Source organism: Aotus nancymaae, unplaced genomic scaffold, assembly GCF_030222135.1.
Source record: "Aotus nancymaae isolate 86718 unplaced genomic scaffold, 86718_ANA_hifiasm-v0.15.2.pri h1tg000017l, whole genome shotgun sequence".
Classification (NCBI taxonomy): domain Eukaryota; kingdom Metazoa; phylum Chordata; class Mammalia; order Primates; family Aotidae; genus Aotus; species Aotus nancymaae.
In genome coordinates, this window is record NW_026988429.1 from 13166760 (window position 1) to 13229616 (window position 62857).

Here is a 62857-nt window from a genome sequence, read left to right on the forward strand (position 1 = left end):
ATAAATAAATAAAATCAGCTTGTGTTTGGAAAATTTTCTTATTGTTTGGCAGTCTTAGCTCTTAGCTCAAACCTGGTGAGCAGAGGGTCTAGATTCTAGCTCCCACTTACCTCCTTGGCTGAGCAGGTGTATCTTGTGGCCCTGGGCCTATCAGCAAGACACAAATTGGAACCTGGGCTGGACACTAACTGGTGCCCTACCTTGAGGGAATGGCTCTCCTGTCTGGGTCCCACAGTTCTCATATGAATCACACTTACTGCATAGGATGTTTTGTGCTCTGTGTTCTATACCCACCACCCCACACATGCTTATTGAGCACATGCTCTGCTATTCCAGGCCCTGCACGCTCCAGGCATTGTGTATATATTAATGATATTTTTGTCCATGGAGAGCATACAGTCTTGTGAGACAGACAAATAAAAGGCCAGACATGGTGGCTCACGCTTGTCATCCCAGCACTTTGGGAGGCTGAGATGTGAGGATCACTTGAGGCCAGGAGTTCAAAACCAGTCTGGTTAATGTGGTGAAACCTCATACCTGTTTTTTTTTAAAAAGCATATAATAAACAAATGCTATAAAAATTGTGCAATTAATGAGCCTGGTAAAGAAAGAGAGGCCCAGATAAGACTTGGGAAAATAAATAATTTAAATAAGTTGTTGCAACCTTATTCTGTGCCTTAAAGAAAATATGACTGTGGAACCTGAGCTACACAGCTAACAGCTGCAACTTTTATCTGATTATAGATTAATCCTTTTTACATTTTTTTCCTTTGTAGAATGTTGTGAAAGACTAAATGGCACCCAGATAAGACCCCTTCCCTTCTTAATCACTGATCTTTTGTTACAGATTAACTTCTTGTACCAGATGGCACAAAATACTCTATGACTATTAAATTACTTAAGATACAGCCATGCATGGCAGCTCACGCCTGTAATCCCAGCACTTTGGGAGGCTGAGTTGGGAGGATCTCTTGAGTTCAGGAGTTTGAGACTAGCCTGGACAACATAGTGAGACCCCATCTCTTAAAAAAAAAGGGGATATCTTTGAGAGGAGTTATTTTTACCACAGATAACAATCAGGTTTCCCCCAAAATAATTTCAAAATTAAAAACAAAGCACAGAAAGAATGGAGAAGAAACTATAGATTAAAAGAGATTTAAGAGCCAATCATAGTGACTCTTGCCTGTAATCCAATTACTTTGGGAGGCCGAGGTGGTAGGATTGCTTGAGGCAAGGAGTTCAGGGCACAGCTGGTCCACCTCATGAGACCCTATCTCTATTAAAAAAGTAAAAGTAAAAATTATCTGGGCATGTTGGCATGCTTCTGTGGTCCCAACTACTTGGGAAGCTGAGGTGGGAGGATTGCTTGAGGCCAGGAGTTCAAGGTTACAGTGGGCTATGATCATGTCACTACTCTCCAGACTGCGAAACAGTGAGACCTGTCTCTATAAATAAATAAAAGATAAAGTAATAAGTATATCTTTCCTAAAAAGGAACAAGGTAAACCAATAAACTTGCTGTAATCATGAACCAGCTTTGTATGGAAAATGTTGTAATCCCGCTAAGCTTCTTTGTTTCTGCCAATATAGTGAGACCTTAACTTCTTCACTTTGCAGGACTGACTCCACTCCTTTGGAGTCTGTATTTCCCAGGTAGTTATCCTCAAACTTTGTGCTTAAATAAACCCTTCAAAGTTCTATTCTAATCCCTTTGATTATTTCAGGTTGACAGACTAGAGGTTGGTGTCTGTGTATGTGTGTCACTATGTTGTCACCTGATGAATGACGAGGTTCATAAGTTTGGAAAGGAGACCTTTATTTCTCATAAAGGGTTGCAGCCTGCAGGTGGCCATTCTGACAGGTGAGGAAGTGTGGTCTGCAGTCATCAGCCTGAAACAGGCACTTCAAGGGAGGGGTTAAGGAAACAGGAATTTACCCTGAGTGGGTTGGCTACGTATATATATTCAACAGGTTGCAGGAGGAGCTATGAATATTCATAAAGGGAAACACAGGCATACATAGTAGGCTAACGAATGTAACATACATCCTATGTTCAACTTTAGATGTTGAATTAGTCAGGGCTCTCCAGAGGGACAGCCCTAACAGGACATATGTATATATGAAAGGGAGTGTATCAGGGAGACCTGGTTCACATGTTCATAAGGTAGAGTCCCATGATAGGCCATCTGCAAGCTGAGGAAGAAGGAAGCCCGTAGTGGCTCCGTCTGAGTCCAAAAGCCTCAAAAGCAGGGAAGTCGACAGTGCAGTCTTCAGTCTGTGACCAAAGGCCCCAGAGCCCCTGGCAAACCACTTGTGTAAGTCCAAGAGTCCAAAGGCCAAGGAACCTGGAGTCTGATGTCCAAGGGCAGGAGGAGTGGAAGGAAGCATCCAGCATGGGAGGAAGGTGAAACCCAAAAGACACAACAAGCCAGATTATCCCACCTTCTTCCACCTGCTTCCTTCTAGCTATGCTGGCAGCCGATTGGATGGTGCCCGCCACATTGAGGGTGTGTCTTCCTCTCCCAGTCCACTGTCTCAAATGTCAATCTCCTCTGGCAACACTCTCACAGACACACAGAGAAATAAGATTTTACCAGCCATCTAGAAACCCAATCAAGCTAACACCTAATAATAACCATCACAGATGGTTAACCTAATTTATTATAGTTAGGCCCTATACATCAAAAGGTGAAGCAGAAGACATGAAGGTCCTCTGTGTGCAACCTCTGTAGACTGGCCAGCACCACTCCTGTGGGCTATGGTTTCTTATTAGGAAGGAATGCTGGTCAGTGTTGAAACTGCAAAATGGAGGGCCAGTCACATGGTTGGTTGAAGTCATCAGTGGAGTAAATCTTTTTTTTTTTTCTGAAACAGAGTCTCTCTTTGTTGCCCAGGCTGGAGTGCAGTGGTGCAATGACAGCTCTGCAGCCTCAGTCTCCACCTCTGCAGCTCAAGCAATCCTGCTACCTCAATCTCTCGAGTAGCCGAGACTATAGGCATGCACCACCATGCCCGGCTAATTTTTAAAAAAAATTTTTGTAGGCTGGGCACGGTGGCTCATGCCTGTAATCCCAGCACTTTGGGAGACTGAGTCAGGTGGAAAATTAGGTCAGGAGTTCAAGATCAGCCTGACCAACATAGTGAAACCCTGTCTCTACTAAAAATACAAAAATTAGCTGGCCATGGTGGTGTGCGCTTGTAATCCCAGCTACTCAGGAGGCTGAAGCAGCAGAATTGCTTGAACTTGGGAGGCAGAGGTTGCAGTGAGCCAAGATCATGCCACTGCACTCCAGCCTGGGCGACAGAGCGAGACTCTGTCTCAAAAAAAGAAAAAAATTTGTATAGACAGGGTCTCACCATGTTGCTCAGGCTGGTTTGAAACTCCTGGACTCAAGCAAGGTTTCCCTGTCTCAGCCTCCCCAAGTGCTGGGATTACAGGCATGAGCCACTGAGCCTAGCCAGAGAATCTTTTTTCTGGTTTTTGTTTGATCCTTAGGGAAGAAAGCCTAGTGGCAATTAGCAAGGTGGGGCGGGTGTATAATGAGGTGTGTTCAAAGTCCCAACCTGTCATGGCAAGAAACTCAGTTTTTATGGTTTTGCAGGGGTCCCCTTGGCTAAGATGGGATCTGTTCAGTTAGTTGGGCTTAGTAATTTATTTCCCAGTGTTCATGTCTGTGATTGTGAATGGGAGGCGCACGTCAATGTGTGTTTGCACATACATTGTTGCATGTTTGCAAGACATACAAGTTTGCATGTCTATTTAATGTTCTACACATTCACACCCTGATTAATACGCATGGCTCAGCATTCATAGTGCAGAAGGAGCTTTCCTAACACTGGGGAAAGTAAAATTACAAGTTTGTTTATGCCGATAACAAAACCACTCAGAGTTTTTGCTGGAACCATGAATAAAACTGCACCAGGGTGAAATTTCACACATGGCTACTCCTTCTAGTCTCCCTTCCCTAGGACTCTGCAACCTAGAGTGTTGATTCTACAGAGGGACCTTCAGTTCTAGAATGATCAACAAGTATGAATAAACCTTTGAATGGCCTGGACTATCTTCCACTTAAGATGCTGCAGAGTTCACTGGGTCAGAGCTCTGGGGCTGGCAGGCCTGGTCACCTATTGGGGAAATGAACAGTTCTGAGCTTTTCAGGTTTAAGGGCAAATCAGCCACTTGGTGGTGGGAAGTTAAGGGATAAGAGGGGGTACGATTTGTGAAATACATATATTTGGTCTTCATCCTGTTTCCTGAGATACAGCGTCTAAAATCTTTGGAATCTCCAAAGTGGTAAGTCTTTTTGCATGCTACCAAGTTGACTGAGAGCTGGAGGTTCCTGGATAGCTTCTGAATGGTGCTGGCCACAGAAAGACCAAGACAGGACGAGAGGGTTGGGACTTTAAGCCCCACCTAACAACCTCTAGGGAGGGAGAGGGGCAGAAGGTTGAGTTGATCAACAAATGGCCAATGATCCAATCAATTATGCCTATATAGTAAAGCCTCCATAAAAACCCCAAAGGACAGGGTTTGGAGAGCTTCTGGACAGCTGAACATATGAAGGTTCCTGGGGGTAGCACGCCAGAGAGGGCATGGAAGCTCCAAGCCTCTTCCCCCAAACCTCACCCCATGCATCTCTTCATCTATATCCTTTGTAACATCCTTTATAATAAAGCAGTAAATGTAAGTAAGTTTTTTTACTGAGTTCTGTGAGCCATTCTAGCAAATAAAACCCAAGGAGAGGGGCTTGGGAACCCCAATTTCTAGCCACTTGGTCAGAAGCACAAGTAAAACAACATGGGGCTTGTGATTAGCATCAGAAATGGGGGACAGTCTCGTGGGACTGAGCCCTCAATCTGTGGGATCTGACACTATCTCAAGTAGCTAGTGTGAGAATTGAATTTAAGGCTGGGTGCAGTGGCCCATGCCTATAATCCCAGCATTTTGGGAGGCTGAGGTGGGTGGAACACTTGAGGTCAGGAGTTCAAGACTAGCCTGGACAACATGGTGAAACCCTGTCTCTACTTAAAATATAAAATTAGCCAGGTGTGGTGGTGGGTGCCTGTAATCCCAGCTACTCGGGAGGCTGAGGCACGAGAATCACTTGAACTTGGGAGGTGGAGGTTGCAGTGAGCCGAGATTGCACCAGTAATCTCAAGACTCAGTATCAAAAAAAAAAAAAATTGAATTTAATTAGCAAACACCCAGCTGGTGTCACCTCCTAGAGGATTGATATGTGGGGAAAAAACTCCCACACATCTGAGGTCACAGAAGTATTTTATACCGTGACAGTACAGGAAAAAGTTTGTTTTTTCCTCTATGTTCTCAGAGGCTACTTCCAAAAGGCAAGCAGAGCACCTACCTCACACCCACCCCCTTATTCCAGCTCCAGGGCTGCTTCTCACCATTCCTGCCTTGAGGACAACCCAAGCAGAGGCATCCTTCCACCATTTAGTCACCTTATTCCCAATGTACACAGATCCTTGTATCTGTATCCTGTGAATCAGGGGACCCATAAGTTGGGTCCTGCTCTATCTGAATCAGAATTAGCAGCAACACTCTGGCTAATTCTGCTCTAGACACCTACCTGGGAGGAAGAGAACTGTCAGCAGGTCAGGCAGCTTGAGCTACCTATGGGACAGGGAAGTCAGAACTTGGCCCAGACACATGCCTGCCCAGCTCCCTGGACAAGGGCAGGAGCCATCCTTCCCTCCAGTCTCTCCTTTTTCCATTGTACTTTAGCATAGGCGACAAAGCAAGGCTCCATCTATAAAAAAAAAAAAAAAAAAAAAAAACATTATTAACATGGTTGGGTGCAGAGCCTCATGCCTGTAATCCCAGCACTTTGGGATTACAAACCAAGGCAGGAGGATTGCTTGAGGCAGGAGTTCAGCACCAACCTGAGCAACATGGTGACACCCCCATCTCTACAAAAAATGTTTAAAAATTAGTTGGGGGTGATGGCATGTACCTGTATTCCTAGCTACCTGGGAGGCTAAGGTGGGAGGATGACTTAAGCCCAGGAGTTGGAGGCTGCAGTGAAGTATGATTTCAACACTGCACTCCATCCTGGGTGATAGAGGGAGACCTTGTCTCAAACAAACAAACAAACAAACAAACAGAAAAGAATTCTTTTTCTTGCTCTGCCCAGGCTGGAGTGCAGTGGAACGATCTCAGCTCACTGCAACCTCTGCCTCCCTGATTCAAGTGATTCTCGTACCTCAGCCTGTCGAGTAGCTGGGATTACAGGAGCATGTCACCACTCCTGGTCGATTTTTGTATTTTTAGTAGAGAAGGGGTTTCAACATATTGGCCAAGCTGATCTTGAACTCCTGACCTCAACCTGACCTCAAATGACGCACCCACCTCGGCCTCCCAAAGTGCTGTGATCACAGATGTGACCCACTGTGCCCTGCCCAGAAATTTTTTTTTTTTTTTGAGACGGAATCTCACTGTGTCACCCAGTCTGGAATGCAATGGCACGATCTTGGCTCACTGCAACCTCCGCCTCCTGGGTTCAAGCGATTCTCCTGCCTCAGCCTCCTGAGAAGCTGGGATTACAGGCACCTGCCACCATGCCTGTCAAATATTTTTTGTATTTTCAGTAAAGATGGTGTTTCACAATGTTGGCCAGGCTGGTCTCGAACTTCCAACCTCAGGTGATCTGCCCGCCTCAGCCTCCCAAAGTGTTGGGATTATTGGCATGAGCCACCATGCCCGGCCAAGAATTCTTAACTAATAAAAGACAGTTAACTACCTTAAGTAGTTCAAGAGGACTATAAGGCAGGGGTTGACAAACTTTTTCTGTAAAGGCTAGAGAGGCAATATTTTTAGGCTTTGTAGGCAAGAGACACAATCAAAAACATTAGGTAGGTCCTCATATAACAACACAAAAGCAAATGTCCACACTTTCTTTTCTCTTTCTTTCTTTCTTTTTTTTTTATAGAGATGGGGTTTCTCCATGTTGGTCAGGCTGGTCTTGAACCCCCGAGTTCAGGTGATCCGCCTGCCTCGGCCTCCCAAAGTATTGGGATTACAGGCATGAGCCACTGCGCCCAGCCTTTTTTTCTTTTTCTTTTTAAATGTCCACAATTTTTATAGATGAAATTCAAAATAAAATAATGAGTATATGTTTTGGAATAATGTCCTATGAATGAAAAGAATGGGATGCATTTTGTTGGGATAATATTTGGCTTAGTTGAGGCTCCAGTGTAAAACCTTCTCAGCTGAAGGGCAGTACAAAAGCTGGCTTTGAGCTGCAGGTGGTGGTGTGCCAGCTCTAAGCCCTATCTATGGGGTGGAGGGAGGGTGAACAAGAAACTGAGAAACTTGGAAGAGGGTCTGTCCTCCACGACTGAGATTGAGACCTCTGCAGAGAGAACCAGGTCAACAGCCCACTGGGAACAAAGAAATTAGAGGGCACAGGACACGGACCATGGACACAGACGAGGATGGATGGACACACACACACACACAGCCACAGAAAAGTGCCAACTTGGGGGCAAAGTCCCTTTTTCCACTTGCCACTTCACAATGACCCTCCATCGCCCTCTACTGGCAGAGACTAGCGTCAAGCCAGCTGGCAAACCAGAGGTGTCCTATAAGGTCCTGTTTTGCAGAGCAAAAAGACCGCTTGGAGCTCAGAGGCAATAATTCCATAACTTGCACAGGGATATTCATAAAGTGAGGCAAATAAATTTTCCCCCAACTTCGTTTCTTGCCTTTAAAAATATTTATTAGAAAAAGTCTCAAATGGTACAAAATTCAAAATAGAAAAAAATACACACTTTGAATAGTCAACTGCAACCTGTTCCCCACCCACTCAGTTCTCTGCCCCCAGAACCCACAGTTATCAGTGTATTGTGTATCTTTCAGAGCTGTTCGAGGTACACATAAAATGCTTTGTTTTTTTAATTTCCATTTTACAAATTTTACAACAAAATCTTCTATTTTACACAACTTTAAAATATCTCGGCAGTTACATCTATTAATTTTTCTTTTATGGCCTCTGGCTTAATGTGTCTTGTTTAGGAAGACCATCCATACTTCAAGATTAAAAATATTTTCCCCATATTTTCTTCCAGTACTTTTATATTTTAGTTTTTACAGATATATCTGTAAATCATCTGGGTTTTAATATTTGAATAGAGTGTGAAGTGACGATTAGATTTTATTTTCTTCCAAGTGGGTGGCCATTTTACTGTTTCAGTGTTACCTAATTCATCCTTTCCAGCGGATTCAAACGATTTAATACTGCGGCCCCTAGTCCCCAGTCCCAATCATCCCCAACCGAGGACGGCTACGTCCCACAGGTCCCTCTCCTCCGGGCCTTCCCAGCCCTGCCCCTTCTCTCTCCTGGACCTTCTCGCCTCTTTTGCGGCGTCCCCACCGTGGTGATTCTTCTTGCTGCGTCTAGGCCTCCCTGTACTGCCTTGCGCCCCCTCGGCCTTTCTCCTGACCCTGTTCTCTTTGTGTGAGTCTCTCTTCTCGCGGTGCTTCCTCTTGGGTTCTGCTTGCTCCCCGCCAGCGGCTCCCCCTCCTCCGACCTCCCCGTGCCGCCTCCTCCGGCCTCGGTCCCCTTGGCCCGCCTGCTGGGCGCTGCCGCGGGGCTCCCAAAAGAGGCAACCGGACCCTTCCCTGCCTGGCGCCCAGCGGACGCCTGTGTTCTCTCCCTGCCCAAATGGGCTTGGAAGCCACCGGTGTTTGAAGTAATGATCCTGATTTTTTTGACTGTGGTTTACAGATTCCAGTCTTGGTGGGGCATGAGGAATTTTAGGCCAGGGAAGCACCTGGCTTTCCACAGTCCTCAGCTTTTCCAAGTAAGCGGGGAACACGTGGGGCCTCCCGAAGGGGACTCTCTGCTGCTCCGGCCCCCGAGGCTCAGTGGGGCCCCTTTCTTGGCACGTGGAGTTGTCCCTCACCTTTGTAAAGCAAAGCGTTGGTTGCAATCCTCTGGCTTTCTGCTTTCTAATATAATCCTCCAGTTCAAGTTGAAAAGAGTCAGAAGCCTTAGAATTTTCCATTATATTGACTACGGATGAATCACTGCTAGGGAAAATGGGGGAAACCTTCTGTTAAATGTATTATTTTGCTATGCATCTTTTTGTGTGTCCTAAAAAAAAGATCAGACTCCAATTTCTAGGGGAGATTATATCATGTAATATACTGTAAGTACTACGTAGTCATTGATTTTTAAAATATATTTTTGATATAGACTGAGAATCATGAAATATAATGGACTAAGAAAATGAGCCTTAAAACACTGTAAATTTGAGGATCTATAAATGCGTAATAAATATAACATAGATAGGCATAAAATTTATCAGTAGTTACCCCAGATTTAGGGGAAATTACATAATTTTAGTCTTAATTGTTCTGAATTTTTGCCATAAATACTATCACTTGTGTGATTATAAAAAAAAAAAAAAAATTGCAGGGTGCGGTGGCTCACGCCTGTAATCCCAGCACTTTGGGAGGACGAGGTGGGCGGATCATGAGGTCAAGAAATCAAGACCATCTTGGCCAACATGGTGAAACTCCGTCTCTACTAAAAATACAAAAATTAGCTAGGCATTGTGGCGAGAGCCTGTAGTCCCAGCTGCTAGGGAGGCTGAGGCAGGAGAATTGCTTGAACCCGGGAGGGGGAGGTTGCAGTGAGCTGAGTTCGCGCCACTGCACTCCAGCCTGACGCCTGGCGACAGAGCAAGACTCAGTCTCAAAAAAAAAAAATTAAGTTGTTTCAAGAAAATAGACATTCAAGCAGCTAAATCTAAAATCATTCATAAATTCTACAAAAACAGAACAAGCTAGTCCTGTGCTTATCATATGCCAAGAAAGAAATAATAGATCATTAAACATATTCCCGGGTCACTCACATACTATCTATGTTAAATCTAATAGTTGAGGTGAAAAAACAGAAGATGCTATTTATTGTGTTAAAATCCCAAACTACGATTTTCCTTCTTTTTTTTTTTTTAACAAGTGAAGAAACTGAGTCACAGATAATTTGAGTTGCTTACTTAAGGTCACACACAGCCAAAAAGAACAAGCAGGATTTAAAAACCCAGGAGAGAGGATTCAGAGCCTGCTTGTTCAGTCATACTCTGTAGCTCAGAATGCTTTTCATCTCTGAGGTTGCTACCAACCTTATAGGTGTTCTGGGGACTAAGACAGTGATTACAACTGAAGGGCTGGGGATAGCACTGGGGATGCAGCAAGTGGCCAGTGACTGGTAGCTGTTAATATTCTGATTAAGATACCGGAATGAGGGCCTGCAGCGTTAAATGTTTTACTATTGGTCTATTCTGAGAACTCGCCTCCATTTTATTTGATTAATTTCTTCTTCTTCTTTTTTTTTTTTTTTGCATCAGGGTCTTGCTCTGTCACTCAGGCTGGAGTGCAATGTTATGATCATGGGTCACTGAAGCTCTGAACTCAGTTAGAGGGAGACACCCACTGCTCCACACCTCACAGTCAGCATCATCAGCAGGTCCTGCCAATTGCTCTATTTTCAAAACTCGTCCAGAATCTGACCAATTCTACCTAAACTGCTCTCGCCTGGGCCAGGGTGCCACATGTCAGGGCAGTCACCCTTCACTGGTCTCCCAGCACCTGCTCAATGAGCCTATTTCCAAACCAATTGCCAGGATAACCATTTTAATGTGATGTCATCCTGGCTATCTCAAAACCATCAGAGGGCGGGTGCGGTGGCTCATGCCTGTAATCCCAGCATTTTAGGAGGCTGAGGTGGGCGGATCACCTGAGGTCAGGAGTTCGAGACCAGCCTGGCCAACATGGTGAAACCCTGTCTCTACTAAAACTACAAAAATTAGCTAAGTGTGGTGGCACACACCTGTAATCCCAGCAACTCGGGAGGCTGAGGCAGGAGAATCACTTGAACCCAGGAGGTAGAGGCGACAGAGCGAGACTCTGTCCTAAAACGAACAACAAAAAAACCATCAGAGGGCTTCTCCATCCCTCCCTCAGAACGAAGTCCAGATCCCCACAGTGCCTACAAGGCCTAAGACTGCAGGTCACTCCCTATCCTGAGGCCTCCGGTTTCCTTCTGACTACCATCCTCATGCTCCTCCTCGCCAGTGACACTTCCCAGCTGGAAGGTAGCAGAGAGGCACACCCTGGCCTCAGGGCCTCCCTGTCCCTAAGCCTGCAAAGCTCTTCATCTCTGCACCCACACTGGAATCCCCGTGCCTCCCTGGTCTTAGCTGGAATGTTACCTTCTCAGAGTTTTAATGACCCTCCCCATGGGACACCCTCTGCCCCTTCCCTGCCTCATTTTCCTCCATGGCATCACCATTTCCTAATAGAGTGCTTTAAGATATTGAGATATCTTGAGGGTTTTGAGACAGGGTCTCGTGCTGTTGCCCTGTCTGGAGTGCAGTGGCACCATCACGTCTCACTGCAGCCTTGACCTGGGGTGAAGTAATCGATTACTCAATTACTCCCACCTCTGCCACCTGAGTATCTGGGACCACAGGTGCATGTGACCACGTCTGGTTCATTTTTTGTATTTTTAGTAGAGATGGGGTTTTGCCATGTTGCCCAGGCTGGTCTGGATCTCCTGAGCTCAACAATCCACCCATTTTGGCTTCCCAAAGTGCTGAGATAATAGGCATGAACCACTGCACCTAACTGAGATGTTAAGATGCTGGTTCTCTTGGCTGGGCCTGGTGGCTCATGCCTGTAATCCCAGTACTTTGGGAGGCCCAGGTGGAGGGATCACTTGAGGTCGGAGTTCAAGACCAGCCTGGCCAACATGGTGAAACCCCATCTCTACTAAAAATACAAAAATTAGCCAGGTGTGGTGGCACATGCCTATTATCCCAGCTACTTGGGAGGCTGAGGCAGGAGAATCGCTTGAACCAGGGAGGCGGAGGTTGCAGTGAGCCAAAATGGCGACACCACTCCAGGCTTGGCAACAGAGTGAGGCTCTGCCTCAAAAAAAAAAAAAAAAAAGGGTGGGTGGGGGGGGCCGGGCGCAGTGGCTCACGTCTGTAATCCCAGCACTTTGGGAGGCCGAGGGGGGCAGATCATGAGGTCAAGAGATCGAGACCATCCTGACCAACATGGTGAAACCCCGTCTCTACTAAAATACAAAAAAATTAGCTGGGCATGGTGGCGCGCGCCTGTAGTCCCAGTTACTCAGGAGGCTGAGGCAGGAGAATTGCTTGAACCCGGGAAGCAGAGGTTGCAGTGAGCCGAGATTGCACCACTGCACTCGAGCCTGGCGCCTGGCGACAGAGCAAGACTCTGTCTCAAAGAAAAAAAAAAAGAAAAAAGAGGAAAAAAAAAAGACCCTGGTTCTCATCCTGCATTTCTACTGAGCTCCCTAGCAATGCTGATACTGCTCATACCCAGACCACGCCTTGAGTAGCAAGAACCTAACAATTTAACGTTTATATTTGGTCTGTTTTCTATCCTACCACACTTGGATGTAAGCTCCTCACGGGTAGAGATTCCTTGACTGCTGTTACCTCAACATGTCAAATTGTGCTTGACGTAGATGCTTAATAAATACTCGCTGAACGAATACATGAGTGAACAATGGCCCTGACTTCTCCCAACATGTTCAGGTCCACTAAGAACCCTAGATCTAAGGAGTCCTACCACTTCAGCCGTGCTCTCCACACAGCCTCCTCTCATTTGCCCCTCAGCCATCTTCCTTAACAACTAGCCATCCAAACGCTGCCAAACGTCAGCACAAAAGAGAAACGTCTAGTTCACTTCTTACCTGGAATCACTGTCATGCATTAGTTTACTGAGAGAAATTTCCACAAAAAAGATGGAACCCTCACCTCCTTTAGACTAGAAGTCGTTGGGGTCGTGTAAGTAGAGATCCCGCAGGCCCCACAGAGTGCAGAGGCCCACCTGGTTAGAACTCAGAAGGAAGTTAGGAGCCCTAGCACAGTGGAAGATGCTTTACCCTGAGCTTCAGGAGAATAATCCCAGCTTCCCCGCTGCTCACCCGTCCCAGGAAGCAGGAAGCCACACCCCCTCTTTCGCCCCGCCTCTTTGGTTTCAAGCCCCCTCATCCCACAGCTCCACTCTCGGAGGAACAAATCCAATCACAGACACTAAAGTGATTTAGGAACACCCAAGTTAATCGCCTTGGAACGCAATCAGCCTATAACCTAATCAGTGTTACTAATCCTGTCTGAAGAGTTTATCTTGAAAACAATTTAATAAAACGCTAATTCTTAATTTGTGAAATACAGCATACATGCAGAAATGTGCACAAAATAAAAATCTACAGCACAATGGTTTATCACTAAGGCAAAGTCCATCCAACCACCATTCAGGTCAGTAAACAGAACTGAGCCACATGCCAGATGCGTCTCCTTTCCCTCCTAACCTTCACTGTCCTTTTGTCTTCCATTAGCCTGTGTCTTTTAGGGGAATCTCATTGTTGCTTTTCTGGATAGTTTATTACTTACATGTAAGTCTCGAAATGCTATAGTTTTGCCTGTTTTTTGGATTGTACTTTATATAAATGGAATTGTACACTGCACTTTTTTGTACAGTGTATTTCTGAATTTTACCACGTTCATTTTCATAGCTATATGATATTCTATTTTTAAAAATATATATATTTCATAGACTATGTATGTGTGCATTATGTGGATGGATACTAACAGATTATTGATCTGTTCAAGGGCATTGTGATTGTCCCCAGTCCAGGCCATTTTAAACACTGTCATGAATATTCTTGTATATACTTCCTGACATACATAAACTTGCATTACTACAGAGTGTTTACCTAGGAGTGGGATTTCCGTGCTACACAGCATGGTATATTCAGCTTTACCAGACATAGTAATACCAAAGGTTTTTCAAAAGAGGTTAATATTTTTTTTTTTGAGACAGAATTTTGCTCTTGTTGCCCAGGCTGGAGTGCAGTGGTGCGATCTTGGTTCACTGCAGCCTCCGCCTCCCAGGTTCAAGCAATTCTGCCTCAGCCTCCTGAGTAGCTGGGATTACAGGCGCCCGCCACCATGCCCAGGTAATTTTTTGTATTTTTAGTAGAGAAGGGGTTTCACAAGCCGGGTGCGGTGGCTCACGCCTGTAATCCCAGCACTTTGGGAGGCTGAGGTGGGTGGATCACCTGAGGTCAGGAGTTTGAGACCAGCCTGACCAATATGGTGAAACCCTGTCTTTTAAAAAAAAAAAAAAAGAGAAGGGGTTGCGCCATGGTGGCCAGTCTCAAACTCCTGGCCTCAAGTGGTCCACCCACCTCAGCCCCCCAAAGTGCTGGGATTACAGGTGTGAGCCACCGGCCCAGCCATTTTTCCTTATCTATCTTCTACGAATGAGCCCTCTGCTGGCTCTGTGTGTTGCCCTGTATTTTCATTCCATGAGTGGTGGTATCTTGTGGTGACCATTCTTAATTTTAATGTTGTCAAACTTAGCAATCACACTTAAAGGGTTAGTGCTTTTTAATATCATGTTTAGGATATGTTTTCCTAATCCTAGACAGGGGTTTCTCCACGTGGCAGTGTAGACATTTTGAGTGATATAATTCTTTGTTGAGAGGAGCTGTCCTGTGCATTATGGCATGTTTAGCAGCATCCCTGGCCTCTATCACTAGATACCAGTGGCAACTCCCTTCCCTCAGTTGTGACAACCAAGAATGTCTTCAGACATTGCCAGAAGTCCCCACGTTTCAGAAACATTGCCATAGATCATAAACATATTATCATATGATGCCTTATAAAGTCTTCATAGTGGGCCAGCACAATGACTCACACCTGTAATCCCAGCACTATGGGAGGCCAAGGTGGGAGGATCACTTGAGGTCAGGAGTTCCAGACCAGTCTTGCCAACATGGCAAAACCCTGTCTCTACTAAAAATACAAAAATTAGCTGGGTGTCATGGTGCACACCTGTGATTCCAGCTACTTGGGAGGCTGAGGGAGGAGAATTGCTTTAACCCGGCGGGCGGAGGTTGCAGTGAGCTGATTGTGCCACTGCACTCCAGTCTGGGTGACAGAGTGAGACTGTCTCAAAAAAATAAAAAAATAAAAAATAAAAGCTTCATAAATACATAATTCAACTGGAATTGATTTTTGTGCAAGCTGTGAGGCAGGCATCCTACTTTATTTGTTTGAAGATATGGTGGGGGGAACCCAAAGGGTTTGTGTTTTTTCTATTCTCTCAACAATCAGAAGACTTCTGTGACCAAATGTATGGTTTTTCCCCTACACACCAAGCAAACAATAAATTCTGCAGCTGACACCAGCAGGTGCCCTCTAATCAAATTCAGTTCTCACACTCTCAACCTAGAGATGGCGTCAGGTCCCACAGGTTGAGGACGCAGTCCCCAAGACTGCCCCTGCCCCCCCAAACCCCCCCAACTTTGGAGACCAGTTGCACACCCCAGGCTGTTTTACTTGTGCCTCTAATCAACCAGCTATGAATTAGGGTTCCCAGGACCTCCTCCTTAGGTTCAGTTAATTTGCTAGAGTGGCCCACAGAACTCAGGGAAACACTTACTTATAGTTGCTAGTTTATTATAAAGTATATTAGAAAGGATATCTATGAACACTAGATGAAGAGATGCATAGGGTGAGATATGGGGGAAGGGGGTGAAGCTTCCAGGTCCTCCCCAAGCTCCTCCCCAGTGTGTTACCCTCTAGGAATCTCCATGTGTTCAGCTGTCCACAAGCTCATATAAACCCTGTCCTTTTGGGTTTTTATGGAGGCTTCACTACATAGGCATGATTGATTAAACCACTGGCCATTGGTGATCAACTTAGCCTTCAGCCCCTCTCCCCTCCCTGGAGGTTGAGGGGTGGAGCCAAAATCCCACTCCTCTAATCCTGCCTTGGTCTTGCCAGTGACCAGCCCCCTTCTGAAGCCACCTAGGAGCTGCCAGCCATTAGTCAACTCATTAGCACACAAATATATCATTTTGGAGAGTCTAAGGATTTTAGGAGTTGTATGCCAGGAAACGGGAAGAAGACCAAATATGTATCTCACATTATCACATACCATACTTTTCCAACACCATTTATTGAAGTTTGTCTTCCTCGCTGCTCTGAAGTTCTTTGTTATTTTTTTCTCACATTGGGCTGGTAACAGGCAGACCTTACAAGGTTTGAGGGAGGCACATCCCACACATGAGTGTGAAAAGCCAATCATCACGCTGATGAACTGCAAACAGATCTGACTTTGTTATTCAACAAATGTCCATTTGCTCATGGTTCTGCTTCTGGTTTCTGTATTCTGTCATATCTTTGCACCAGTACCTCTCTGTCTTCATTGCTATAGTTTCATGAGAAATCTTTATATTTGCTAGAGCAAGTCGTCTCCCTATTCCATCTTTCCGTATTCAAGTATGTGTGTGGATTTCTCTTGGCATTTTGTTTATATATAAACTTTAAATCTGGCTCATCAATTTCTGAAAACACTTGTAGTTTTGCTTGGGGCTACACTGAATCTGTAGGTTAATTTGAGGAGAACTGACATCTTTCCAACTTTAAACTTTCAGTATATGAACGTGGCTTATGCCTCCATTTATATGAGCATGCTTTATTCTTTTATGTTCCCAGAAGACGGACTTTGTCCACCAAACTTTTCCTAGTCCCAGAATCTTGAAAGGTCACACGTTTTAAGCCCAATGCCACATATAATGCTTGTGCAGTTTGTGGGTTTGATTTATGTCAGATGTAATTTCATTTAAAAATTTTTTATTTTTATTTTTATTTTGAGACAGGGTCTTACTTTGTCACCCAGACTGGAATACAGTGGCGTGATCACTGCTCACTGAAGCCTCAATTTCCCAGGCTCCAGTGATCCTCCCACCTCAGCCTCCTGAGCAGCTGGGACCACAGGCTTGTGCCACAGGCATGCACACAAGCGCTGCCCCACCCACACTCCTTAAGGCTCTTCCAGCCCAGGAATAAACCTTGGTGTGGAGCATTTATATGCTAAAGAGATCACTTTCTTGCTCATTTTATCCGTTATTTCCATGGCTCTCTCTTGTCCCTAAGCTGCTCCTGTGTCTGCAGTTTCACCCTGAAGGGCCAAAAGTTCCAATAACCAAGTAAAGCCCATGCTTGCTTAGCCCACAAAGGGGAACAAGTACTGCGTACTTCCCATTTCAACATTTCTTTTGGGGGTACCAGGGTATAAAACTCCCTTGTCCTGGTTTTATTATTTATTTATTCATTTATTTATTTTTGAGACAAGGTCTGCCTCTGTCACCCAGGCTGGAGTGCAGTGGATCTATAACAGCTCACTGCAGCCTCAACCTCCCTAGGCTCAAGTGATCCTCCTACCTCAGGCTCCCAAGTAGCTGGGACTACAGGTGCACACCACCATACCTGGCTAAGTGTTTGCATTTTTTTTCTAGAGACAGGGTTTTGCCATGTCGTCCAGGTTGGTTTTGAACTCCTGGACTCAAGTGATCTCCTTGCATCCACCTCCCAAAGTGCTAGTGTAGCAGGAGTGGCCTCAAGAAACAGACCTTTCAAACACTGAACTGGGAAGGAAGGGGTGATTTATTCAGCCGGGAGCAAGGTGGCATAGTTGCCTAACAGCCAAGCTCGTTTAACAAAGGAAACCTCTGCCTTTATATAGGCTTACAACTCTAGATATTACATGTGTAGGGTCTTGGGTTTACAGTTTTAGAAATTGCATATGAAAGGGTCTTGGTCTTACAACTCTAGAATTTACGTGTGAAAGGGTTTTGGTCTTAGGAGTAGGTATGGGGTATAGTGACTTGGGGGTTGATCTTAAGTAAAAATAATGCCACAAAAAAAACAATGCCTTCCGGAAAGATTCCTCCACACCGTGCCTGCGATCTATAGGAAGGCAATTAGGGTGGCACCCAGTCTGCCAGCCTTTACTTCTATTGAAATGCAGTGTGGGCTGGGTGCAGTGGCTCATGCCTGTAATCCCAGCACTTTGGGAGGCCGAGGCGGGCGGATCATAAGGTTAGGAGATCGAGACCATCCTGGCCATGGTGAAACCCCGTCTCTACTAAAATACAAAAAATTAGCCAGGTGTGGTGGTGCGTGGAGGCTGAGGCAGGGAACCACTTGAATCTGGGAAATGGAGGTTGCAGTGAGCCGAGATCGTGCCACTGCACTCCAGCCTAGTGAAAGAGCAAGACTCCGTTCTCAAAGGGGGGATGGTCTTAGATGCTTAAGGGTGATTAAGGGTCTCCTTCCTCACTAGGATTACAGGCTTGAGACACCATGCCTGTCCTGTCCTGATTTATAACAGACGAGGTCAGGCTGCTCTGCAGCTTTTCTTTTGAAAAAGAAGTATGCAGTTAGATTTCCCTGACTGTTCTTTCCTCAATGAGCAACTCATTTCCCCATCTCCTTTCATCTTGTCATAATGTACCCAAGGATGATATAAACCTGCCTCCACCAACAGCAGAAGAAAGTCTCAAAAACACCACACTTTACCAATCAATGGCTGTGTCCTCAAGCCCATAGCAGTAAATAAGTTTTGCAAATGAAATTTTATTTTACTTATGGAAAGACTAAAGATTTTAAATCCAGAATGCAATTTATCGCTTCTACCCAAGATCAAAGGTAGTATCTGTGCTTGTTAATATAATATCTGACACATCCTCTGGCTGAGGACAAAATAATAAGTGGGTTTTAGGAGCAGAAGACAGTGTAATCTTGCTTCATCCACTAGGTGTGTGGGTCCAACACTGCAATAACAACCAGATCAACGGTGCTCCAGATAAGTGATGATTCCAATACGGCTCTGTCCCTCATGCTCTCCATTTTAATATGAAAACTGCCTTTTTCCCTTTTATTTTTTAAGACAGAATCTCCCTCTGTCACCCTGGCTGGAGTGCAGTGCTCTCCTCACTGCAACCTCCACCTCCAGAGTTCAAGCATTCTCCTGCCTCAGCCTCCCATGTAACTGGGATTACAGGCATGCACCACCACGCCCCAGCTAATTGTTGTATTTTCAGTAGAGACAGAGTTTCACCATGTTGGCCAGACTGGTCTCTAATTCCTGACCTCAAAAATCTGCCCACCTTGGCCTTCCAAAGTGCTGGCATTACAGGCATGAGCCACCGCACCCGGCCTTTCCTTTTTATGTTTTTATTGAGACGGAGTCTCACTCTGTTGACCAGGCTGGAGTGCAGTCACAATCTTGGATCACTGCAACCTCCACCTCCTTGGTTCAAGTGATTTTTTCTTAGCTGGGATTACAGGTGCCCACCACCACATCTGGCTAATTTTTGTGTTTTTAGTAGAAATGGGGTTTCACCATGTAGGCCAGGCTGGTCTTGAATACCTGACCTCGGGTAATCCACCCACTTCAGCCTCCCAAAGTGTTGGGATTACAGGCGTGAGCCACCACACCTGGCCTCCTTTTTATTTTTGTTATTTTTTCAGACAGGGCCTTGCTCTGTTATCCAGGCTGGAGTGCAGTGGCACAATCATGGCTTCTCAACCTCCTGGCTTCATGTGATCCTTCCACCTCAGCTTCTTTTTTTTTTTTCTAAAGATGGGTTTTCACCATGATGGCCAGGCTGGTTTTGAACTCCTGACCTCAGGTGATCCACCCACCTTGGCCTCCCAAAGTGCTAGGATTACAGGCATGAGCCACCATGCCTGGCCCCACCTCAGCTTCTTAGGTAGCTGGGACTACAGGCATGAGCCACCATGCCCAGCTAATTAATTTTTTTTTTTTTGTAGAGTTCCAGGGGCAATGGCTCATGCCTGTAATCCCAGCACTTTGGGGTTGGGAGGCCAAGAGTCCAGATCCCAGGAGTTTGAGACTAGTCTGGGAAACATAGGGGAAGCAATCCTCGCTACAAAAACAAAACAAAATAAAAACCATATATAAAAATATATTTATTTTAAATAAAAACTATATATATATTTATAAAACTATATATATTTACAAAAACTATATATATATAGTTTCCTTCAGGGAAAACTATATATATAGTCGGTTTCCTTCAGGGCTTGCAGCTGGATCAGGCCTGTCAGAAGCAGCTCCTGGGGTGAACTCTGGCATCCAGACAAATGGAACTTGGTGGTGCCCAAACAGGGAAGCCCTCGACTCTGCAGCCCCAGAGGGGGTGTTACAGCCATGCTAACAAGCTCTTTTAGTCCTGCTGTCAGCAGTCTGACAAACAGGGCCATGTTAAGAATGAACTGGGGTGTGTTAACAACTCTGTCAGTCCCATTGCCCTGCTCCCTCTGGAGGTTCCCTGGCTGGCCTGGCCCTGCCACTGTTTCTCATGGCAAGGGGCTGCTGCTGGGAGCAGACAGTGGTGAAGGAGGTGTGGAGGGCTATGGTGTTACTGCCTTCTTCATACGCTTCACTGACACTGGAAGGGTGAGAAGGGTGGAGAAGACATTTATGAAGCAATGAAACAGCTCTCAGTAGAGAGGGGATGTGAGGGTGGTCACTGACCTGAAGTCAGGTGGTCTCTCTCTCAGTGTGGCTGGGTCTGGGGCTTTTATGGGCTCAGAAGTGGGGAATGCATGCTGACTGGTTTATGAATATGCTAAAAAGGCTAAAACAAAGGCACCATTCAAAGGCAGACATGACAGTGTAGAAAACCAATTAGGGGGCAGGGTGTGGGGGCTCATACTTGTAATTCCAGCATTTTGGGAGGCTGAGGCAGGTGGATCATGAGGTCAGGAGTTCAAGACCAGCCTGACCAACATGGTGAAACCCCATCTCTATTAAAAAATACAAAACATTAGTTGGGCGTCATCGCATGTGCCTGTAATCCCAGCTACTCAAGAGGCTGAGGCAGGAGAATCACTCGGGAGGCAGAGGTTGCAGTGAGCTGAGATCATGCCACTGCACTCCAGCCTGGGCAACAAGGTGAAGCTCCATCTCAAAAAAAAAAAAAAAAGGAAAAAAAAGAAAACTATTTGGGGAAGGGTAGGTGTATGTAAAATAGGTGAAGGGTGGGGATCAAGCAGAGGAAAGTGCACCAAACAGGAAGAGAGGTTCTCAATTCAGTGTGTGGATTTATCCAAGATTTGTAGCTTAGCTTTCAGGCTTTAAACTGCCTTTGGTTTCAAAATTGGGTTTCACTGGGGATACACTGCTAGCTGCTTAGGGGTTTGTCTGCCTCCTGCTGCTTTTAATTTTTTTAATTTTTTAATTTTAATTTTTTTAAAAAGATGGGGTTTCACCATGATGGCCAGGCTGGTCTTGAACTCCTGACCTCAGGTGATCCACCCACCTCGGCCTCCCAAATGCTAGGATTACAGGCGTGAGCCACTGCGCCTGGCCTCCTGCTGCTATCAAAAGTACTAAAGTAATGCATCTAGCCTGAGGGCTGCCCCTAGTCCCGCCATCAGAGGGTTTTTTTTTTTTTCTTTTTCTTTTGTTTTAATTAAAATTTTAATTCAAAGGGACTAACATAGAGGTTTTTTTTTTTTTATTACCGTATATGTTGAGTATTCATGCTATGCCAAGCACTTCCCATATATTTTCTCATTTAATCCTCAAAATAGCAAGGGTGATTGCCTTATCTCCATCCTGTAGGTGAGAAAGCTGAGGATCAGAGAAATTAAGAAACTCACATGAGGTCATGTGGTATGTAAGTTAGTTTTTGCTGCATCATAAGCCACCCAACTATTTATGATTTCAGACAGCTAACACTTGTTTCTCAACAATTGTGTGGGGGCTGGATGGCCAAGAGGTCTCATATCTGAGGGACAGGAGGAGCTCATCATCAGCTGGGTGATGGGGATGCGACCACAAGTCTCATTATCCAGCAGAGCTTGAACACAGGGGTTGAGTTCCAAAAGCAGCATAAGGACAGCAACACAAGAACCTTCCAGGGCAGGGCGTGGTGGCTCACGCCTGTAATCCCAGCACTTTGGGAGGCCGAGGAGGGCGGATCACCTGAGGTCAGGAATTCAAGACCAGTCTGACCAACATGGTGAAACCCTCGTCTCCAAAAAATAAATAAATAAAAGAAAAGAAAAGAACCTTCCATGTCTCACTTACGTCATATTTGCTATTCTCCCATTGGCCAAAGCAGGTCACAAGGGCATGGCCAGCCAGTAGGGAGGGGACAACCAAAGGGTGGATACAGGGAGTGAGAATTGCTGCCATTTTCTCCAACAAAGAATCTACCATCCATAACTTGTAAGTGTACAAATCAAAACCAAGTTTGTCTTACTTGAAGGTTCAAAACTGTCTTGGAGCTACTGTCCGGGGTCTAGGAATCCAGAACATTCCACATATTGCCTAAGTCAACAACCTGTTGCGTACACACACTTGCAACTGTTTTGCAAATGTATATGGATCTGATTGTCATTGATAAAATGCAAATTAATTTAGAAGTATTAATCAAGTCATAGAATAATTTTGTTGTGTTTTCTAATCAACAGATATTTATGTAATTTTGAGGCAGCTCTTCACAAAATATTTATTAGTTACAAAAGGAAGTCACTTCACAGTGGAAAAATCTGGCAGGTACCACTTTAATCAAGTAACAAAAATGAACATCATCAGTAATAGGACAAATTGCAATCGTGTGTCTCCTGACAGTCCAGCAAGAAGAACACAGCATCACTTTTATGATGTTCCTGCCAATATACATAATTGGAATCTCATCCTAAAGCAACAAATTCAAATTAAGAAAAATTCTACAAAATAATTGGCCTATAATAGAAATGTAAAGGTCATGAAAGTCAAGGAAAGCCTGAAGAATTTGTTCCAGACTTAAGATGAAAGAGACATGAGAAATGAATGCAGTAGTGATTCTGAACTGGATCTTGACTTGGCAAAACTTGAATAGGTCTGTTGGATGGATGGTAGAAATGTATTAATGTTGACTTCCTGATTTTGCTAGCTATATTAAAATTTTATAGGAAACAGTCCTTGTTTATAGAAGACACACAGTATTTAGGGGTTATAAGGAGTTAGGTCAGGAACTTTCAAATTGTTCAGCGAAACAAAAGTTCTTTGTACTTTAATTCCAAGACTTCTATAAATTTGAGATTTTAAAAATACTTAAATAAAAACTCCTTTAAAGTCTCTCAACATGCTGACCTAATCATAGATTTTTAAATTTGTTTTTATTTTTATCAAGGTTTCATGTGCCCATAGTTTGAAGTGTTGAATCATTTTTATTTACTTATTAAAAAACATTTTTTAATGCCACTCCATTCAGAGGTAATGAAGTCTGGTCACCCAGGCTGGAGGGCAATGGCGCAATCTCGGCTCATTGCAACCTCTGCCTCCCAGGTTCAAGCAATTCTCCTGCCTCAGCCTCCCAAGTAGCTGGGATTACAGGCGACTGTCACTATGCCCTGATAATATTTGTATTTTTAGTAGAGACGGGGTTTCACCATGTTGCTCAGGCTGGTCTTGAACTCCTGACTTAAGTGATCCACCCGCCTCAGCCTCCCAAAGTGCTAGAATTATAGGCATGAGCCACTGCACCTGGCCTGAAGTGTTAGTCTTTTTTCTTTTTAAGAAAAGTAGTTCCCTTATCTCCACTTTCCCCCCTTTCCTGTACCTCAGAGACAACTGCTTTCAGCTGATTATCTTGACAGGTATGACCTTCTTTCCACATACTGCTTATGTCATTTTTTTTTTTGAGACAAGGTCTTGCTCTGTTCTCCAGGATGGAGTGCAGTGGCGCTATTGTAGCTCACCACAACCTTGAACTCCTGGGCTCAAAATGATCCTCTAGCTTCAGTCTCCTGAGTACCTGGGACTACAGGCACATGCCACAATGCCTGGCTAATTTATTTTTGCAGAGACAAGGTATCACTATGTTGCCTGGCTGGTCTCTAACTCCTAGGCTCAAGTGATCCTCCCGCCTGGACTCCCAAAGTGTTGGGATTACAGGTGTTAAATCAAGTTTAGCCTAAAGCTACCTCCTTACATATTTAAGCTTGGCCTAAAGGTTTCTCTGTATATCGTGACAAGTGGAGGTGTAAACTGACTACACTTGTGCCAATCACTGAGTTTTGGCCAATCAAATGTAGCCAGCTGTTCAAACCATCTTCAGATGAGGTAAATGCCAAGCTGCAGCAATCCAGCTGTTTCTGTAACTCACTTCCATTTTCCATAAAGCTTCCGCCATATGATTACACTGGAGTGTCCAAGCCTACTCTGACTGGGAAGGCTGCCCGATTCTCGAACTGTTTATTGCTCAATTAAACTCCTTTAATTTAATTTGGCTGAAGTTTTTCTTTTAATCACAGGTGTGAACCATCGTACCAGGCAGTCCTAAATTTTTAAAAACTATTAAGTCATAGTTACTTCCTCAAGACTGTCATCATCACATACTTATAGTGTGCCCTTGCTCAATTTTTATTGTTTTAATTTAAAATTTTGAAAAAGGACCTACATGCACTACTAAGTGTAGTTCAGTGGTGTGCTGCTAACTACTGAACCATGGCATCTATTTTGTTTTTGTTTTTTTGAGATGGAGTCTCGCTCCGTTGCCCATGCCGTAGTGCAGTGGCACAATCTTGGCTCACTGCAACCTCCTCCTCCCAGGTTCAAGAGATTCTCCTGCCTCAGCATCCAGAGTAGCTGGGATTAGAGGCGCATGCCACTGTGTCTGGCTAATTTTTTTGTAGTTTTTAGTAGAGATGGGGTTTCACCATCTTGGCTAGGCTGGTCTTGAACTCCTGACCTCATGATCCACTAGCTTGGCCTCCCAAAGTGCTGGGATTACAGGCATGAGCAACTGCTCCTGTCCTGTGTGCTTGGCAACCGGCTCACGTGAAATGATTATGGAAACCCGAAACAACCCACAATCCGCCATCTGTAAACTGGAGAACTAGGAAAGCCCATGGTGTAATTCAGTCAGTGTGAAGTCCTGGGAACTTAGGGGTTAGGGTGGCGCTGATGGTGTACACTCTAGCTGAGTGTGAAGGCCTGAGAACCAGGAGCACCAATGTCCAAGGGAAGGAGAAGATGGATGTCTCAGAGAAAAAAGAGTAGGCAAATTTGCCCGTCTTCCTCCTTTTTGTTCTGGTTGGGGCCTCAACAAATTGGATGATGCTCACATTGGGAAGGCCATCTACTTTACTAATTCACCAATTCAAATGTTAATCATCTCTTCTGGAAACACTTTCACAGACACACCCAGAAACAATGTTTTACCAGCTACTCAGACATCCCTCAGCCCAGTCAAGGTGACACACAATTAAAAATCAGAGACTGTTAAAAAAAAAAAATCACGGATGAGACGAATCAGAGTATACATGATAATAAAAGCTTAAATAATAATGATTTTATCCAGTATTTATCTTTTCAGTCTAAAAATTATATTTTAGAATAAAAAATGGGAAGGGCAGATAACTTTTGTGAATTTCCATCTCCCTAACATGGTAAAAATAATTTTAGCAAAAAAATTTTAATGTTAATATTATAATAGACATGTAAACACAACATTGTAGAATACAAAGATAATTTTTTCTGTTTTCTTTTTTTAAGTGGGGGTTGAGAATTTTCATTTCACAGAGGCTTCCTGTCATCCAAGGCATTTTTAGAGGCCAGTCTTTCTAGTCATATTAGATAATGAGGAAGATGAAGTAACTGACTTCCCCAAAGTCACATAACTTTATAGCATAGCTGGGACTAAACTTCTGGGATTCAGATTTCCAGGCCATCAGTCTTTCTATCACAAAATAGTGATGCTTAAATACCTGAGATGCATATCATTAAAAAGGGCATTATTAGAATGAAACACTGACTAGGACAGAATAATTTAATGACATTTTATATCTTATAAACTCCTCTCTTCAGTTTTAACTATTTGAAAAAATTGTGAGCATGTCAGAAGCATGTGAACCAGAGCAACTCCATCCTGAATAGGAGCTGGGTAAAAGGCTGAAACCTACTGGGCTGCATTCCCAGATGGTTAAGGCACCGTAGGCCACAGGATGAGATAGGAGGTCAGTACAAAATACAGATCATAAAAACCTTCCTGATAAAACAGGCTGCAGTAAAGAAGCCGGCCAAAACCCACCAAAACCAAGATGGCCAGGTGAGTGACCACTGGTCGTCCTCACTGCTACACTCCCACCAGCGTCATGACAGTTTACAAATGCCATGACAACCTCAGGAAGTTACCCTATGTGGCCTAAAAGAGGGATGCATGAATAAGCCGCCCTTTGTTTAGCCTATCATCCAAAAATAGTCATAATAATGGAGAACCAGCAGCCCTCAGGTCTGCTCTATGGAATAGCCATTCTTTCATTCGTTTACTTTCCTAATAAACTTGCTTTCACTTTATTCTGTGGACTTGCCTTGAATTCTTTCTTGTGGAGATCCAAGAACCCTCTCTTGGGGTCTGGATTCGGACACCTTTCCTGTAACATCATTCTGACGACCACTGAAGGGAATATAGTGAGGAAATCCCCAACCCAAAGGCTAACTTGGGGTAAGTGGTGGGGTCCTGTAGCAGTCAGTCATAGATTTCTACCTTAAAAACCAGGTTCAAATATGAATAAGCAAGGTATAACAGATAAGGAATTTTAACAACTTAGATCTTGCCTCTTAAGTATGAACTGCCAAGTTATTCTGTTCTCCTCCCAAGAGAAAAATCATTGTTAAATAGGAAAAGATTGACACAGAACAACATGTAGAAATTATAATACTTTATTATAAATATTTCCAGAATAGAAATTGATTTTGTATCAATATTCTTTGAAACTTTAGAAACTCTATGTAACCTAAGCTTATTATTTTAATGTATTTCATTTTCCACTTTCCAGCTTAGAAAATACACTGCAAGTTAGATCTAAGGAGAAAAAAATTGCCATCATAGAGAAAAACCAATAAACATAAAATACCCAACTCAAAACTATAACAAACTCAATCTAGAAATAGATTCTGCAAAGTCCATTAATCCTCTTAAAATAAATAACCTCCCAAGAGAAAATAATTCCACCATCAAAGCAATTTAATTAATAAAAGCAGAGCCACTTTCATTAGAAGAAATTACACTGTATGTGAGAAAAATGTAATAACGCTTTTAGAAAATGAGGAAAAGTAATTTCTGTGTTGAAGAGCAAGCATGCTAAACACTTTCTGTTCACATGGCCTTTGTTAGAAATTAAAGATCCTATTCATATAAGAAAAGTGATATGAACATGGACATCATAAAACCATGCTCTCAACTATTTTTTCAATTTAACTTTGGGAGAACCAACTTTGAAAGCTTCAAAATCCAAGAATAGACTGGTCCCAAAGCATTTCCTCCTCTGTCCTTTCTTGGCCTTGTTCCTTTTTCTTTCTCGTATGCTTACGTTCCTCTTTCTTAGAGACTACCTCTTGGCTTTTTTTCTCCTTCCGATTCTTAAGCTTTTCTGTACTGACATGTACGGTTTCTGTTTCCACCTCTGTTTTCTTTCTTTGGATGCTCTTGTGTTTGTCTAAATCAATTTCCTCACAACTTTTTTTTCTCTTATGCTTGGCCCGCTCCTCCTCTGATTTTTCTCTGCCTTCCTCTGGGTGCCTTTTCCTCTTCTGATATATCTGTTTGTGACTGGCTTGATGGGTACTGGTACTATTATCTGAGGAGAAGTGCTTATAAACTCTAGATTCTACACCATGTGAGCCACACATATATTCTTGCTGGTTAAAGTTTAAGGGTACTGGTTTTTCTGAGAAACAGTCCCTGGTGAACTGACAGTAGCTCAGAGAATCTTGTCTCAATGTGGTGTCATGGGTTGGTAACCACTGAGGCAATTGATTTTCCACTGTTTGTGAAATATTGCATGATCTTGGGTAGGTCTGGATGGTTTCAGATGGGAGTCTTCGATTAAACATTCTATACATGCATCTGGAATCAACCTCTCCTTTGTACCCACAGGTTTCCAAATAGTCTTCTCTCATCTTTCTGAAACAAGTCTTTGGCTCTAAACCTCTGGCTTTCTGTACTTTAATATAATCTTCAAGTTCATCTTGAAAAGAGTCATATGTCTTCTTTGAATGCTTCATTAGGTTGACAAAATGGGATGTTCTGCAAAGAAGGGAAAAAATTCTTACCAGATTATCTTGTCCTGAGTATTTCCTTTGCTCTTTTTTTAACTTTTTTGTCCGAGATCGAGTCTCGCTCTGTTGCCTAGGCTGGAGTGCAGTGGGGGCACACTTGGGTCACTGCAACCTCCGCCTCCCAGGTTCAAGCATTCTCCTGCCTCAGGCTCCCAAGTAGCTGGGATCACAGGTGCGTGCCACCACACTGAGTTTTCTTATTTTTAGTAGAGACAGGGTTTCACTATGTTGGCCAAGCTGCTAGCAAACTCCTGATCTCAAGTGATCCACCCGCCTCAACCTCCCAAAGTGCTGGGATTATAGGCATGAGCCACTGCACCCGACCTCCTTTGCTCTTGAAAAGCTTTGAAAAACAAAGCAGCTCAAACAAATTACAACCTAATTCAGCATAAAAGTTGAATATCTTGACATTATATGCCAAAAGGTAGCATCAAGATGGTCAGATACCTCCCAGGTCATATACCAGTAACTTTACTCTTCTCAGAAGTGGGAGGAACAGGGCAGAAAGGAACTGATGCACATGTTGCTGTCATAGGGCTAAAATGTGAGACAAGTAGGGATGTATAGATCAGAACCACACATCCATGGTGGGTGGCTTGATATGAATGTAAAAATAATTTCTGAAGTTCTCATGAATTGGTTTCCTGTACATTAGTTTCTAAGAGAAGTAAAAACCACAGATATAGAATTTGATTTTTAATATCTTCAGTTTACTCAAGATAAAATAAACATACTCACCTGATGAGAGTACTGTAAGACTTAACAATAAAAGGATGTTTATAGAACTGTTTGGGAAATGAGAAATTCAGTTATAAGATGAAAACTACTTTTAGGTAACAGTTATGAGTGAAGATGAAGAAACAGAGTTCTGTATCTTCTGTGTAGGGCTTGGATTTCATTCCACTACTTCTGATTGGTGAAAAAAGCATTCTAGAATGACTTCTGGTTTGTTCTCTCTTAAAGTACTGAGGAAGGGAAGAAACGGGTAAAAACTGAAAGGGGATAGGACTGATGTCGAGAAAAGTTTCAGAAGAAATTCACAGTACATATACCGTTTTTGTTTGCTTGTTTGATTTTTTTTTGGGGGGGGCAGCAGGACTGTTCCTGATTCTCTTTCTTTTCCTTACCTCAAATCCTGAATAAATACAAATATAGCAGAAAAATGTACTTACTATGAGATTACAATGCCATATATATGTATATATATACACACACATATATATTTTACATACATACATATATACACACACACACACATATATATTTTTTTTTGAGATGGAGTCTTGCTCTATCACTCAGGCTGGAGTTCAATGGCACAATCTCATCTTACTGCAACCTCCACTTCCAGGGTTCAAGTGATTCTCCTGCCTCAGCCTCCCAAGTAGCTGGGACTACAGGTGTACACCACCACGCCTGGCTAACTTTCGTACTTTTAGTAAAGGCAGGGTTTTACCATGTTGGCTAGGCTGGTTTCCAACTCCTGACCTCAGGTGATCCGCCTGCCTCAGCCTCCCAAAGTGTTGAGATTACAGGTGTGAGCCACTGTGCCCGGCCTGCCAATATATTTTTGGTGATATATTTAATCTCAAAAAATTAGGAGGGAGTATATCCCATGTAGAACTGAACGTTTCTTCCCTTTAGCAGAAACAAGTGTGGTATAGTGCTCTAGAGTCTGACTAATGATCAGCCAGTTTTTTAAATTTGGAAATTTGACGTTAAAAAGAAAATGAAAATGAAGCCTAATTTGACAAGTTAGAAAATATAGTTCTGTTCAACTTAAATAGCATAAAAACCCTGACTAATGTAACAAATACTTGCTTAAATATGGGCAAACTATTTTAATCTATACTCCAGAAAAGAATATATGCAAATGACCAATAAGCACATGGAAAAATGTTTAAAATCATTAATCAGCAAGTAAATGTGAATTAAAACCACAATGAGATACCACTATGCACTTACTAGAATGACTAAATGAAAGACTGACAATACCAGTGCTGATAAAGGATGTGGAACAGTTGGAACGTTCATACATTGCTGATAGGAATGTAAAATGGTACAACCACCTGAAAAACAGTTTGGCAGTTTCTTAAGAAGTTAATCATGAGGGGTGGGGTTAAAAAAAAAAAAAGAAGTTAAACATATATTTACCATATGGTGCAGTTATTCTACTTCTATGTATTTACTTAAAGGAAAAGGAGATATAGTCATGTACTGCATAACAATGTTTTGGTCAACAATGGACTGAATATATGACGGTAGTCCCATAAAATTATAGTGGAGCTGAAAAATTCATAGTATGTCATAGCACAATGCATTATTCATGTGTTTGTAGTGATGCTGGTATAAACAAATCTACTATACTGCCATATAAAAGTATAGCATATACTATGTACAGTACATAAGATCTGATAATAACTATATTACTCGTTTATGGTTTATTTACTATATTTTACATTTTATTTTAGAGTATACTCTTTCTCCTTATTAAAAAAAAACAAAAAACAAAGTTAACTGTAAAACAGCCTCAGGTAGGTCAGTAGGTATTCCAGAAGACGCCACCATAGGAGATGATAGCTCCCTGCATGTTACGGTCCCTGAAGACCTTCCAGTGGGACAAGATGTGGAGGTGGAAGACAATGGTGATCCTGACCCCTGTGTAGGCTTAGGCTAATGTGTGTGTTTGTGTCTTAGCTTTTCATACAAAAATTGAATAAGTTAAAAAAAAAATAAGGCCAGGTAGGGTGGCTCTTCCCTGTAATCCTAGCACTTTGGGAGGCCAAGGCAGGCGGATCACTTGAGGTCAGGAGTTTGAGACCAGCCTGGCCAACATGGTGAAACCGTGTCTCTACTAAAAACACAAAAATTAGGCGGGCATGGTGGCACATGCCTGTAATCCCAGCTGCTTGGGAGGCTGAGGCACAAGAATCGCCTGAACCTGGGAGGTAGAGGTTGCAGTGAGCCGAGATCGTGCCACTGCTCTCCAGCCTGGGCAACAGAGTGAGACTCCATTTCAAAACAAAAACAAAAACAAAAAAATAAAAAATAGAAAAAAACTAAGAATAAAATAGGAAAAAGAATGAAGATATAAAGAAATTAAAGTATTTTTCTTTTTTTTGAGGCAGAGTCTCCCTCTATTGCCAGGCTGGAGTGCAGTGGGATCCCGGCTCATTACAACTTCCGTTTTCTGGTTTCAAGCAATTCTCCTGCCTCAGCCTACCGAGTAGCTGGGACTACAGGCAGGCACCACCATGCCTGGCTAATTTTTTGTGTTTTTAGTAGAGATGGGGTTTCACCATGTTGGCCATGATGGTCTTGATCTCTTGACCTCGTGATCTGCCTGCCTCGGCCTTCCAAAGTGCTGAGATTACAAGCGTAAGCCACCTCACCCAGACTAGAAATTAAAGTATTTTTGTACAGCTGGACAATGTGTTTTAACCTAACTGTTATTACAAAGGAGTCATAAAGTCAAAAAAATTTTAAAGTTTATAAAGTAAAAAAACTATAGTAAGCTAGGGTTAATTTATTACTAAAACAATAAAAATATTTAAAAAATAAATTTAGTGGGCCGGGTGTGGTGGCTCATGCTTATAATCCCAATACTTTGGGAGGCTGAAGTAGGCGGATCACCTGACATAAGGAGTTGAAGACCAGCCTGGCCAACATGGTGAAACCCCGTCTCTAGTAATAATATAAAAATTAGCTGGGTGTGGTGGTGGGTGCCTGTAATCCCAGCTACTTGGGAGGCTGAGGCAGAAAAATTGCTTGAACCTGGGAGGCAGAGGTTGCAGTGAGATGAGACTGCACCACTGCACTGTAGCCTGGGTGACACAGAGATACTCTGTCTCAATATAAATAAATAAATTTAGTGTAGCCTAAGTGTACAGTACTTATAGTCTACAGCAGCATACAGTAGTATCTTAGGCCTTCTCATTAACTCACCACTCACTGACTCTGAGCAACTTGCAGTCCTGCAAGCTCCTCCATTAATGGTAAATGCCCCATACAGGTGTACTATTTATCTTTCATACTATATTTTTACTGTTTCTTTTCTGTTTAGATAGGTTTAGATACACAAACAGTTACTATTTGTTATAACTGCCTACAGTATTCAGTATAGTAACATGCCGTACAGATTGTAGCCTAGGAGCAATAGGCTATACCATCTGTATCAACTTGTGTAGTAAGTTATACCATCTGGTTTGTGTAAGTACACTCTATGATGTTTGCACAGTAACAAAATCACCTAATGACACATTTCTCAGAATGTATCCTAGTCATTAAGTGACACGACTGTGTGCCTATACAAAGACTTGCACATGAATGTTCATAGTAGCTTTATTTGTGATAGCCTCAGAAAGAAAAGAAATTCAAATGTCAATCAACAGGTGAATGGATTAAATCAAACAGTGGTATAACGATACAATGAAATACTATCAGTGATAAAAAGGAATAAACCAAATCAATACACATGACATGAGTGAATCTCAAAATAATGAAAATAATTATTATTCTTTTTTACTATTCAAAATAGTGATACATTGGGCATAGTGGCTCATGCCTGTAATCCCAGCACTTTGGGAGGTGAAGTGGCAGAACTGCTTGAGCAGGTCAAGATCAACCTGGCTAACACGGCGAGAACTCATTTCTAAAAATAAATAAATCAATAAATAAAAAGTAACAGAAGCTTGACAAAAGAGTACATACGATATGATTCCATTTACATAAAACTCTAGAAAATGGAAAGTATAACAACAGTAGTTGCCTGGGGAGAGGTGGGAAGAAAGCATTGTAAAGGGGCATTTTCTTAGGGGGCTGGTAATGGATATGTTCATTCTCTTAATTGTGGTGATCATTTCATGGCTATGAGGTCAGGAGTTTGAGACCAGCCTGGCCAACACGGTGAAACTCCATCTCCACTAAAAATACAAAAAATTAGCTGGGCATGGTGGCAAACACCTGTAGTCCCAGCTACTCGGGATGCTGAGGCAGGAGAATCGCCTGAACCTGGGAGGCTGAGGTTGCAGTAAGCCGAGATCGCACCATTGCACTCCAGCCTGGGTGACAGAGGAAGACTCCGTCTCAACAACAACAACAACAACAACAAAAATAAGTCACTAAATAAGATTAAAAAGATGTTGATAATTGTTGAAACTGGATGATGAACACATGAAGGGTCATTATGCAATTTTCTCTATTTTTGAGTATGTTTGAAATTTTTGGTAATAAGATTTTGCTTCACATCTACTAGGAGGGCTATAGTCAAAAAAGGATAATAGTAAGTGTTAGCAAGAATGTGGAAAAATTGGAAGCTTCATTCCAAAAATTGGAAGCTTGTGGAAATGTAAAATGGTGTACCTACTTTGGAAAATAGCTTAGCAGCAATTTCATCAATTCCACCCAGCAATTCCACCCATATATAGCCAAAAGAATGAAAACCTATGTCCATGCAAGAATTTGTATACAAATGTTCACAGCAGCATTATTCATTATGGCTACAAAATAGAAATAACCAACCCAATGCCCATCAACTGATGAACAGATAAACAAAATGTGGTATATTCATATAATAAAATATTATTCAGCAGTAAAAAGAAGTGCTGACATAAGGTACAACATGAATGAAGCTTGAAGACATCATACTATGTGAATGAAGCCAGTTCCAAAGCACCACAGATGGCACAGAGATGAATAAAGAGGTGAATGAAACCTTACTTACCCTTATCAGGCTGAGAACTTGGTGGAGAAATCTGATCATATTCACCCAGTTTTTCGGCATGAACTTTCAAATAGTGAGACTATACAGTAACTGGTGAGCTAAAAACCATGATTCAGAAATTAAAAATCAATTTTTGTTCAATTCTCCACTCTCATTCATCTGAAACTAAACACAATCTTGTCACAAAGATTAAATAATTCAAAGTTTATAATTACATCAACATAGACCAATCTGAAAATTCTACCCTGTAATTCCGACACTTTGGGAGGCTAAGGCAGGTGGATCACCTGAGGTCAGAAGTTCGTGCCCAGCCTGGCCAACAAGCTTAAATAATTATAAGCTTGTTTGGCTCAGAGTACACTGAAGTTTATACACTGAACTAAACTATATTATGGTGCAATTAATCAGAAATCAAGCAGCAGGCCGGGCATGGTGGCTTACGCCTGTAATCCAAGCACTTTGGAGGCCAAGGCAGGAGGATCACCTGAGTTCGGGAGTTCAAGATCAGCCTGACCAACGTGGTGAAACCTCGTCTCAAAAAAAAAAAAAAAAAAGAAGAAAAAAGAAAAGAAATCAAGCAGCAGGAGGCCTAAGGTAAAAACCACCCGAGAGTGCAGTAACACCTGGGAACACGTCTGGGTGGTTGCAGAGCAGGTAATACTGCTCTTGTCTCATTAATGCCTTCTTAACATGGAAACTGCATGAAGGCCTCGTAAAGAGGGCTTATGCAAAGATCTCTGAGGAGGGAGGCGACCTCTGCTCACAAGATCTGGGAGAGTCTTTGCAGATGGGAGCTGGCAAGGAGAAAAGCCATGTAGGGCAGAGATCACGGAACACCTCAGGCTCTGCCTCGGTTCTCAGAATATGGAGTGATTTTAATTGCTCTATGTCCTCAATGCTATGCATTGGGTGTGGTCAGACCCTGTGGCTCCTCATCTGATATACTTCTGATGCATCATCTGATATACTTCTGATGCAGCCGCACTCTGATAACAATCGGTGATAAACTCAGAGTACTAGTTTAGTATGTCTTAGAAGGGTCTCAAAAAAAAAAAAAAAAAGAAGGGTCTCAAGTGCTCTTCACAGGCTATCTTTCTTAATTCTTTATCCTCCCCTTCCATGCCCATAAGATCAATGAGATTATGCACATAATAAAAGTGTTTGGAGCCCAGAGCTGGGGGCCAACATGGTTCCTATGCCTGCATTGGTCCCCTGGACCCATACTGTAAATTTTACTAGTGTCTCTGTCTTTATTTCCTTTTCTCAATCCCTTGTCACTGCCGGGACTAAGGGCACCCACGTACGGGGTTGGGCTGGTTCCCAACATACTTTTCTTGTAGTGATTAAATAAGATGACATATATGAAGTTTACCCACATTTAAAAAGTGACATATGGACATATTCCTTCTATTTTCAACCTACCTCATAATGCAAAATCCTTTGTTATCTGAACTGTAACACTACTACACAGACATCTTTTATAAAAGGTATCTGTAAAAGTCCAGTCTTTGTTCACTCAATGTGGTATCTATCAATAAAAGAGAGGTAAGACAGAAGATTATATTAAATAATTAAGGTAATATTTTCAATCTTCAACTACTATATTTCATATACCATCTCAAATCTTAATTTTCTGAGTGCTTGCAAGGATAGAGTAATAAATTTTTGTTCATTAGAATGGAAATTTTAATTTGAAAATATATAGTAAGACTCTAATATTTAATATGTTAACATATTTTTATTTAGTCTACAAAATACCATTCTGAAGAAAAAGTTACTGGGGTGCCAGTACTGAAAGCTAAGAAATCCAGTCGTGGCATTTTATGTTTAAAGCTAACAATTTCAAAAAATGCAGTCTATTTTAAATTAGCCAATGAGTCTAGATACATTACCAGTGTCATCTAAGAATCACATGGAGGAATCACAAATCATCTAAACAGAGTCTAGCTCTGTTAACTAGGCTGGAGTGCCATCTCAGCTCACTGCAACCTCCACCCCCCCACCCCCACCCCCAGCCTCAAGTGATTCTCCTGCCTCAGCTTCCTGAGAAGCTGGGAGTACAGGTGCATGCCACTGAGATCCACTAATTTTTGTATTTTTTGTAGAGACAGGGTTTTGCCATGTTGCCCAGGCTGGTCTCAAACTTCTGAGCTCAGGTGATCCACCCGCCTTGTGGATCAAAATTCCAAAGTTCTGGGATTACAGGCATGAGCCACTGAGCCTGGCCCACAAGTATCTTTACCTATGGTAACCTTCTTCCATGTTTGGTACAAATACAACCACACAAATTTTACTAAATAGAGTTCAGAAAAGCCCTTCAAAGCTACAGTCATATTCATATATTAGCTTCTACAACGTTTGCTATAAGTGTTTCTCACTTAATAAATAATCTATGCCAAAATCACTACATTTACACTTGGGGTCTATGTTTCAATCTAAAATTCCTAACAGCTAAAATGTATTTTATTGAAGTTTACCAGTTTATACATTGGGTGCTAATCATGTAACATCAAAATTGTACTTTCTACGCAGCAGTTTAAATGGATGAGTTAGAATCGTATGTAATGTCATGGAGAAATGCCCATGATATATTAAGGGGAAAAACAATATGTAGAACTCTATCAATCAACTGTTGAATCATAAAATCCAATTTTAGTATAAACAACCCAACATATAAAGCCCCAACTTAAATATATACATATGTATTTACTGTAGGAGGAGTTAATGCATTTGGCCTCCAATCTTCCTTTCCTGGGGAAGAGGGAGAAAGAAGACAGTGACATCCAGACCTCAAGTAAAGAGCCTAATAATGGCGGTTGTTGAACAGTGAGAACACATGGACACAGGGAGGGGAGCATCACACACTGGGGTCTGTTGGGGGTGAATAGGGGAGGGACAACAGGGGGTGGGGAGGGATAACATGGGGAGAAATGCCACATATAGGTGATGGGGGGATGGAGGCAGAAAATCACATTGCCACGTATGTACCTATACAACAATCCTGAATGATCTGCACATGTACCCCAGAAACTAAAGCACAATTAAAAAAAAAAAAAGAAATGTCATCAAGAAATATAAATATGCTGTTGCTTTTAAAGAAAAGAAAAGAGCCTAATGATATCTGCTAGGAGGAAAATATTTTACCCCTAAAATGCCCTTAGCAAGATGTCCCTGGCTAAAGATTACCTGTAGTAAATAAACCCAGAATCCATGAGGCATCTCTCTCTGAAGAATGCCACACAAGCTATACAACTCTCTAGGGTATAATACAGAGATGAGCCACAGTTTAAACATTCCCAATGTGTGAGGCGATCTTGTGAATCTTACTTAGAAACCTTATCTATTTATTCTGGGCCAAAGATACATATCCAAACTGGGAAAACATGCTGTATTAGTCTGTTCTCAAACTGTTACAAAGATATACCTAAGACTTGGTAATTTATAAAGGAATAAATTGACTCACAGTTTTACATGGCTGGGGAGGCCTCAAGAAATTTACAGGTGGAAGGTGAAGGGGAAGCAAGGCACCTTCTTTTCAAGGTGGTAGAAAGAAGTGCTGAGCGAAGGGGGAAGAGCCCCTTATAAAACCATCAGACCTCATGAGAACTCACTATCATGAGAACAGCATGGGGAAAACTGCCCATTTCCTTCACCTGGTCTCTCCTTGACATGTGGGGATTATAGGGATTACAATTCACGATGAGATTTGGATGGGGACACAAAGCTTAATCATATCACATGGTCTGAGGAGCCATCTTTCATGTATTAGACACCTCTGCTTCATTTGAGTCTCCTGACTGCCTGTATCCTTGAAATAATTAGTAAACCCGATGAGTCTGATTTGACAGTCTGATCTTGTGTGTTAGCTCAGTATCCATAGGAAAAAATCTGAATAGATATATGCTAAATTTAATGGAGTTTGAGAAATGGGAAACTGGGTCAGAAAATGAGTAGGGGCAAATATTTAACATATTGCTCTTTGTACATCTCTATAATTTTTGCAAAAAACATGTATGACTTTATACTTAAAAACTCCATAAACATTTACGTTACACTGGGTATCTTCAACCTAAGCTTAATGTTAGTTCTAGTGTTTGGATTAAAAAGATTTGCTTAAAAATTTTATGTGCCCAAGATAATTATAAATCAGAAACCTTTTAGAAAGGACTTGAAGAGCATTAAAAATGTATCTCAGGCTGGGCGTGATGGCTTATGCCTGTAATCCCAGCACTTTGGGAGGCAGAGGTGGGCGGATCACTTAAGCCCAGAAGTTTGAGATCAGCCTGGCCAACATGGTGAAACCCCATCTCTACTAAAAATACAAAAAATTAGCCGGGCGTGTTGGCACATGCCTGTAATCCCAGCTACTCGATTGGCTGAAGTACGAGAATCTCTTGAATGTGGGAGGTGGAAGTTACAGTGAGCCAAGATGGAACACTGCATTTTCATTCCAGCCTGGGCAACAGAGTGAGACTGTCTCCAAAAAAAAAAAAAAAAAAAAAAAAACAAAACAACAAAAAAAACCTCTATTATATATATCTCAATTATTTCTGAGTTGTTTTAAAATATAGGACTTAATTACATTTGACTCTAAGGTCAGCAAGGTAAAAAGGTTAATACAAAGGTTTTCAGAACTTCTCTTGATTCAGAGTTAATGAACAAAAACTGACATGGTGATGTGATGGCAACTTTTTTATTAAAAATCTTGGTTTGGTGTGGTGCTTTGTGCCTGTAGTACCAACACTTTGGGAGGCTGAATTGGGATGACTGCTTGAGGCCAGGAGTTTGAGACCAGCCTGGGCAACACAGTGAGACCTCTGTCTCTACAAAAATAAATCTTTAATAAGAACAGGTAAATACTATCTTTTGGTGACATCCAAATCAGTATACATGGAAAGTTTACTGATGACTAATTATTTAAGCTCAAGATATCTTAAAATAGGACAATGATTTCCTTCCTGGTTTAACCCTTAATATCAACCAGGCTTCCCATTTCTAAAAGGCAATGTTGTAAGCTGAGGTAAGAAACTTGGGGTTACTTTTAACTCCTTTGCCAACTAAGCTCTTATTTTTTATCTCTGTTAAGTAGCAAAATATTATCAAGCTCAAAATCTCAGCCATTTTTCTCCTGAGTCATGTCTGTTTTAGTTTTATAATAATTTCAAGGCTACTCTTTCATTTTTCAACTCCTATAACATTATTTAGTTCAAGTTCTCCTTGCTTTTGGACTTTATTAAATTTTATCACTACTTATTGAGTTTGTCTTCAAGGTACTCTGTGGTGAGTACTGTGGGAAAGGATAGGAAAAAAGAGATGAACTTTATCAAGTGCCCACTGTACGGCAAACAGTACGTTATTATTTCAGTTTTTTTAGTTCTGCAAGTATTTCTCAGATTAGGATATAGGAATTTAAAGAAATTAAAATATGTTGCCACATGCACTATTTGGTAAAGCCAGATATTAAACTTTGGTTTATCTCAACCCTTTCCCTTACGTAAACACACTTAGCTGTCCACACATTGGGAATAAGTGAACAAGACAATTGTTAATATTGAGGACTTCACAATTTTGTAAAAAATGAGATGCAAAAAACTATGATGCAAAACAAAAATCTGTAAAGTACTGTAAGACCTAAGAAGGTATAATGTGTTCTTGCTGAGGGGTTTGTGGCAAAGAATGGATTTTGAATGGAGCCTTAAAGAGATGAGTAAAATTTAGATTAAAAAAATGAGTGAAGAAAGGTATTCTGGAGGAGAGGGCATTAGAAAAGGCATTTCTGCTTTAGATAAAAAAAAAAATGCATAAAAGTAGTGAAAGACAGTGCTAAAGGTGGAATGTTGCTAAATTATAATAGGCCTTATTGGGACATTTGGATTTAATTCTGCAGTCAATAGGGGGAGAAAAAGAGACTCAAAATGGGGATATTGTTAGGAAGCTGTTACAGGCAGGAGATTATTGGGCTGCACCAAAAGAGTGGCAGAGCTAACAAAAAGAAAGGGAAAAATATGAGATATTCTAAAGGTGGAATCAAATTTGTGATAGCTGGGAAAAGAGCAGATAGAAGGAAGGGTGGGGGCAGAGACAATTCTAAGGCTTTGATCCTGGGTAAAGTTATCTTTAACAGAGAGATTAAGGAAGAGGAAGAAGAGTTGTTACTGTTGTTGTTATCCCCCAGAAGGAGGGAAGTAGGGAGTGGAATGAATAAGCATTAAGCATTCAAAAAGACAAATGAATTTGATTTTGGAACAAACCTGGATTCTATTAAACTTCATCTCTCCTTTCCTGTTCCATTCTTCTATGTGTTTAATTCCTCTATGTGAAGCTGGGTTTAAACAACTTGTAGATGTTTTATGTACCTTGAAATTCCTTATGAATTAAAACAATTGGGCCCCTGAACTAATTGAACATGTATCAAACTTCAGTACACATGACGGGTAACAGGAAGTACTAGATGAAAGAACGCTTGGTAGTGAACTCTAGGTGTTTGCAGAAATCTTTCCTCAGAAAATTTTGACATCACCTCTCTTTTACTTGCAGTGATTACTATGTATTCACTAATACAGAGGTTGCAGTATTATACATTTTGAAGAACACAGACTGTGATTGTTGTGGAGTACAGTGAAATTCTCTCTTCCTCTGACCTGGACATTATTTTCATCCTTACCATTTTATTTTAGCATTAGTTATTTTTTAAATAGTCATCATATTACTGGTTTCTAATGACCTTTACAATTGTTAAAATCCTGGATCATCTCTCCCTCCAATACTGGCTATCTTCTCTCATGGGATATGGATGTTGACTGACTTGTTACAGGTATAGGCTACTATTCCTAAATGAGGTTTCTTTCTTTCTTCTTTCTTTCTCTCCCCATCCCTGTCCCATCTCTCTCTTTCTTTAAGAAGACACAGTCCCCCGAGGCTGGAGTATGGAGGCGTGATCATAGCTCACTCCAGCCTTGAACTCCCTGGCTCAAGTGATCCTCTCACCTCAGCCACTAGAATAGCTAGGGCTACAGGCATGTGCTAGCACACCCAGCTAATTTTAAGTAATATTTTGTAGAAACGGGGATCTCATTATATTTCCCAGGCTGGTCTTGATCTCTTGGCCTCAAGTGATCCTCCTCCCTTGGTCTCCCAAAGTGCTAAGATTACAGTTGTGAGCCACCACACCCACCTGAAAATTTTAAAAAATTCAAATGATCTTTATCTTGGTATTTGCTATGGCTCCCACACACACTTTTTATATGCATTCAGTCTATGTCTTCATTTACATTACTGGTAAAAACTTAAGGACAAGCACAAGATAATACCTATGACATGCTACAAAGAATCTTCTCTCTTCTTGCATCTAGGATTTATCTATTTATTATGGGTTTAAGTAGAAAGATATTAAGAATTTGATAGTATCTGAGCTTATTTCAAAATCAAATTCAGCATCTTTTTGAACACTATGTTTCTCCACTCTGCTCCATACTACTCTCCTTCTTATGGGTCTGATCTATTTGTATCACACTAAAGTCTTATTTTTCTATTTTGTTGATATTTGAAAGATACAGGAAATGCCCTTTTAAAATTGTAACCATCTTTTCTACAGCAATGGTTCTCAATCTCAATCATTTTGACCAAAGCAATCTATAGGCAGATAGGAATAAACTCTTACAGTCAGCTGGTATAGGGGTTACAGCCTGAAGAGACCAATCACACACACAGCAGTATTTCAAGTTTCATAGTTTACATTAACAACTCATGAATTTCTTAACTCTTGTCTTAAAACTTCCATTTGATATAAAAAGTCATTATATAATCTCTGAATAAATGTGCCAATTAAACTTCAGGTATCTTCTTGGCATAATCTTGAATATCTCAGAAACCTCGAGGAATCTGATTCTGCTCACTAAAGAAATATGGTCCGGCAACATTCTTTTGACTTACCAGTAATCCTTCATAAAAGAAACTAGGCATGACATGATTTATGTTTTCAATAAATCTATATTGCCTTTTAATGTTCATTTCAAAACATCACATTTACAAGCCACCTATTAATAATCTGTTCTGTAACACTATTACAGCATTGCTCTTACGATGTATCAGGTACTGTTTCAAGCACTTATACACAGTAACTAATTTTATCCTCTTAAGAATTCTATGGGCTGAATACAATTACTTTCTGTATTTTATAGAAGAGGAAACTGAGGCACAGAAAGGTTAAGGAACATGTCAATGGTTGCAGTTAGTAAATGACAACACAGTCTGGCTTCATAATCTGCTACTGACTGTTGTGGCATGCTGCCTTTCTAATCAACGTAAAACTTCTCAGTCTACATTCTGGAATCCATTTCTCCTTCTTAAAAAGCTGAAACATTTTCTGATCTCCAGGCTTTACATATCTCTCTATTAAGAAAATGAAAACTGGCTGGGCACAGTGGCTCCTGCCTGTAGTCCCAGCACTTTAGGAGGCCAACACAGAGGGGACCCCAGCCTGGGCAACATACCAAGTCTCTACCAAATAAAAAAAAAAAAAGAAAAAAAGAAAAGAAAAGAAAAGAAAAGAAAATCAAACCACGGAGTATAGGATAAATATTCACAACTCACTTAACAGACAAGGGACTTACATCTAGATGATATAAAGACCTTTTATGACTCAATTATAAGACAAACTCAATTTAAAAAAGGCAGAAGAGCTGAACAGATATTTCAGAAAACAATATATACTAATGACTAAGTAAATATGAATTAAACTACAATGAGGGGTCTGCTTTTAACTTGGACTAATGTAACTCCTTCATGCAATAAACTGTGAAGTCATGCTGTCTAGTTAAAAAAATAAATAATGAGATACCACTACATTCTCACTAAAATGACTAAAATTAAAGGACCAAGAATACCAAGTGTTGGTAAGGATGTTAAATAACTGGAACTCCCATACATTGCTTGCTAGAATGTAAAATGGTACAATAATTTTACAAAGGAGTTTGATAATTTTTTTTGTGGGGGGAGAGGCAGTAGCACTCTGCTGCTCATGCTAGAGTGCAGTGGTATGATCACAGCTTACTGCAGCCTTGATCTCTTGGGCTCAAGTGATCCTTCCATCTCAGCCTTCTGAGTAGCTGACACTATGGGTTCATGCCATCATGCCTGGCTAATTTTTTGTATTTTTTTTGTAGAGACGAGGTTTTGCCATGTTGCCCAGGCTAGTCTTGAACTCCTGGGCTCAAGCCATCTGTCTATCTCAGCCTCCCAAAGTACTGGGTTTACAGGTGTGGGTCACCGTACCTGGCGGATAATTTTTTAAAAAGTTAAATACATAGCTACCATATGACCTAGCCATTCTACTCCTATGTATTTAATATGAAAACATATCCATGAAGATTTGTATATGAATGTTCATTGTAGCTTTATTTCTAACAGCCAAAACCTGAAACAACTCTAATGTTCATCCACAGCTGAACAGATAAGCAAAATATGATGTATATCCATACCATAGAATTATTCAGACACAAAAAGGAACAAAACAGCAACACATACAACATGGATGAATCTCAACACCATCATGCTGAGTGAAAGACAGACATGAAAGAGTACCTACTGTATGATTCTATTTATAAAAAGTTCTAGAAATGCAAACTAATCTCTAGCAATAGCAGCAGATCAATGGTTGCCCAGGGACAGAGGTAGAGGGAGGAATGGATTGAAAGGGGCATAAGTACTTCGGGGTTGATGGAAATGCTTGGCATTTTGCTTATGATGGTGGTTTCACGGGAGTATACGCTTGTCGCAAACTCGTTGAATTGTACATTTTTTTTTTTTTTGAAACAGAGTCTTACTCTGTCGCCCAGGCTGGAATGCAGTGGTGCAATCTTGGCTCACTGCAACCTCCGCCTCCTGGGTTCAAGTAATTTTTGTGTCTCAATCTTGGCTCACTGCAACCTCCGCCTCCTGGGTTCAAGTAATTTTTGTGTCTCAGACTCCTGAGTAGCTGGGATTACAGGCATGAGCCACCATGGCTGGCTAATTTTTGTATTTTAAGTAGAGACAGGGTTTCACCATGTTGGCCAGGCTGATCTCAAACTCCCGACTTCAGTGACCCCCCAACCTCAGCCTCTCAAAGTGCTGGGACTACAGGTGTGAGCCCATGCCCAGCCCGAATTGTGCACTTCATATATGTGGAGTTTATTATAAAGTTAAATATACCTCAATAAAGTAATTAGAGGAGTTTAAAGACCTGTGATAAACTTTTTTGGAAGAAGAGATAATTCTACCTTAAACTGACTTTGAAATGTTGGCTTTGTTTCCAGAGAGATCATCCACCCGACAAAGGCTAAGTCATCTCAGGCACTACTAAGAACTAGTGCCTGTCATATTATGTTACTTAGGTCCTTGCTCCTTTGAGTCAAACAGATATAGGAATCCTAGAGTCAGTTCTGCCAATTATTAAGTTATGTAACCCTGGTCAAGCTTCTCAACCTCTCTGCCTCAGGTTCCTCACCTCTAAGATACGGATATAACTTGTACCTCAAAAAGTTGTTGTGGTCCTTACGGAAATTAATGCATGCCAAGCACTCAGAAGAGTTCATGGAACAAGCTAAGTGCTGTATGGATGAACTATTTGTATTGTTGTTCAGGATTTTGTCTATTTAACTGACAAAGTGAGATGTTCTCCCGATCAATTACTCTAGTAACTACAGAAAGACAAATAAGGTTACCTATAAAAAGGGCAGAAGTATCTGAAATGAGAACCTAATTATTTGTATTTCAAGCTAACTGATGTTTTAGAGGGACTGTCTTTATGGAAGTTGAAAGATGGACCTGATCCTTATTATCTTTTCTAATTGCTCTGATTTTGAAACAATTTTTTTTTTTTTTTTGAGACATGGTCTCATTTTGTCACCCAGGTTGGAGTACAGTGGTGCAATCTTGACTCACAGCAGCCTCAACCTCCCAGGCTCAACTGATCCACCTGCCTCAGCTTCCCCAGTAGCTGGTACTATAGGCATGAACCACCATGCCCAACTTTTTTTTTGTATTTTTTTTTGTAGACATGAAGTCTTCCTTTGTTGCCCAGGTTGGTCTCCAACCTCTGGGCTGAAGGAATCCATCTGCCTCAGGTTCCCAAAGCAGTGGGACTTCAGGCATGAGCCACCATGCCCGGCCAGGTCTTTTTTATTTCAGTAAAATTATGGAAAACCATTGTGAAAGTTAAAGTAACAAAAACTGCACATCAACTACTGTTTGAATATGAAACATGAGTTACTCATACTTCAAAACGTTCTAAAAAGAGCTTCATATCTTAAATACTAGGAATTGTTCTACTTTTCTTAATTCTAGATTTACCAATCTGCTAAATTCCACCCCTTTTAGAAACAGCAAAACCTGAATTTAACTTTTTAAACACCTTCATTTTCTCACAAAATGCAACTTGATGCTAATTTTTTTTTTTTTTTTTCTTAAAGACAGGGTCTTGCTGTTTTGCCTAGGCTGGTCTCAAACTCTTGGGCTCAAGCGATACTCCCACCTTGGCCTCCCAAGTGCTGGGATTACAGGCATGAGCCACCATGCCTCGCCTAAGTCTTGCACTGTATGAAATGTTTTTCAGATATATTTGATGAATAAATCAACTGAATCTGAATGAAAAATTTAATAAAAATTTTCATGCCTCACGTGATCTGTTGTGATATGGTATTTAATAATATGGAATACGTTTTTTTTTTTTTCTTTTTTAGAGATAGGGTCTCACTGTGTCTCCCAGGCTAGAATGCAGTCGTGTGATCTCGGCTCATTGCAGCCTCTGCCTCCCAGGCTAAAGCAATCCTCCCACCTCAGCTTCCCGAGTAGCGGGGACTACAGGCACATACCACCATGCCCAGCTAATTGTTTGTATTTTTAGTAGAGACAGGGTTGCGCCATGTTGCCCAGGCGTGTATCAAACTCCTGAGCTCAAAGAATCTGCCGCCTTGGCCTCCCAAAGTGCTGGGATTACAGGTGTGAGCCACCATGCCTGGGTAGCATAAAAGGTTTTTAAATATTTATTAAATATCTTTAATCTTTGAGGAAAAAAAGTTTTATGAGCAAAATTGGGATATTAATTTGGTTATATTTTCGGTGTCAGTAGCTTATTTCTTCTTCCCCTCTAATAAATATACCAAACTAGTAACATGGTTCTATACTTTTCAATCTAACTCACTAAGATACATTGAGACATTTGGTACCTCTCCATTATTTGCACCTTGTTTCTCTCAGCAATGTTATTGCATTTTCAGTGTATTTTATTATTTATTTATTTTTTTGAGATGGAGTTTCACTCTTTTTGCCCAGGCTGGGGTACAGTGGTGTGATCTCGGCTCACTGTAACCTCCACCTCCTGGGTTCAAGTGATTGTCCTGCTATAGCCTCCCGAGTAGCTGGGATTACAGGCATGCGCTACCTCGCCTGGCTAATTTTATATTTTTAGTAGAGACGGGTTTCACCATGTTGGTCATGCTGGTCTTGAACTCCTGATCTCAAGGGAACTACCTGCCTCGGCCTTCCAAAGTGCTGGGATTACAGGTGTGAGCCACTGCACCCAGCCTCAGTGTATTTTATTAAAGTTATCCAAAAGTATCTTATTTTTTATGTGAAGGCCTATGAATGCAGTTTTGTTTTTTGATATAACAGTAAATAGTATCTTTTTTTTTTTTTGAGACAGAGTCTCGCTCAGTCGCCCAGGCTGGGTAGTGGCACCATCTCAGCCCACTGCAACCACTGTCTCCCGGGTTCAAGCAACTCCCCCGTCTCAGCCTCCTGAGTACTTGGGATTATAGGCACTCACCATCATGCCTGGCTAATTTTTGTATTTTAGTAGAGACAGGGTTTCACCATGTTGGCCAGGGTGGTCTTGAACTCCTGACCTCAGGTGAACTGCCTGCCTTGGCCTCCCAAAGTGCTAGGATTATAGCCACCGTGCCCAGCCGTATTTTTTTTTTTTAATCTCAATTTCTAATAGCTTTTTGTTAGCATTTAGAAATACTATTGATTTTATACATGGAACTTGTATTTTACTCCCCTGCTTAACTCACTTAACTACTCTAGTTGCCTTTTCCTTGATTCCTATGTAGGGCTTTGTACATAGATGATCATATAATCTGCAAATAAAGACAGTATTATTTCTTTCCAACCTGTAAACCTTTCTTCTCGCCTGAATGTACTGGCTAGGCGCTCTAGTACAATACTGAATAGAAGTGATGAGAATGGATATCCTTGTTTTATTCCTGCTCTTAAGGAGTTCTGTAATCTAATACTATTCTAATCTTAGGAAAGACAAGGTAGAGCACAACGCTAAGGTTTGGGAGACTAGGCAACTGATTCTGTTATCTTTGCCAAAACATGCCGTCCGATTCCTTTTTTCTCCAGAGGTCAAATCCTATTTAAAGTGTTTTCAGAGAATTTAATTGGGGTGATAATGCAACCCAATACCAGTCAAAATCATGAATATTCTTTGCTATAATATAATGCTAGTTGTTAACCTTGCTTTTTCAGGAAATGAGATTAGCACCTGACCTACAGTTTGCCATGTTCTAGCTACTTCACATTAATACAACAACTATAAAAATAACTTAAGGGTTTATTATGGCACATTCTCAATGACAAAATACAAATGAAGTAACAAAATCATTAATTGGGAGTATGTTTAGTATCAAATTTATATTTTTATTTAAAGTAAGTCTTTGAATGACAATAATCATAAGTACTCTATGATTAGCTGGCTCAGGAATCATGCTTGTGAAGTTAGTTTACTTGGGTCCAAAGCAGATATCCTACACAAAGGCCTTCATATGTGCACCATTCCTTCTAATGGGTTAGGTAATGTGAATGGGTTTGTAAGAAGGGGGAAGCGTAACAATGCGCATGTCCTTGGGAAGCTAAACTAGGTGGACTGTTTGAGTTCAGAGTTCCAGATCAACATACGGAACATGGTGAAACCCCGCCTCTACTAAAAATACAAAAAAAAAAAAAAAAAAAAAAAAAAAACTAGCTGGGCATGGTGGCATGCGCCTGTAGTCCCACCTACTTGGGAGACTGAGCTGGGAGAATCACCTGAGTCTGGGGAAGTCAAGGCTGCAGTGAGCTAAAATTGTGGCTCTGCACTCCAGCCTGGGCTATCAGAGTGAGAACCTGTCTCAAAGAAAAAAACAAAAACAAACAAAAAATGAGATCAATGCTTATGTCCTAACATATACGTAGAGAATATAGTAGGAACAATTCTTGGTCATTTTAACATGCTTAGTCAATATTTTCACTTATTGACACCTAATAAAGGCAACAAATCTGAAACTAACAAATAATCATTAATGTTTCTCCAGACATACTCCTCTCTAATCATTCTTCCTAGCTGCCAACATCAGATTTACAGTAACAATGTGCTCTGGTGTGCTTGTAGCAAACATATCATGTACAGAGCACAGATTTATGCAAAACAATGAACTACTCCTGATATCTTAGGAGTCTAATCCATATTTAAAACTGCATTTTCTCCAATACTCTTTTTCTCCCTAATTTCATTAATAAATACTACTACTGACCCCTTTATTTATTATTATTTTTTTGAGACAGAGTTTCACTCTTGTTGTCCAGGCTGGAATGCAATGGTGAGATCTCAGCTCACTGCATCCTCTGCCTCCCGGGTTCAACCACTTCTCCTGCCTCAGTCTTCCGAGTACCTGGGATTACAGGCATGTGCCACCAGACCCAGCTAATTTTTTTTTTTTTGTATTTTTAGTAAAGATGGGGTTTCACCGTGTTGGCCAGACTGGTCTTGATCTCAAGAGATCTGCCCACCTCGCCTCCCAAAGTGCTGGTATTATAGGCGTGAGCCACTGTGCCCGATCACTACTGAGCCCTTTAAAAGGGCTGGCCTAATTCATCTGTATACCCTTAGTACCAAGTATAGTATCTGGCACATAACAGGAGCTCAAAAATGTTTTCTGAATAAACTTAAATTATTAGCTAGATTTTCTTACGTTTGACTTGAGTCTCTGCTTAATATCACGGAAACAAAGGAAAATATTTTTAGGCAGTTGCTGTGTAAATGAGTTAATTACTCAGTAAGTAGCCGGAAATGTCCTTCACCCCAAAACTGAGTCAATTTTTTTTTTTCTTAAAAGCAGGCAGAAAAAAAGAAAAAAAGAAAAGCAGGTAGAGCTGGGCACGATGGCTCAAGCCTGTAATCCCAGCACTTTGGGAGGCTGAGGTAGGTGGATCATTTGAGGTCAGGAGTCCAAGAACAGCCCAGCCAACATGCTGAAACCCCGTCTCTACTAAAAACACAAAAATCAGCCAGGCCTGGTGGTACATGCCTGTAATCCCAGCTACTTGGGAGGCTGAGGTAAGAGAATCACTTGAACCAGAGAGGCAGAGGTTGCAGTGAGCTGAGATTGTACCACTGCACTCCAGCCTGAACAACAGAGACTCTGTCTCAAAAAATAATAAAAAAAAACCAAACAGGTAGATAACCCAGAATTTTTGTTTGTTGCAGTTTTGTTTTTACTATGATTACTCAGGAATATCATTATTTAGTGAAACTTGTTTTAACTGTCAAAAATATTTGAGAAACTTCACTGAATAAATTACAAAGTGTCCTGGAAAATCTTGACACCACAATTATAAATTCTAAGTATGTATATTTCTTTTCATTTAGCTATGGAAACATGGTGCTTCTTTGGGTTTTTGTGATTAATTTTTCCATTTCCTATTTGTAACGTTATACCTTCTATATCTTCTTTACCTGCCAATTTATTTTTATTTTTGAGACAGGGTCTTGCTCTGTTGCCTGGTCTAAAGTATAGTGGTGTGATCACAACTTACCGTAACCTCGACCTCTTGGGCTCAAGCAGTCCTCCTACCACAGTCTCCCAAGTAGCTGGGAATACAAGCATGCGCTGCTATGCCTAGCCAATTAAAACAATTTTTTTTGTAGACAGGGCCTATTTTGCCCAAACTGGTTTCAAACTCCTGGGCTCAAGCAATCCTCTGGTCTTGACCTCTCAAAGTGATAGGATAACAGGCATGAACCACCATGCCCAACCTTTGCCAATTTTTAATCTTTACTGACATTTGCTCATTATCAAATCAATACAGAGGAGTTCCTCAGAAGGGTGCTATAGGTATAGGTGAAAATGGATTAGCAGATGCTCTTCAAATCAGTTTTAACGGTCCTATCAGAATTTTGAAAGTGAGGGTAGAATTTTAATAACTGGAAACATGATAATTCTTTGATACCTTTGGAGGAATCTGCTAACAAAGTCTTAAAAAAAATTCTAGCTAAGTGCCAAGCAAACTTTTTTCCATCTTGGCAATTATTTAAAACTTTTATAAATACCTAAAATAAAAATATATTGAGTCCTAGTAGTGTTTTAGATAGTAAGACATATCAAATATTTGCCAATTGTAAAGTGGAAGTAACTGAAACTTTAATGAAGGCTATTTACCAGAAGTGACAATAGGTAATTTTTTAGGTAACAATTATATTCTGTTTTTCAAATTCTAGTGAATAGTCTCAACCTTAACTCAACAGAGATTACTCTGAATGTTGCCTGAGATTACTCTTTGAATGTCAGCCATTATAGGCCAAAGTTTCATATGCTTTATAAATTACTATTTTAGTACCAGCCATGTCAAGCCATGGAAAGAATACCAACGCAGATGTGTTAAATCAGTTCATAATTTTAAAGCTGTAAAAGACCCGAGTTTGGTTAGTGCAGGGTTCTTCAAACACGACGTTACTGGCATTGAGCAGGATAATCCATTGTTGTGTGAGTGTGGGAACTGCCTTGTGCATTTTAGGATGTTTGTGGCCTATACCAAGTAGATGCTGGTAGTACCTGCACTTGCTCACCATGTTCCTTGTGGGTTTAGATGATATTCCCAAATATTGAAATCCCAAAAGACTAAAATCCCAATTGCAGGATCGTTGCATCATATTAGGCCAGCTTTCACGGACTATCTCTGTGCAACTGCCCATAATCTATTCCTGTAATATATTTTCTCATTTGCCAATTTTTTTTCACTATTTTAAATTGTCGGATTTAAAAAAAAATAATTCACCATACTATGTATTTCACCTTTGCATCATTTCCAATACTGGAAGTGTAAACTGCAGACTTTCAGCATTCTAATTTGTCTTATGCATTTTTTGTAAATTTGACTTCATGAAAGTACATTATCAGAACACTGACTTTGTAAGCACTGTGCATGTACCTAATAACGTTGACTTCCTCAATAAATGAAGAGATGAGAGATGTCTTTTGCCTATCTGCATTTTTGAAAGTAAAAATTTCTTGAGGTTTCAGCTCTTTGGGCAACTGTGTAAGTGAATAGTGACCCTTTGTAGTTTTTGATCTATCTCATCAAAAGACTTAGGTTGTTTGTCACAGTATTTCAGATGGCCAGTTATAAAGCTGGGTGCACACAACTACCAACCATAGTGATATGCTTTTATACATTTCCCTTTCTGACCTACTTCTTTATAAACACAGCTCATCTGCTCATAACTGTTATATGCATGTGACCGTCAGTATACTTGAATGTTTATTTGCAAAAATGTTACTATTGCCTTTTATTCTGTAAAATGACCTATGAAGTGTTGTCATGTTTTTGTTTCTTAAATTCCCCTTTAAAAATATAAATAAACATATTTTATATTAAAAAAAAACAAACAACTTTCCCCAGATCTGTTATTTTCAAGATTTTGGTCTTCTGTGATTGTGATTTTGGGGATTTTGGACTTTCGGAATTTCAACAAAAAATTCGGGATTGTGTCTTTTGGAATTATGATTGGCTCTTGTCCCTCTCTGCTCAGTGATGACAACCTAAAATATCTCCACATTGTCAGAGGTCTTCTGGGGGTACAATCATCCCTACTTGAGAGTCACTGGGCTAGTCCAATTCCTCCACCCACAGATGACAAAACTCAAATCCAGAAAGTCTGAGACTTACTCAGGGTCATTTAGCTATAGGAGAAACTAGCACTAGAACCTATAACTAGTCAGACTCCTATTTCAATATTCTCATTTTATCACCTTGAAGTGGAATAGAAAGGTTACTGCTAGTGTTGTGTGAACTGACATCTTTTAAAGTCTTTTGCACACATTTGAAGTCACTGCAAAATCAAAAACAAAAACAAATGCTGAATCTGGCAAAAAGCTTTTTCCATGAGAAGCTGTTTCCAAATCTTACTGTGGTCTGGTCACGGGAGCCAAATTGAACTGCAGTCCTTAAACTGCACAGGCTTATTTATCAGTGAGAGGCAGGAAACTTGTTGTAAAAGTAAAATATAACCCAGGAGATTTTATCTTTTAAAATCTCAAAAAATGATACTACATCCAGGCTGACTGAAGACACTAAATCTAGTCTTCCAAAACTGCCTTCACTAAGAGAACTTAATAGAACATCATTTGGTTGCAATGACTAATTCCCATTTTTAGTGAATAGAAAAAGTGCTTAAGAAAATGTTTTAAGAAATTTACAGTATTTTACTCCTCTGCCAGTTCTCCAAAGTCAATTGACACAAAGCCAACTGTGTAAAATATTATGGGATAATACACAAAATACATCATGAAAAAGGATAAAGAAGAAATTAATATTTTTATGGGGTTACTATAGTGATGGGTATCTCTTCTGGGAAAAGGAATCTAAATTATTCTACAATATTCTGGCTCCCATCATCTTTCACTCTGAAGACAAAAAGCAACATAAGGCACAGCAAATACTAAAAATTTTGATATTGAACATGGCTGAATGTTTTACTTAGGTCTTCTGCAGTGGGATCAAGCACTAGCAACTAAAATCATTCCCAAAACATCTTTAAGCCTTATCTCATAGTTTGCAACCAGCAGGCTCTTTGTAGACATCTAGAACTATTACAGCAAGAACTCAACCATCTTAGATTAAGATGATTAATAGCCTTTTCTGTTAGGGAAAATATGCTGAAGAACTACAAAACTGATTAAGATGGTTGAGTTCTTGCTGTTAGGGAAAATATGCTGGAGAACTACAAAACTCTCCACACCCGTGGAGAATTGACTAAAATTTAACATGGCCTCTAGAAGCCTAAGGCCACATCCAGCCCTCTTTTGAGTTCCTGTTGGAAAAGCCAGGCTGTCAAAAAATTTTTACTGTTTGTTCTACCCAACACCTAGTAACAGCTCCCTGACTTCCCTTTTTAAAAGCATTTACTAAAAAGGGCTCACAACCACGAATCCTCCTCTGTTCCTTTGAGATGTTTGTACCTCTCAAAGCCAGGAGTGTCCTCAAGGACCTGGAAGCCATTGCTCTGAAATGTAACCAGGAAGGATGGGGCCTGACTCCCAGTCTCTCTTTTTATACTAAGATAAAAAGTATTTTATCTTAGATAATTTCCAGATAGGAGACACAGCTGGCCTATTTGCATTTATACACTGACCAGCCCTTTGTAATTTTTCACCTCCCTGACTCTACTTGAGCCCCCTCTTCCCCCTCCCTACTCTCTCCTTCTCCCTTTAAAACGCGCAGTCACCTCTGTGAAAATCGGAATGGACCTCAGTCTTTCCCCGACACTGTCAGTAGTTTCGGAATAAAATCTTTTTTCAACGCTTAAATGTCTAGCTTTGGATATCTCTAACATTGGTAGGTACATATTAAAACTCAGCTGGGCGCGGTGGCTCTCGCCTGTAGTCCCAGCTACTCCGGAGGCTGAGGCAGAAGGATCGCTTGAACCCAGGAGTTGGAGGCTGCAGTGAGCTATGATCGCGCCACTACACTTCAGCCTGGGCACAGCGAGATCCCTGTATCTAAATTAGAGGATTAAACACACACATACATACACACACACACACACACACACAGAGCAAGATCCCCGTCTCTAAATTAGAGGAACACACACACACACACCCTGACCTCTACACACACACACACACACAGCGAGATCCCCGTCTCTAAACTAGAGGAACACACACACACACACACCCTGACCACTATCAAGATGGGCCTCTAAATCTTAGAAGCTTGTCTTACAGGGTCATATCCTCAAAAGCCTAGGAAACTATCCAAGGTGATCCCCCCCAAACCTCATCCCCTCTTCTCTTCCCCCAAGGACCCCGCAACTTCCTGCTCTCCCCGGGGCCTAAATCCACCTCTCCCTAAGTGTCCTACGTCTAAGTCTCTACTTTCCAGGATGTTGAACTTCAACAAACAGATGCTTACTCCCTTCCACGTCTTGGGCTATTTTCTCCTTATCCCTCTCCCCTCAATTTTCGAGTTTCCTCGTCAACCCCCCTTTCCTTTCCCTGACGCTCCAGGTCTAGATTTCAGCCTAGCCGCCCCTAGTTTCCCACTCCAACCTCGGCTTCCTCCTCAAGCCAAGCGCCCCTTCCCTCCGTATTCCACTCGGAAGCCCTGGCGCCCCTTTCCGGGTGCGGCGGCCGGTGAGGGGTGCGCGAGACTCCGGCCACGCCCTGGTCGGCCATTTCGCACAACCGGGGCGCACCCGGCGGGCTGGGCGCGCGGGCCTGTCCTGTAGCGCAAGAGTTGAGGGGCTGAAGACCGGGCCGCCCCCGCCGCCGGGGCGGGAACTCACCTTCTCTGAGGCAGGGGCGGGCGTCTACAACTACTGTCCCCAGCCCCGCCAACGCCGCCGGCCAGGGGATAAGCCGCGGTGGAGGTGGCGGAGAGGCAGGAACAACCGCTGCCGCCGCCGCCGCCTCCGCCGCAGAGCAGGCGGGATGGGAGGAGGAGGCGGAGACCCGGCTTCCTGAGGGGAAGTCGCTGCCACTACCGGCGGATGACTGGACAGCGCATTCGCCATGGCGGCGAGGCGCGCTACTGCGCTTGCGCGACCAGCCCAGCCCCCAGGAAGCTCCTTGAGCACCGCCTTGCTGCTTGTTCCGCCCACTTGCCTGGCAGTTCCTGGCACGGCACTATCGTCTCGCTGGCGCGACTGGTTTTGGTCCTATCCCTCTGCCCTCCTTTTGAGGGGAAGGAAAAGTTCGTAGGGCCGCTCACCTTGGGAGAATGAATATAAAGCCAACTGATTAAAAAAAAAAAAAAGTCTGGAAGTTTGCGTTCCATCCCCAGAGTATCTCAAAAATACATGATCTGTTGCCTTATCAACGCCCAAATATAGGTTCGTATACCAAAAGCGCAGTAAACCAAACACCGACACATTCAGTGCTTAGGAGTGGGGGAGGGTTTATTCCATTTGGCCAAAGCGAGAGGGTGAGAGAGGCCGTCTTTCGAATACCGACATGCCTTTGAACGGAACTGGGGGGCTTTTATGAGTAAGGTAAGAATACAGGGGGTGGGATCCCCCATGATCAAAGCTGTTTCCTCCCTGGGACTCTAGGTCTCATTTGTCCTAGTCAGACTTCTGGACCATCAAGGAGGTCTGCGTGACCTAAGGGTCATCGTTGTTCTGTTTTGTTTGTGATAGGGTCTCGCACTGTCGCCCAGGCTGGAGTGCAGTGGCGCGATCACCGCTCACTGCAGCCTCTACCTCCCGGGCTCAAGCGATCCTCCCACCGCAGCGTGCCAAGTAGCTGGGAACCGCAGGCACGCACACACGACCGCCCGGCTGACTTTTGCTTCTTTTTTATAGAGATTGGGCAAGGGGTGGGGGTGTCTCTCTATGTTGCCCAGGCTGGTCTCTAACTTATGGGCTCAAGTGATCCACTAGCCTCGGCCTCCCAAAGTGCTGGGATTACAGGCGTAAGCCACCGTGCCCGGTTCATTGTTCTTTAAAATAAAAACAAGTTCATCAATCTTGCCTGCAGTTCTGAGGTTAGGATATGAAGTTAATCAATTACTAGTGACTACCCTCTACTGAAATGACTACGTGCAAGCAAGCATGCATGGAGGAAGAAAAGGACAAACAAAAGGAAAATAACTAAAACAAAACATCTTATGATCTTTACAATAAAGCCTCGGTTATAATCTTTCTTTCCTTTGTTATGCTCTAAATACACAGAGTAGATTAAGCACAATCCTTGGTCATGATACATTGTCATCATTGGTCCATAAATGACCTTTTTCTCTCTCCATCTTACTCTTTCAGTATGTACATCTATAATATATATTAGACACACAAATATATATGTATGTATGTATATATCTCATCATCTCATCCCCTGTTTCCCAGAGAAATCACTACCCTGGTTTGTATTGGTCATTTCCTTTCTCTTATGTATTATCACACACAGCCATGGCTAAAACACATTTAGATTATTATTAAACTTTCTAAGATTTACACCTTTATGCAGTATGCTGGGACTTGTTTCACTTAATATTTTGAATATCGTCTAAGCTGTGGAAGACAGCTGTAATTTGTTCATTTCACTGCTAAACATGACTCTACTGATTTTCCTATTGATGGACACGTCTCCTGGTATACTGAGCAAGAGTTTCTTTTGGGTAGTCTCTACTTTCCTGTCACATTGCTGTTGCCTTATTTCAGAGTCTCATCATCTCTTGCCAGAAACATGCTAAGATCTCCCTCTGACTTCAAATGCTCCAATCTACTCTCCATATTGCTGCCGAAGAGTTTGGTTCTATCTAAAAGTCATTACTGGTTCCACATTGGCTGTTGGAAAAGGCCAAACTGAGTACTATGAGGTTTCTGTGCACCTCCCTAATCTCATGATCTTTCCACTGCCCTTACCTCCCCACCCTGCTTTTACTTTATGATTCAACAACATTAAACCTATAGTGAGTCCCATAAATACCACACTGTTGCAAAACTCAACTCACAGTACTGTAGTACTTCTCCCTCTTCCTGGAATGCCCTCTTCTGTACTTCCTCACGAATTCCTCTTTCCCTCAGAAATAAATACTATTCTAAATTCAGCATTTTTCATTTCTATGCATTTCTTTATAATTTTACTACATAGGTGTATATCCCTAAGTAACATGAAATATTACATTGCATGGTTTAAAACTTTGCATAAGTATTATTATACATACTGCTTATTCATCTGCAATGTTTTTTACATGCTCTTTTTAATATTAACTCATATGTGAGGTTCTCATTCACTTTCACAGTTCAATAATCCATTTTAATATAACCTCATATGTGAGGTTCTCATTCACTTTCACAGTTCAATAATCCATTGTGTGAATGCACCACTACTTATCTTTTCTCCTGGACGTTTTCGATAGACACTGAATTTGTTTCCTATTTTTGCTCTTACAGTCGGTACTGCTTTAACATTCTTGTGCAGTCTCCTTGTGCACATGGATCAGTTTCTCTAGGTTTTATACTTTGGAGATATTTTTCACAAGGAGGCCTCAGACGTATTTCTTACTTCTCTGAACCTCCATTTCTTCATCTTCAAAATGGCCACAACATCCACCTCAAAGGGTGCTGTGAAACTTGTGGTAATGTAAGCAAAGAACAATGTCACACATTCAAAGAGATGTTGCTGTTAGAATAGCTTTCAATTGTATATGAAACACTGGGACATAAAAGGCAGTAGTCTGGTGCCAGAATGGTAAAGAGAAGTATACTACGCCGGGTGCGGTGGCTTACACCTGTAATCCCAGCACTTTGGGAGGCCGACGTGGGTGGATCACCTGAGGTCAGGAGTTCAAGACCAGCCTGGCCATGGTGAAACCCCATTTAAAAAAAAAAAAAGAGAAGTGTACTACTTATGCATCTGTAGCTCCCGCAATAGCCACCCAATTGTAGTTGTTGAACATGTCATGCTGTTTCTTGGCCTTCATGTCTCTGCACATGCTGCATGTCCTTGGGCCTGAAGTGGTCTCCTCTGGTTCTGAGGTTCTGGTCACCCTCCCTACTTCTCTTGTCTCTCACTTCTCCGAAGCTTTCCCTGGTTCCTCAGAGCCCTGGATACCCTTCCCCTTAGCCTCCTATCTCTCACATTTACATGCTCTTCCATAATTCCCTTTAAAGGTCAGTGTCTTGAAGACAGGGCCTACATTTTACTCATCTTTATTTTATTTTTTATTTTTTGAGATGGAGTCTCACTCTGTCACCAGGCTGGAGTGCAGTGGTGCAATCTCGGCTCACTGCAACCTCTGACTTCCCGGTTCAAGTGATTCTCCTGCCTCAGCCTCCAGAGTAGCTGGGATTACAGGCACACGCCAGCATACCCAACTAATTTTTGTATTTTTAGTAGAGACAGGGTTTCACCATGTTGGCCAGGATGGTCTCGATCTCCTGACCCTGTGATCCACCCACCTCGGCCTCCCAAAGTGCTGGGATTACAGACATGAGCCACTGTGCCCGGCCTATTTTATTTTTTGAGAGAGAGTCTTGCTTTGTCACCTAGGCTGGTGCAGGGGTATAATTGCGAGTACTGCAGCCTCCTCCTGTGCTCAAATCATCCACCTCAGCCTCCTGAGTAGCTGGGACTACAGGTGTGCACCATCACACCCAACTAATTTTTGTATTTTTTGTAGAGATGGGGGTCTCGCTATGTGGACCAGGTTGGTCTCGAACTCCTGGACTAAAGTGATCCTCCTGCCTTGGTATCTCAAAGTGGTAGGATTACAGGTGTGAGCCACCATGCCCAGCCTTACTCATCTTTATATCTGGGGTACTGGGCACAGTGCCTGAGACATGGGCCAATAAATGCATGTGGGATGAGTAAATTTAGGAATTCTTGGGAGTAAAGGACTGTACAACTAAGGATTTCTTGGAGCCAGAGAGAGAAAGAGGGAAGCAAGAATGCTGTTTTGGTAAGAACACAGGGACTAGAGAATGTGAAGTTTTGTCAAGGATGTAATTATGCAGGATATCATGGATATAATCAAGGGGGCACCTGCTCCCCCTGGAATGTGTGCACAAGAACTTCTTCCTTGATCAGGCCTCTCACACAGAGTATGAAATGAATGAATGAATCAGCAGTGAATGCATTTGAAAGCAGTGAGCTTCTCCCCAACCCTGGGCCTATTTAACATTGCCAGGTATTAAGCTACTACTAGTCTAAGCAGGGTTTGGCAAACATCTTGTATGAAAGGTCAGATAGTAAATATTTTCAGCTTTGTGGGTCATATGTTCTGTGTTGCAAATATCCAACTCTGCTGTTGCAGTGTGAAAGCAGCCATAGAAAATATGCAAAAACAGTGAGTGTGGCTGTTTTCTAATACATTTTTATTTATGGTCTCTGAAATCCGAATCTCATGTAATTTTCATGTGTCATGAAATAGTCTTTTTTGTCTTTTTTTTTTTTTTTAGGTAAGGTCTCACTCTGTTACCCAGGCTGAGTGCAGTGGCACAATTTCGGCTCACTGCAGACTTGACTTCTGGGGCTCAAGCGATCTTTCCACATCAGCTTCTTGGGTAGCTGAGACCACAGTCGTGCACCAATATGCCTGGATGATTTTGTTTATTTTTTATACAGATGAAGTCTCACTATGCTGCCCAGGCTGGTCTCAAACTCCTGTTCTCAAGCGATCCTCTTGTCTTGGCCTCCCAAAGTGTTGGTATTAACAGGCATGAGCCACACAACACCTGGCCAAATAGTCTTTTGATTTTTTTTCCCCAACCATTAAAGAAGGTACAAACCATTCTTAGTCTGGAGGTAAAGGAAACTTTACTCATGATCTAATTAAACCTTAGCTCTGGGTACAAAGGAGGTCAAATCTAGTGGTAAGGGCTGTTCTTTAAAGTAGTCTTCAGATTTAAAATCTTGCAGCTCCTTTGATTTGTCACTAGATGGTGATCACTGCAGGCGTGTGGCTCAGCCAATGGGTCTTTCAAGGAGATGGTTGGAGCTCTTCCAGGGTATGATAGATTAACAGCTGCAGTATTAATACAGACATACAAGGTGTCCCAATAATTCAAAACATCACAAACCACATAGATTTAAATTCTCTACACTCCTTCATACTTATTTGTACATATTCCCTGAATTGCAACATACAGGGGGAATGTACTCACTCTCTCAAGGCCTCTGAGGTTATTAGCTCAAAGGCTCAGAACAATAATACAAACACAGACTAGGGTTAAAGATTTGGGGGCTGCAAAGAGGCATCTGGGAGCAGATCCTACCCATGATGCAATTTAACGAGTAGAGCCCCTTCTTACATTAAGAGAATACTTAAAGCCCATGCCTAGCTTTTTGATGATATACTGATAACCCTCCCAAAACAGCCCCCACTTCTGGCCTCTTCATGTCCCTTTCTTCTACCCTTGAGCTGTGTGATTAGGGACCCAGCATGACGCTTGCTTCATAAATCCTGCATCAATTGTCTCTCACATTCTTTAGGGTGAGGGAGTGCTGGGTAGCCATTGGAATGTTCTTGGCTTGTGTGTGTGTGTGTTATGTGTCGGGGAGGGGGGAGTTCAGCTGAAATAGAGGCAGAGCGACGACCTGGACATCCTGTTCCATAGTGGTAATCTTTGTCATCTTCTTGTCTGAAATTTCCCAGTTCAGCCTCTCTCCTGGATCAGGAGCTCTTTGGCTTGAGCTATCTCATTCTTCTCCCTTTCTCACCTCCCGTCTTTATTCAGATACAAAAAAAGGAGACTGGATGCTTACTGTTAAAATGCTCTCTTTGAATGAACAGACCCCCCCAAACAAGCTTTGTGTGAGCAACATGGCTGTTTATTCACCTGGGTGCAGGTGGGCTGAGGCCGAAAAGGGCGTCAGCAAAGGGTGGTGGGATAGGAGTTGGTTTTATAGGTTTGGGGTGGGCAGTGGATAGTTACAGAGTAAGATCAATTACAGTGGTGGGGGTAGGGGCAGGGAGTATACATTATCATAAGTTCAGTTACTATGGCAGGTGAGGTAAGGCTTAAGAGTAGTTAAGATGGTAGGGTGGGGTGGAGGGATATTCACAGAGCAAAAACAATTAAGATGGCAGGGTGGGGTGAGGAGTATTCACATTATCATAATAACAGTTAAGATGGCAGGATGGGAAGAGAAGCTTAATGTCTGGTGGAAGCTCTGCTGGGTGATCAGGGATACTGTCTACCAAACTTTAATAATATCATTATCATTGTTTTGATAAGATTGAGACCCACAGGTATAATTAAAGCCCTCCCTTGCTCCTTATGGTCTCTGGATAGGTAAATTTCTTTCTTGACTATGGCTTGGGCTGAACTTGCTCCAAGAGTGCAGAGTCTAGAGAACAAGCTCATCCTAGCCAGGCTGAGCCCCTGGCCTTCAGGGCACACTAGTTATTGCAAGAGCCTGAATTGCCAGGCAATGTGGATACAGGATATTCATTGGAAGCTAACCTGGATTAAAAAAACCTTTTTAAAATTTCCTCTCCTCTCCTTTCCTGAAAACACCTTTTTAAACTTTCTTCTCCCCTCCTCTCCCCTCCCTTCCCCTCCCCTCTCCTCCTTTCTCCTCTCCCTCCTTTCCTTGTTTTCTGAGACAGGGTCTTGCTTTCTCACCCAGGCTGGAGTACAGTGGCATGATCATGGCTCCCTGCAACCTCCACCTCATGGGCTTAAGTGATCCTCCCACCTCAGCCTCCTGAGTAGATGGGACTACAGGCATGTGCCACTATGCCTGGTTTATTTTTTGTATTTTTGATAGAGACAGGATTTCTCCATGTTGCCCAGGCTAGTCTCAAACCCCTGGGCTCAAGTGATCCACTCGCCTCAGCCTCCCAATCCCGTGATTATAGGTGTGAGCCACTGTTTCTGGCCTTCTTTCTCTTTTTAAACTATTTTGTAGAATTGTTTTCCCCCTTGGGAGCATGCAGTGTTTACTTTTTGAGGCACCTAACTTTAAATGCCTTAAGTTCTTTTATTCTTCAGGATACATCAGAAGCCACGGAGGTATTCTCTTGCTCTTATGGCTATGTGTTCTTACCTAAAAAGCAGAATATGTGATTAGACAATGAACTTTCAATGTGCTTCCAAGAGTCAAAGGTGTTTTGGGAGATTCAGTTGTTTGAAGACATGTTAAAATTTCTGGTACATCTTGATAGTTTATGGAGGATAATGTGATAGAGTAAATAAAATAAAATAGCTATCATTTAATGAACATTTTATGAAGGGGTAAGTGCTGTGTTATGTCCTTTATACATATTATCTAACTCTCACAACAATCCAGCGAGGCAGAAATTATCACCCTCGTTTCACAGGTTCCATCTCGAGTGGTAGTGGCAGGCTTAGAATTCAAACCCAGATACATCTGTCTCAGAAAGATCCAGGAAATGCACCCCCACCCCGGAAATAGATGCATCCCAGAAACTAAAAATCTTACATGGAAGGCAAGCCAAATCTCCAGATCTGCAAATGTGTTTGTTAAACCTCAGTGAGAGCTGCCTGACAGCCAAGAACAGTGGCATTCAGTTCAATGGGGATTTTAGATTCGCCTCTCCTGTGTCCTCATTCCTGAGTAAGAAGGACAGAGCACATTGGTATTTTCCTGGCAGCAGACACATGTTTAAAAGAAATTTGATAGAAAGCTAGAGATGGGGGTTGCTATTTTTAAAGCCTGCCTTCTCTGTATCCAGCCTGCCTCTAGCATACCAGCATCACCAGTGGTGCTAAGAACAGGGAATTCCATGCTGTGGAGTAGGGGTGCTGTGGGAGCCCCAGGTGATACTGGAGAGGAAAAATACCCCTTTAGAGCCTAAATGGTGCTGTTATGTATATGCCAAGGGCTCAGTTTAGCTCTTTTTTTTTTCTGAGACAGAGTCTTTCTCTGTTGTCCAGGCTGGAGTGCAATGGTGCAATCTCGGCCCACTGTAACCTCTGCCTCCTGGGTTCAAGTGATTCTCCTGCCTCAGCCTCCTCAGTAGCTGGGATTATAGGTGCCCGCCATCATACCCAGCTAATTTTTGTATTTTTTGGTAGAGATGGGGTTTCACCATGTTGGTCAGGCTGGTCTCGAACTCCTGACTTCAGGTCATTCACCCACCTTGGCTTCCCAAGGTGGGGATTACAGGTGTGAGCCACTGCACCGGGCCCTCAGTTTAGCTTCTGCTGCTTCCTGCAAAACAGTCCACTCTTGAGAGAGAGACTGAAAGGGGTGGGGTGAGAGGCCCATCTCACTTGAGAAAGTGCAAGCCTGACAGCTGAAGGGTCCCAGAGCAGCAAATATCACCTTGTTTCTTCTCTTGGACCATTCCAGCTGTCTGCTTTTGATTGACAGAGGCATCTGGCTGCTAAAAATACCCTCCTGACCAAATGCTCCCTACTCCAACTATAGCCGA

General features: G+C 42.0%; 1 protein-coding gene, 1 non-coding gene and 1 pseudogene across 4 annotated transcripts; 1 reads left to right on the forward strand and 2 right to left on the reverse strand.

The window, feature by feature from the left end:
* Positions 1-16078: 16078 nt before the first annotated feature.
* LOC135275665 (small nucleolar RNA U13) lies at positions 16079-16179 on the reverse strand. The gene has a single exon (XR_010343269.1). It is a non-coding gene; the product is annotated as a small nucleolar RNA U13 (small nucleolar RNA).
* A 2358-nt stretch (positions 16180-18537) lies between these two features.
* On the forward strand, positions 18538-18656 carry LOC135275633 (U2 spliceosomal RNA; annotated as a pseudogene).
* Positions 18657-26582: 7926 nt separating this feature from the next.
* On the reverse strand, positions 26583-54457 carry KRCC1 (lysine rich coiled-coil 1). Of its 3 annotated transcripts, none has more exons than XM_012472959.2 (4): positions 54300-54457; positions 35138-35243; positions 33716-33813; positions 26583-27964 (listed from the first exon to the last, which is right to left on the reverse strand). In XM_012472959.2, the coding sequence occupies exon 4, from the start codon at positions 27940-27942 to the stop codon at positions 27163-27165; it is 780 nt and encodes a 259-aa protein (XP_012328382.2). In that variant the 5' UTR covers positions 27943-27964; positions 33716-33813; positions 35138-35243; positions 54300-54457; the 3' UTR covers positions 26583-27162. The 3 variants fall into 3 exon arrangements, with proteins under 3 accessions (XP_012328382.2, XP_012328380.2, XP_012328381.2); XM_012472957.3 differs by having other exon boundaries at positions 33716-33874; XM_012472958.2 differs by lacking the exon at positions 54300-54457 and having other exon boundaries at positions 33716-33874; positions 35138-35347.
* Positions 54458-62857: the final 8400 nt, after the last annotated feature.

Excerpts from the sequence above, each read along its gene's own strand:
- KRCC1 (XM_012472959.2), bottom strand. The coding sequence starts at position 27,942 with ATGAAGCATTCAAAGAAGACATATGACTCTTTTCAAGATGAACTTGAA.